The 63,635-nt window shown below is 33.9% G+C and overlaps 3 protein-coding genes, 1 long non-coding RNA gene and 1 pseudogene across 4 annotated transcripts; 1 reads left to right on the forward strand and 4 right to left on the reverse strand.

The window, feature by feature from the left end:
• Nucleotides 1-10,873: 10,873 nt before the first annotated feature.
• On the reverse strand, nucleotides 10,874-11,931 carry LOC113323918 (annotated as a pseudogene).
• A 1,005-nt stretch (nucleotides 11,932-12,936) lies between these two features.
• LOC113320628 (zinc finger protein WIP6-like) lies at nucleotides 12,937-15,680 on the reverse strand. Its single transcript, XM_026568529.1, has 2 exons — nucleotides 14,918-15,680; nucleotides 12,937-13,952 (listed from the first exon to the last, which is right to left on the reverse strand). Exons 1-2 carry the CDS (start codon nucleotides 15,611-15,613, stop codon nucleotides 13,491-13,493), a joined length of 1,158 nt encoding a protein of 385 aa, XP_026424314.1. The 5' UTR covers nucleotides 15,614-15,680; the 3' UTR covers nucleotides 12,937-13,490.
• An 8,784-nt stretch (nucleotides 15,681-24,464) lies between these two features.
• On the reverse strand, nucleotides 24,465-25,202 carry LOC113321222 (N-terminal acetyltransferase A complex catalytic subunit NAA10-like). The gene has a single exon (XM_026569100.1). It carries the CDS (start codon nucleotides 25,155-25,157, stop codon nucleotides 24,624-24,626), a length of 534 nt encoding a protein of 177 aa, XP_026424885.1. The 5' UTR covers nucleotides 25,158-25,202; the 3' UTR covers nucleotides 24,465-24,623.
• Nucleotides 25,203-27,748: 2,546 nt separating this feature from the next.
• On the forward strand, nucleotides 27,749-30,672 carry LOC113320224. The gene is made up of 3 exons (XR_003345972.1): nucleotides 27,749-27,918; nucleotides 29,125-29,769; nucleotides 30,369-30,672. It is a non-coding gene; the product is annotated as an uncharacterized LOC113320224 (long non-coding RNA).
• A 19,657-nt stretch (nucleotides 30,673-50,329) lies between these two features.
• Nucleotides 50,330-50,725, reverse strand: LOC113323919 (N-terminal acetyltransferase A complex catalytic subunit NAA10-like). Its single transcript, XM_026572269.1, has one exon. The coding sequence runs from the start codon at nucleotides 50,723-50,725 to the stop codon at nucleotides 50,330-50,332; it is 396 nt and encodes a 131-aa protein (XP_026428054.1).
• Nucleotides 50,726-63,635: the final 12,910 nt, after the last annotated feature.

Below are 63,635 nucleotides of genomic sequence, written 5' to 3' on the forward strand. Positions count from 1 at the left end.
GTTTTCATTCTTCTTCAAATACATTGATGACTTGTGTATTGAAATGCTAGCTTCTCGGAGATAAGTTGCAGAAGTAGTTGATGTAATTTCTTCAAAAATGTGGCAAGATACATAACCAGAAGTGAATAACATTTTATTTGTGATCATGCCTTATGTGGATCAGAATGACATCCAAATTCCTAAGGTTGGTTAAGTTGATTTGGTCTAACAAAATGACCTAGTTAATGGTGGGAATCCACCAAATAACCGAAATTTGATACAACTTCCCCTTGGATGACCACCATGTTGAATTAATTTTGTTCACTAAAATCTTACCAGTAAAACTCAATGGGAAAAAATTTGGACAAAGGAAAAAGAGCACAACTATCAACATTTCGAAAGAAAATTAAATGTCGACGAGATGTTGCCTTGTGGACACCTTGTCAGGAAAAACCACATGGGAGAAAACCTGAAAGAATGCAATTTTTGACGTAAATATGGATGCTAATTTACTCAATTATATGAGTGATATTGAAAACAAGCACCAAATCACAACTATAGTCTATATCATAGACAAGTTTTAACTAGGCATGATATTTAACTGCATATTTAAGAAAAATAATATTTATGCTGCTAAAGCATGGATTTTTGTGTTTTTAAGGACTCCTCAAGAGACTTATAGTACTGTTGATATCATCGACTAATTAATATGGATTTTTGGTCTTGTACCAAATTTCTAAAAACACATAAAGGGTTGTTAAAACCTAACACAATCGAGTCAGGTGGATGTCTGAATATAATTTGAAATCCTACAAGGATTACAAATTTGAATATGCTCTCAATCACATATCTTGTGTAAATGCAATATGAATCCTTCAAGGAATACCACGTCAAAAACATTATACATAGAGAATAGAAAATTATTGAATCAATCCTAGGGGTTTTGAGAAAAAATAAAACCCTTAAATTGTCCTAGAAAGGAACATATTTCTCGTATAACGCTTTATGAGTACACCATCCTATAAGTAATAGGCTTGGCAATTTTAAGGTTTTAAGTCTTGAATCCAAAACTGTGTTAATTGAGAAATTAATCCAATCTAATTTGGATTGTATGCATGCCAACTAATCACATATGTCGATATTCCTCTGCAGAGGGTTTCACAACCACCATAATTTATTTTAGTAGCTACTGTAAATGAATATTCGACCATATTTAGCTTTTCACGATCCTAGAATATTTTTCAGTATATGCATACTTTGAAAAAAATTAAATCAACTAGTATCAGCACCCGCGGGCATTATAATCTCATCATTATTAAGTGAGAAGATGTTAAATTTGAGAACATGGATCATAAATTGGTAGACTCATTTGGAGCACTACCTGTAGCCTCTTATAGAACGTTACTTATCTGCTAGTTGTGACTGGATTTCCTCTTAATAGGCAAAATCTTATATAAAAGCAAAATGCGAAACTTCACGCTAATCATATAATAACAAACTTAATCGATTATATCGTGATGATAGAGAAATTGATATAACTTTTAAGTTAATGAATACCAACGTCTAGTGGTGTATAGTCTCTCCTGATTATGGCGGAAATATTTTCGTCTCATATACTAAAACAATCGTAAAGTATTATCCGATTCACTTAAGGATATAAACTCATTATAATTTTTGGACAATTGATATTGACTTCAAAACCCATAAAAAAATGTTCGAAAATAAAATAATATTGTAGTCTACTTGATATACAATTAAACATCAACCATGGATTTTATTGGTTACAACCATACATCTCCGAATAATTTTGTGACCTCTAAGGAGAACGAGATAATGATTTAGAATCATATTAAGGACATATTCTTTGTCAAACAAAATTATATCAAGATCTATATAATCACTACAAGGACTAATTATATGGGCTAACAATCGGGGTGCGCACCCATTGACCTTGAATGTCTTGCTATATTCAAACTACAAGTGAAACAATTATAAATTTTGGAAACTAATACCATAAAAGGGTAAAAATTTCTAAATATCCCTAAGGAATGCAACAATTTTTTATTTACTGATATTTGCAATTGGCTTAAACATTAATAACGATATCTCATTATAAGATCGATAGAGAAAACCAAACTCAATTGGCACAAGATGTTTCTTTTTAAGAAAATAAAGAAATCATAATCGTTATTCTTTGTAGAGAAAACTCTACTCTTTGCTGATGAAGATTTCTTTGAAGGAATAGAAATCAATGGTTTATTATTAGATAAAACCATATTTGACGGTATAATTTTAGTGATGCGTAACAATATTCAAAAATCGATGGATATACTACACCCTTTAGGCAAAGTTTTAGAAAATATGCTGAAATTTGGTGTATCCCCCAAATGTGGGTTCTTTTGGTTGTCGACGCTTTTAGAGATATGGGTTCTAAAGAAATTTTGCAATTTTATTTTCCCGAGGAATGCCCTATTTGTGGGGTATCCCCTAATGTTTCCCTAGGAATGACTTATATTTTTGTTGACACTTTGTGATTACCGATATGTATTTTCTTAATGTTTGTGTCGAACATCTTGATTTAGTTTGTGTGACTGTACAGAGGATTTTCGTGTCACTATGATGGCAACCGAACTTCCTACTTTGTTTTGAGTAAATCCCAAGTTAAGTGGTTCAACGCAAACAATGAATATCTTACCATCCAAACACAAATTCTATTAGGTCACTCAGGGTATTTCAGCTTATAACCAAGATTTCGGATCAATTGACCCTCTAAGGAAAATATGTTTTTTTAACGTCTAACCTCGTGATATTTTTATAGATCGTTCCTGATCTTGTAACAATGGATGATCAACCAAATGTTGTTGTTATCATTACGAAGATACAAAAGATCACTTGCTAAATGAATTGGTAGGTAACCAGTTTATGTTTTTATTTATTTTCTCAAGTATGTTCTATTCCAAACCCTTAAGAACCATATATTTTGATCTTGCATCCATGTAAACATGGAAATCTAAGTCTGAAGAAACAAATTGGGTTGAGGATCATGGATTCATAATCAATTGCGTGCTAGTTATGGGTAGACAAAGCCAAAGAACCGATTTGAGATGGTTTGTGAGAGAAGTGGGTTCAATAAAATTAATACTGTATTTATAGGGAAGACTGGGAAAAAGAATAAAACTAATCGAGGAAAAAATTTCCCCTTCAAGATCGTTTTGAACTTCAAAAATAATGAAAAAAACCACTGGATCTATGAAGAAAGATGCAGATTGTTGTCATAGCCACCCACGTCCACATGATCTTCATGTACATTCAATATCCGAGATACTCACAAACAAAGAATATGTGTAAATAAATAAAATGACGCGAACACGTATGCCGCCATCTAAAATCCTTTGCAAATGGAAGCCGGATGACAAGAACAACAAATCTACTTTGCAAACCATATATATAATGCAAAAGTACTTTGAGAAGGCATGATTACGAGTTAGATTGATGATGCATTAATTGTTGTGGAAGGGGAACAACAATTCTGTGATCTAAAATAAATTGGATGAGTTCAAACATGTCATACACATTTTTATTGCCCATTCGGAATGCATCAAATTGGCTCTATGCTTTCCAAGAGTTCTTATAATGGATTTCACATACAAGACCAACAAATATGAGATGCCATTGATGAGAACTGTCGGGCATACATCAACCAGGGCACCATTCAACGTTGCCTCTTTTTTTTTGAAAGAAAGTAATGTTTGAGGATTGTAACAAGTAAATTTACTCTTTTGGGAGGATGATCTTCCCAAAGTGATGATAATCGACCAAGAGAAAACATTGATGTATGCTATTAACAAGGTATTTCTGAGCGACATAAAAAGCTCTTTGTACTTTTCATATAGGGTTTGGCTAATTTTCGGGAGAAGGAAGAAAAGATTTCTTTTTAAATTACAAAGTCAAACCAAACCAAAATAAAATAGAATAATTAAATAAGTTTTTGTTGGTTCCCTGTTAAGAAAATTCTAATTTAAATTGTTAGGTTTTTTTAGGTTGGCATGAACATCATGTCGATTAATTCTTGTTAAGTATTTCTTTTCAATGTTTTTTAGGTTATAATCGGCATATATATCAATGAATAATTGTTGATTACTCGTGTTCTTCGTGGTTAAAAGAATACCACCCAAAATTGACAAACGTAAACCATCGTATCCATGAATTCTAGTTTGATATTTTTTTTTAGAAAAATCAAAATTTATCATGTTTTGAATCTTCAATGTCTTCAATCAAGTCTACATAGTTAATTAACAACTAACACGATTAATAAATAACATTAGATATTGAAAAAATAAGCCGTTAACAATTGAAAAAGTTATTTTTTTTACTTCAAATTAGATTTCGGGAAGAAAATGGATGAAACGGCTGCCAAGGGTCTTCGTATTCGGGTCCGACCATCCGTTGCAACTCCTCCAACGTGATGGGACATGGCCCATGGACCCTAGAAATCAAAATCTGGTCCGAAATGAGATGAAGAAGAAATAAGATTAGGGTTGATATCCGACCGTCCATTACTAGTAATGTTAACACATGTATACTCACTTTTTTAGGTTATAAAACTAGTCTTCTACGTAGTATAAAACATCGGTCATCCCCTAGTTATTATCTCTAACCCTATAACCATGGGATCTTCTATAAGCCGTAATCTTACAAATTCTGTGAGAGATTTTTCGAAAATGATGAGATTTTTCGAGATCTCGGGAAGAAAATGGATGAAGCGGCTGTCAAGGATCTTCATATTCTTTTATCGGATGAAGCTAAAATGAAAGGTTTTACCGATGCTTCTTCTAATGGATTACACGACACATTTAAAGGCATGCTTGAAAATGAATCCGCGAAGAAAAGGTGTGTAGAAGTACTGGTAGGTTTCCGAAAAGGGTTTGAGCATATGGACGACTGCGATTTAATCGGTCAATAATAAAAGAACAATAGATGGTGGTGATTATACAGCAACAACGAGATACACTCATGGTGATGATTCATGGGGTAAGTATCTCTGTTTTGCAAATGAAATTGTTATTTGATTTAGTTGGATGAATGTATATTGTAATTAACAATAATACAGCTAATTCGGTGGGGTACTAGGAGGAGTTCACGTTTGAGCAGATATGTGGGTATTAAGAGGATTTCACATGTGTGCATATATGAGTAGATATATTGTTCAAACTCATAAAAAATTCATATGCCAAATAAATTATTTTTAAGTAAAATAAATGATAGTAAATCTTCTTATGTAAGAAAAAATAAGTTTTAAAAAGTTATTTATATGCAAGGCATTGTATATTTGGGCCTTGTTTGGTAAAATTTATGATTATCTATTTATAATTATAGATAATCATAAATTGATAAATGATTATGATATAATCATTTTCAAAATAAATTTTCCCAAACACTTTTTTCATACGATTGATTATCTTAAAATGATGATCTCAAAAAGGAGAGGACAGAACAATGATCTAGGATATTTTTTTAGTCCTATGTTGTTTTTTTGTCTCTCTCTTAATACTTTTGAGAAAATAAGAAGAAAAAATTCAATTTGAGTTTCTTAGAAAAAATAATTGATTATAATAAATTTTCAAAACAATTTTTCCTGTTTATGGAAATAATGGATTTTTTCAATTAGATTAAAATAAGTAATTATTATAATGGTTACCAAACGCATATAAAATCCATTATAATCTACATAATGAATCATGATCTGATAATCCATTAAAATAATGGTTAACAAACATCCCCTTAACATACGAAACACATGTTAATGATTAAGTTAATATTTAATACACATAGCTAAAATATTAGTATGCTAAAAATAAATCCTTTATTATAAAAGAAAATTTATATGCAAAAGCTCATTTGCAAATATTTATATGCAAGAAATGGAAAATCATATCGTAAAATGCATGCATATCTTGTTTCTAAATCTATGAATCATCCTTTTTTTTTCTTTGATAGCATAGAACAATGGTCTCTATACTACTTCCGAAATCCTTTATTTAGGAATTTTTTTGACGATTATAGGATTCGAACCCAAACCTCACGTATGGGAGGAAGAATAAGAGTCACCGGACCACTTGATGGTTCTCATCGATTGATCATTTTGATACATGCACAAATCAGTTTAGATTATTTTTGTGTGTGTGGATATATTAGCCTTTGGTTTCTCTGTACAACCGCTCAATGCTTACAAAGGACAATAACAGATTCACTAGAATCCCATCGTAGATAAATGTGCCCTGATTGAGGTCTTGAATATCTTAGATCATTTCACCCATAATTTTTAGATTAACTATTAAATCTTGTATAAGAATTTTCCAGTTTAATGAAACATTATGCTTCTGCTGACCCCAAACACACTGTGTGACATATCTCCCTTTACTTATTATTAGCATCACAACCAAAATTTATTCATATGCACCAAAATTTACATCTTGATCTAAAATTAATTTGTCGAGTAACCTGTTTTTTTCTCTCTTTTTTTCCTTCTTTTGAAGCCTAGTTTCCTGATGATAGTCCTCGTGGACCATAATCTTCCACATGATCTAAAATTTATACGGTTTCATATCCACATAGTAATGAAGTTTAAACCTTGTCGTCTAAAGTTTATGAGCCACTAAGCCCAAATTTAACCATGTCAGGGAAAAAAAAAATACAGGGACCTAAAATTTGTCTAGTAACCCACAAGTTTTTTAAACCACAATTTTTCTTATAACTCATAATTTATGTCATGACTCAAAATCCTTATTGCTCACAATAATTCTATATTGTATTCTAAAAATGACCCATTTAAGTCTTTGATTATGATCTGCCAAATAACCCAGAAATACTCCATTAAGCGCCGCTCTGCTCAGATCGGCTCCATTACAGCAGATCAATCATCATCCGTAGCTTACACCCATCTCCCCTATCATTTCTGTGATTTTCGGTTGGATATGATTTTATTTTGTTTTTCCGTTCCTGCATCTTCCTCTAGTTGGTTACACTGTAGGGTTAGTATATCGTTGAATTAATCAGCGAGTATAGTTGTGTAATTTTTTACGACAACGTTCTCTAGCAGGTTCAAGATGTTGTAGAAACTAAAGATCCTTCTCTTTCAACTATTGAAATTGTTGTTATGCAATCAACTTTTGTTGTGGCCAACAATGAGTCTGGTAATTCTCCCTTGGTAGGATGCGGTCTTCATAAAACTTTTAAACCTTGTACTAGGTTTGTACCTCATGTTCTGATGTTGCATCTGCAAATTCCTATAACCCTTATCTGTTTATGTTTTACTGTTGGTTTTATTAGTTTGAGTCATGTTCTAGTTTTAGATTTACCTGTTCTAGAATTAGTAACGAAAACAAAGATATTTGCAACCCGTTCAAGATCATCCTCAAGTTCATATACTACTACAACTGCTGTTATATCTCCAACGCCGAATCAGCCCGCCGATCTGTTCCATTACAGACACCCAAAGACCGATTCAGATTACTACTGGTACTTGAGATAATTTAGCTACTGTTTGAGACATTTTGGTTACTTGAGACACTTTGGTTATTTCTTGGATACTGTTACTACTAGCTGGGTCATTGTTACCTTGATTGCATTAGGTAATCTAAAACTAAAAAACTCCAGTTCATGTTATTTACATGTTCTGATGAACATTGGGTTGGATTTGATCCAGTCACTGCCCTGTGCTTTGACCCATACTGCCTTTCTTTTGAAAATCATGTTGACCCTATATGTTTGGTCCTCTCCTTTGCGAGAAAGAAAGTTTTCTGAAACTGTTTTTAGATCTGGAGGGATAGATTTGAAAGGCAAGAATTGGTGGAGATACTACAGTCAGTATGACTGTTTGATGGTTTTGCAAAACTTCTGTAAGGTTTCCGATTTCCTAAATCATTTGTTTCATTATACATTGATTTTAGCCTCTTTTCTGGACAAAAAGAAAATAAATAAATAAATAAATAAAAACAAATCATCAAAAGTGAAGATCCTTGGTCTAGTTACGGGCCTTATCCCATCCTTAGGAACTATTTTTTGGGGACCATGGTTTTTTTTTGGGGGACCATGAATTTATTTTGGATAAAGACATTAGAAGTAAATCTAGGTCACCCCTTATCTAAATATTTATATTAATACCTAAATTACCCTCCTGATTAATTTTGGATAATGATTAGTTAGTGTTAATAATAGTTAGTGTAATGATTAGTGAAATGATTAAGTTAAAGATAATTTGTGAGATTAAAAAATCAGATGGTTTTTTTTTTAAAGAAGTAGAATTATTGAGAGAGTAAAGTTAGAGAAGATAAAGAAGGAAAACATCAAAAACGATGGACTTTACCAACCATAACCGGAGGAAGGGTATTTGGATACCCAGGTATGCTTCAAACTTAGATAATGTTAGTTGAATTGCTCCAAATTTTCAAAAAAACTGTAAATTTTTAGAGTATATTTGGGCTTGTTCGGTTACCTTATGTGAAGAACAGGTTAGAACTCATCTGAAAGTGTAGTTCGGTTACATCTTCCAAACACGCAGGTTACCGAACTCGCTCTTTAATGGAGGTTTTGATCGTTCGGTAAACACACATGTTACCGAACTCTATTTATAGGGTTTACAGTGTAATGTTCAGTTGGTTCGCAAAGTTTAACCCAACATCATATCTAACCGATCTCCACATGTATGCAATTAGTGAAGAGTTCGGTTTGTCAAGATTTTTTGTGAACAAACCGAACAGAGTAGGCAAAGTTCGGTTAAATCATAACTCAACATAGTGGGAAAAATAACACAGTTCGGTTACATTGTTTTTTCTTTTCTTTTTTGTATTATGGGTAGAGTTCGGTTACTAACTAGTTTTAGAATTTTTTGCGAACCAACCGAACACAATATATTGGTTTTAAATGAGGAGTTCGGTTAAAATTATTTTTTGCGAACCAACCAAACACAATGTATTGGTTTTCAATGAGGAGTTCGGTTAAAACTATTTTTTACGAACCAACCGAACTCGGAGTTCGGTTACGAAAAAATAAATTCGTGGTAACCGAAGTGTTCTTCGTGTTTTTGGTTTCAGAATGTTCGGTTACAAAACTAGTTTTTTTTTTTAAACTATTCCTAACCGAACATGTCACTTTAACTTCCATTTAAACCATATTTTGATGATTTCTACTCAATTTACCCAATCATTTGATGATTTCTACTCAATTTACCCTATCAAAAAATGAAATAAAAACGATTGATGGGTTTTTCAATCGAACGAGGAACGTCAAGCAAATCGAGAAGAATAAGAGAATATTTTTTTTTTCAAAACTAAAAAATTTCGATTCCTCTCCAATTTTTGTTTTTGATTTTGATTTTGGTTAATAGATTCAGATTAGATGTATATGATTAGATTTTTTTAGTTATTAGGTTAGTTTTAATTTAAATTAAAGTAAAAGATAAATGTGTATTTACCTATCTTTAGGACACTCCTTATAAATATAGGGAGGTTGGCCTAATAAGACCATGGTCCCAAAAAAATCGTTCATCCTTGGACCCAACAAAGTGTTTCCGGGTAGGCTTGGGCCAGAGACTTTTTGGCACAACCTAGTGGTTGACCAGTTCAACTGCTGGACACATGCTTGAAATGTTGTGTGTTATGCCCAGAAATTCGAAACAACAAGTGGCTTTCTTCCCCCTCAAAGGGTCTTGATTCTTGAAGGATGCTGGCAGTATATGAGGATAGCCCGCGTGTAAGAACAAACGAGCTAGATTGATGTGGTATAGATATTTTGTGTGGATGTGGTTTCATTTTGGGTGCTCTTTTCTTCCCCGACAAAACATTGTGGAACTCAAACCCTACTTCTTTCTTCTCGCATGAGTCATATCATCACTTTACTTGATTCCCTCAAATTTTTTGATTGTTTATTTTTCAACACCTTTTTCAGTTGGGTCAAGCCTAACTCGATGAAAACCAATCAAAAAATCCACAATCCCTATCTGTCTAAGCTAGCTATTGAACTCTCTGCTAAGTATGCTGTTGTGTGCATGGAATAATATTGTACGTAGAATCAAGGTATATATACTGATTGCCAACAACTGTCTACAACAGTGGTTAAGGCATCCCCTTTCGTCCATACTGCGGATGGGAGGTAGGAGGTTCGATTCCATTTTTTCCAATTTCCTCTAAGGATAGAGTTGAGATTCGATCTTGTTGATGGGATGGGGGTTGGATTAGCACTGGCGCTAGTCCAGCTTGCTAGGACTTCTCGGGGATGGGCCTAGCTATGCCGTATCAAAAAAAAAAAAAAAATACATATACTGACTGGGATTACTAAGAAAAAAAAAAAAAAACTTAAAAAGTAAACAAACTCCAAATTTTCCTTTTAGAAAAGGATTGGAAAGATTGCATAAAAAGAAAAAGAGATAACAAAAGCTATAATTGTTTTTTGTTGTCTACAATACTTCGTACAATTCTTTTTAAGTAACACCGCCCCCACCGCATCGCTCCACAAAAGACTCCAGAACTGTTTATACCAGCGATGGATATATAATTTTCATTCCATTTTTTTCCGATGGTTTGCTAAGTTATACTTTATAGTGGTGTCTTGGATATATTAATGTTTCTATTTATTTTCTGTTCCTTGTGAAACGGGATTTATGGTCAAAAATATTTGTTTTCTTCTTCTTTGGGTGCCTTTTCTGGTCAAAAGATGCATTCGCAGTAGGTATTGAGCTTAAAAGAAAGAAGCGAATAAAACAGTAAATTTCACTATTAAAAACTCTGAAAATAATTTATCGATAAATTTCACTCTATAGAATTACAAAAGAATTCGAAGAATTAAGTATGAGCTTAAAACCGAGAAGATGGCCTGATTGCAGAGAATATGTCCCAAGTCATTCAAACTTAAGAGCTCTCTTAGCTGCGAGAAGCGTGTTCGATAGAAGCATTGCAATGGTCATGGAATCCGCTCCACCGGGTACCGGAGTTATAGCTAAAGCTCTCTCACAAGCCTCTTCATAGCAAACGTCCCCAACAAATCGATAGCCGAGATGACTTTTCCGATCGATGATTATATTATAGACAGTGTCAATGACTATTGCTCCTGGCTTAATCCAGCAACCCCTCACTAGATATGCCTTTTCTGCAGCGGTGATAATGATATCTGCTTGTCTAATGATCTCTGCCAGGTTCTTTGTTCCAGGGTGCACAACAGTGACCTTAGCAGCATCTTCCCTTTGTAGTAATAGTGCGGCAGCAGGTGCAACAATGTCATTACCGCTACCATTACCAATTACGACTACTGATTTCCCCTTTATACGAATTTCATATCTATGCAGTAATTCTATGCATCCTTTGGCTGTACATGGAATGAGGGAAGGAAATAAAAACAGCGGCTCATGATCTCGCGTGGCAAGAACCCCGTTGTTTAGTGGATTATATCCATCAATATCTTTCTCAGCTCTAACAGCATTTAAGATTTTTGCCTTATCGATATGGCGGGGTAAAGGCAGCTGAATGTGGACGCCATGAACAGAAGATTTCTCATTGAATTGCGAAATACGCTCGAGAACTTCTTCTTCTGCGGAACCGGCGAGTGATTCCTATCCCCAACTAGAATAATAGCTAACATTGGTGTGACACCAATTGCATCCTAAATCCTCCATATTTCTATGGAGATTTCATCTCCGATTTGTTTCGCAACCGCCTTTCCGTTAAGTTTCACCGTCGGAATTTTTGTACTCGTTGGCATCGCCACAGCAGTAATACTAGAATTACAACTTCGACGCTGCATACTGATTGAGGCACCAAAGCCGGCAGGATTTCGAGGTTTGCTAGAAAGAAAAGCTGGTGGTTGTCTTAGACGAAGAGAACCACTTTGGGTTGTATCGAATTTGGAAAGACGAGCTGTTGCTGTGGATGAAGAACAGCTTGAAAATACTGTTGACGCCATTGCTCAAGTGAAGATGATGAGAAAGATGGCTTAGAATATTAGGGTTTTCAGAGAGTAATTGATGCAAGTAATGGAGCTAGATGCTTCTCTCATATATTTATTAAAAGAAGAAGCAAACGGAGTCATAATCGGATTCCAATTTCTTTGCACGATCAGAAATCGTTTTGGTGTCAGAACAGGATTCTTCATCAACAAGTATAGCTAAATAAGAGAAACCGTTTTGGTTAGAAAAAACACGACGGGTGTTAGGGCCGGTGAATATCCGGGGGTCCTATTAATACATCAAAAAGGCAGCCCAAGCGTATCAAGGTCATTTTGAACCGAGAGCAGCCTTAGACCTCATAAAGGAACATAACCATCACCATTAAGTTTTTCAAGCCTAACTAACCAAGAGCCAACGACAAATTCACATTGTCAAGCTTCCGTATTTTGATTGCATCAATATTCTTCGTCGTACAAGCAGGTACATGCACTGACTGGGTAATACCTAACTAGAAAAACTAGTTGACACTGATGGTTTCACAGAAAAACTCGGAATTTTCCTTTTAGAAAAGCAAAGAATCAAGAAAAGAGAAAGAGATCCAGAAAAGCTATATGCAGTTATTAGTAAAGCATGACCGAAATGATATGTCTTGCTTTATGTATATCTAATGTATGTTCATCATTTCTGTTTTGAAGATAGAACTTCATCATTCCTGTTTCCCGTATTAAAATGTTGTTGTCCATCTATAGCTAGCTTTTTATCTTCCAGTAAAAACAACTTCATTGGGGTGCCCTGAACTTCTAGTCAGAACAGCATCATGCCCTACATGGAAACCTATAACAGAGAAAAGGCAACAAAACTGCAGAGGCATCATGTTGCATAAGCTAAGATAAGTTAATAGGGAATGAAGTTAACTGCTGAGTGATCTATTTATCGATAATTTCTATAGTCTGGGAATGAAGTTAAGTTAACCCTACTATGTATGGATATATAGATTACTCAGCAGTTAGCACATAAAAAACTAAAAATACAGATGCGTAATATTAACGTAAGATGTGAAAAATTCATTTTAATCCATTATTACATTCCTTTAAATTGAAACTCCAATTCTACAACTGATAGACGAACGAACAACCTAGGACGTTACCTCATTAGTCCATAATGAAGCGGATGAATTTTCTTCCTTGGCAGAAAGATGAAAATAACTTCTGATCTTAGAACATACCTGAGAATTCGATATCCGAAGAAAATTCAACTACTTCATGAATCGTATATACGAGGTAGTCATCACCTTGTTTCGCTATTAACTATATATAACTTAACTTATTACTTACTGCTGCTCACCGTTGTGCATATGCTCGGTAACAAACCCCCCTCTCTTTTTCTGTGTTAACATCTTGCAACTATTCAACACTTACTGGTTGCTGAGTTTTTTTGCTATTGAGCACAAGCTTAGATAAGCTAAGCGCATTTAACTACGAATTAAAAGCTGAACCTCTTTTACCTATAAATAAAGAACTTAGTGCATGCGATCAATAATTCCGTATTAGGCATGAATTTTCAGTTACCGACATGTTCAATGTGATCCTCCTGCAGAGCGCAATTCATCATCATCTGATTCCATGTCAACGGTTTCTTTCTGATCACAATCTTCAAAATCCTTGTGACAAGGGTGAGGAAAGTGACCCTTTCCAAATGATCTAATATGATCTTTGAGTGATCTTTTATGCTTAAAATCCGATCCACAGGTACAATACCACAACTTTCCGCAGTTCTTTTCATGTGTTCTCCAATCTCCCCTAACCGCAAAGGACTTGCCACATTTTCTACACATGAATGGCTTCACTCCATGCTTTCTTTTGTAATGCGTTTGCAGAGTTCTAAAGTCCTTCAACGGCTTAGCTCGAGGATGATTAATATTGTTCTTACATCCATGAGCACAACAATAACATGGTAGCCTTAACATAGCTGTTGGCTGAACCCCTCTAAGCGACTCTGGCCCTTTTCTGTATTGTGATCCATGCCCCCACATGTGCATCTATTTACAAAAACCAAAGTACATACTGTTAATCAGCGAACAATATCAATGTTTATATAATCTTACTTTGCTTTATCTGCAGGCAAAAGGAAGAGATAAAGCTAGAAGAATATAATTAAAGCATGCAGCAATTTAGAAGTTGCATTTAAGAATGATTACCGATGACCCATATATATGGTCTACAGAAAAGGGATGTGTTATCTTGCTAGTTTTCAAATGATCATATATATATCTTTTAATCGGATATACACTTACTAGTGGGAGTATAATCTATTGCTTGATATATGGTTGTTATGTGCATGGAAATGATATAATTTCACCCCTTATATGATGGAAGACATCATGTTCGATCGAAGAATATCAGATGAGGCCAGAAAATAAAGTTTATACGTATCCCAATAAAAATCCAAAATATGGCAATGTTTGGAGACCTAGTTAACAAAACAGGTACTGTTCGAATGAAGTAATTCAAATTTCTTCAATCATTCATACTCATACGCACGGACTTACTATGTCGACTCCTTCCCCCACCATGCCGCGTATTACTTTGGTGTCTATGAATTTTACCCTAACAGTAGCTAGCTTTTCTCTCTAGCTGGCTAGATTAACCTTGTGGTTAATTAGTTGGAGAACTGGTGAACTGAATAAAGAAAAAATGAATCTAGCTAGAATAAGTAAAAAAGAAAAGCGTAATCCACTATGAATTTCGACCTAGCGAAAAAGAATTTCTATACGATCGAAAAAGGATTGATTGCCAGGTTTCTGTTGCAGCCTTAATTATCTGATGGAGTATATCTTTTGTAAATTGATCAGAGTATTATGGTCGTACCGAGCAACAAAAAAAAAAGAAAGAAGAAGATTATCATCGTTGATTTATATATAAAAGAGATCACGTGTGTGTATAGACGAAAACTTAATAATACTAAAAGGAGAAGAACTTAAAGTGAAAGAAGCTTATTACAAACCTGCATATTGTTGTATCTATTGAAGGTCTTATTGCACACCGAGCAAGAAAATCTAGTTGGTCCAATAAGTATTTGAGCTGGTGTAGGGATCCAAAATCTACTGATCTGAGGCTGATCATTAGTAGTTGTACTACCAGTACTATTATTACTTAAATTACCACAGCTTTGATCAAAACTTATCATCATCCTATCACTCATGGGTTTATCCTCTTTATCTCCATTATAGCTCGCCAAAGATTGCTTCACATGCATCATCTGAACATGAGAGTTGTTAAGTTGCATACTATCTCCAACTTTAGGTAAACCTATATGTAAAGCTACAGTAACATTGTTCTTATCATGATTCCCCAGAAGCTTCTCTTCTTTAACATCAACACGAGTGTTATGCTCGCCATCCTTTTGTCGGCAAAGAGATATACTTGACTCTTCTTCTTTGGGTTGCTTATTGATATCATCTGTAAACCTACTTAGAAGTGGTAGACATATCGAGCCGCCTTCTTGTCGGTACCGGCGATGAATGGATTCTTTCTCTTGTCGATCCTCGTCGTGTGGTTCTTGCTGTTGTTGCCGTTGATAGTTGGTTACCATAGAAGACGAAGAAGATGATGATGATTTACAAGGAGAAGAAATAGAAGGTGATGGCTTGAGCCATTCAATGAAGGTTGGAGCAGTAGTTTGATGAAAGCAGTAATCCATGCTTAACTGTTAGCTTCATGAGAATCGTCCTACTAATTGGTAGTTATCTATATATGTGTGAAACCAAATACATGTACCTAATATGATGGTTAATTTTGAAAGTTCTTTTTCATGGTTTTCTCTATCAAGAAAGAAAGTAAAACTTTTTCTAAAATCAATATCTTTTCCTTTTTTTTTTTTTCCTCTCTTTCATTTCTTAATCTTCTTTTTACTGTTAGGGAAAGGTAAAGCAAGAAATTGCACTTAGTGGTGGGTTAGGAGAAATGATATGAACAAATGATACTTCTTTAAATAAAGAAAATTTTAAAACCCTACTATGTCTCATAAATTTTATCAAATTTCGAGACTATCAACAACAATCCTTGAGTATTTCTCTTTGTTAAAATTGGAATTTTTCAGTAGATTCTTTGAAATGATACGTGGCTTTATCAAAACTGTGAATATATGGAGAATTGACCTACGCGTTCAAAGTGATGGATGAATACTATCAATGGTCTACTTTTTTCTTGTACCCAGAGACAAGTACATTTCCCTATCTGAGTCTACTGTTCAAAATACGAATCCTTCAACCTGCAGACAAGTACTTTAACTATATACATAAGGAGCTCTTTCTTCTCCCGAATCTTGTTGGTAAGAACAAGAAGGAAGACACTTCCGTTTGCCCACTAAAGCAAGAGAGGCGGTTCATCGACCTATATTTCTAGTGAGTACGGAGATTTCTAATGATGCCAACGTTCTTGCAGCCAAATGTGCGATAGTATTAGTTAAAAAAGAACTCATCACTTGAATTTTTGAGGGAAAAAAAAAACGAAGACAGAAAAGAGTTTGATGTTCAAAATTCTTTTGTTATTATTTTATGTCCCAAATTCCATCATTAAATAATTCTATATAATAGCGAAAAATCAATATATTAACTTACTTTCAAATACAAAATGAATAATATATCAAAGAAAGTAAAATTTTGTAAAAATCTTCAACAAATAAAAAGAGAGCATGTGTTGAAAAACCTATATTAAAATATTCAAGAACAATTAAGCGAAAACAGAGTTAAATATCACCTTCTTCTTTTTTCAAAGGGTTGTTTAATCCAAACCTTTGAATGCTTTTCACCTAAAAAAAATAAATCAGTGAAATTCTTGATAACTTAGCCTGAACTGAACTCAACAGTAAAATTGCAAGCTATTTACCGACATAATCTAGGGCGGATTGTATGGAGCTATTGATCAAATCCACCTTTTCCTTTATTTAGACTAGCTATCTTCTTTTGTTTTGTTCAAATGTTAAGGGCACCTTTTTAGTACTGTTCTCTTTAATTAATCGATCACTTCTTTATTTTGTCATGTGTTGTTCCTTTCATAGAAAATTAGCTCCACTTATATAGTGCTTAGATATGCAAGGAAGTATCGGGAAAAAATTGTGCCATCATTTTCATTATTTAAATATCCAAAAACGAAAAATACAGTAATACTTTTTAGCAGCTGTTGAAAACAATCTCCTGAATACAAACTAGAGTATAAAGAGAAAAAAATGAACAAATCAGAATTGATAGTCCAATAGTACAGGGAACACTTCACAGTTACATTATTAGCAACTAGCATAAATTTTATGGTAATCAACAAGTGTGAATGAGTCCAGTTATGGTTAGGCTTAGGTAATGCAGGTGTAGATGATTAAAGATTTTATATTTAGATGGGATAGGTAGTAGGTGTGAAACTTTTGATTTATGAAATTGTCTACTTTTTTTCTTCATTGGGTGTTTGAATGAATCAATTTTAATGTTGAAATTTTTTCAAAGTAGAAATTAACAAGAGAGAATACTACATAGAGATGGAGTGCATGTAATGATAAAAAAAATTTATAAACATTTTTAAACTTTTGCATTTCAAGGTGTCTTAATATCTCTATGCTTTTTCTTCTTTAAATGATTCCTAATTTCAACTTTATGTTTTTTTATTTCTTTTCTCACATTTTTACTTACCCTTAAAATAACTATGGGAGACAAGACTTTCCAACACTATCAAATGCATGCATGATTAGTCATCTAGAGATATAGCTAGTTCTTACAACAACCACATTTGGAACACAATCGTTGAATCAGTTGGACTTCTATGATGAATAGAGTACCCCCTAGCTCATATGAATTCCAAAAGTGTAAGCGTGTGCGCTGATTGATGCATGAATGGATGACGATAGTTAAACAAAAGTTGACGTGTTCATTTTATCAAAGGGGGCACTCAATTCATGGAAAATTGGAACTATGTCTTGGCACCAGGGAATTTAATTTCTACACATTGTCTAAATTAGAAGTGTTTACATGACATCTCAATTTTATTTACCAACTTTAGTTTTTAAAAGTAATATACACAGAGACGTAAAGTTTCTAGTTACAGAAGTAGTGTTTTTGTTTCTCTTAAGCGTTGGCCAGGATAAACGATAAAATTGTTAACACTTTTTCGAGAAGTGTCCACAGAAAGAATTATTTTAAGTGTCATGCGACTAAGTAAAGTCCATAGATAAATGCATCTTAGTTAGCTTGACGAACAATGGTTAAAAATTTGTTAACTTATAGCGCTCAGATAAGCGCTCACTTGTAGCAATGGATCAAAGTGTAATTTTATCTGAAAAACATTTCTTACATGTGATAAACATCTCCTCCCGTTCAAATTTCGAATCAGATTTAGGTTCATAAATATTAGCGAATAGGATACAGACAAGACCATGTGCACATCAGTGATCGCTTCTCGAATCCTATTCGGTTGAGAGCGGGGAGCGACCAGCTGGTCTAAAGAACTCGTAAATACTTGGCTAGTAGTCCGTTAGATTCATTAAAAACTAAGAGTCACTCTAGTCAGACTAAAAATGACTTATACATGATGAAACTATAATTTAAACATTACCAACGTCATTTACACAAAGAATCAATAGTGAAGATTAAGATTGAAGTGGATTTTTGGAGTATATTACAAACATTGAACAATGTACCAAATATGCTCCTTGTTTAACTCATTAACTCATTTTGATCTAAACTCCTACAACCTGTCGAGTTACTACTCATCATTAGTCGTCCTCAATGAAGAATGAAGAATAGAGAATCGATTTAGTAGAAGACCGAGCAGCGATGCAAGCAGGATTAAAAATGGAAAATTTCTTGTTTGGTCCTAGGCCCGTAGCGTTATTTATATATAATAGGGTCCAACCGGATTTTACTTGGGAAAATTAGGGGGAGACCAAAAAAAAAATATTCTCATTGTCAGGCCCACAATTAATTTTGGATACCGTGACACCCATAAATATTTCTGTGACACCCATAATTATCCGAAATTATTAAAACCTGTCTGCATGACGATTTATGCATCCGCATTACGTGTTATGCATACTGTTTTTCAGGGATAACTCGTTATGCGTCCTAATTTTTCAGGGATATAATTGGAAACACAACTTGGATATAACATATCTAAAAATCCGCGCCTTAGAATTTTATAAATTTTATATCGTTGGAAATCTTTTAAAGAGAGCTACGCAACGAGTACAAACAACAATATCAAATTTTTGTTTTCCACGAAAAAATCGGAGGTGATCATCGTTTTAGGGAAAATTTTCGAAAACTGACTGCATATTCATTATGCAGCCTCTAAAAAAGATGCATAACACATTATGCAGATTCATAACGAATTATACAACCATTTTTTCGACTGCATAACAAGTTATGTGTCTGCATAACAAAGTTATGTAGCCATTGTTTTGGTTGATTTTAGTTCGTACAGAAAAAATTGATGCATAATGCGTTATGCACCCATATTTAAATGATACATATCAGGTTATGCATCCATTTTCTCGATGCATAAAATATTATGCAACAATTTTCTCGATGCATAATGCATTATGCAGTCATATTTTCGGATGCATAACAGGTTATGCATCCACTTTCATGATTGCATACCATGTTATGTAGATATTATTGTAGGTGCATAACAAGTTATGAAACCTTGTTTTTTGTTGGTTTCAATGCTAAGAAAACAATATCTGCATAACGTAGATATTATTTCCTTCATCAAACCACTCATCTCTACTCTTTTAATAGTTTGTAAGCAGTCATCCTAAAAAGTACGTGGCAACCATTTACAGTCCCTGCAAATTTAACACCAAATTCAATAAAAAGAAGTACTACTCATACTATAGTTTACGAAGTATCTTATCGCCTAACTTTCTTGTTTCACGAAGTATTTCTTTGTTCACTGTGTAAACTTTATGTTGAATTTCCTACCTTTCACGAAATGTCTGCTACGAAATAACTTTGGTGATGTTACTAATGATGTTCGGGAGAATTCAACTTCAATTAAATTTACTTCGTCAATTATCCCTGAAGTAAGATGGGTGTTCTCTGATCTTCTTTTGTCTTCGCTGGAATGGTTGGTTGACGAGATGAGTTGCTGAACTTCGCTGTATACTGGTTGTTCATTGATGATGAGACTTTGCTGAATTGATAACTCTTCGCTTGAAGCTGCTATTGCTTCACATGATGGGTTGGAACTGTCACTTCGCCCTGGCCTAATTGGTTTCTTTTTTTACTTTGACAGATTTTGGTAATCTATTCTAAGCTTTCATCTATCGACTGCAAAGATTTCTTGACGAAGTTGTCTTGTTTCTTCGCTGCAAGCAATCAATTAAGTCGGAACTTTTGATAATATCTTCCATACGAAGAGTGAAACCATCAGATTTTGTTCGTGGGAAGAAATCCCCAAATCAGTATCGAAACTTTGATATCCAATGTTTTCAAACTTTATCCAATGGGTTTGTGAAATACGATTCACTGAAATCAAATCTGCGATCAAAACTCGTTTTAAAACTTGCGTTAAAGAGGAAATCAATTCATGAGTTTTATAAATTCTTTCCAAAACTTTGTTTAAAAATAACCAGATCTAAATATTGTATGACTAGAATGAAGAAACAAGAGGACGATTTATCTTTTAGGATCGATTGTTGATGTAGCTCTATTTCGATTTCTGCTTCTAAACAGTTTCTTCATCTCCGAATCAATTTAGGAAAAGAAGAATAAAAGAAAAACGAGTAAGAATAAGTGAAGAAACAATTTTAGAAATTCTGGGTGTGGAAGAAATTTTACCCCAGAAAATGGGTGCACGCCTGAACTTTTCAGAGTGTGGGTTTCACAGTGGGAAAGATCCAAAGAATGGGTCTCCTTGTAGTTTTCATATTTTACTTTTATCCTAGGGTCCAAAGTTCTTTGAAAACATGGAAATGATTAATACACCATATTGTTTAAACACGTGTGAAATAACATACTTCTACCAATCGGGATTTTATTTATCTGGAGGTCCAAATTTAATTAAAACATTTAAAGGACCACAAATTTGAGTACATATCTGCTACACAGTTTACAAATTTGATTACATATCTGCCACACTGCTTACAAATTTGAGTACATATCTGCTACACTGCTTATAAATCTGAGTACATATCTGCTACACTACTTATAAATCTGAGTATATATCTACCGCACTGCTTACATATAGTGTATGTATCCGTTGGACATATTGAACCTGTAAATGTGACCAGAATATAATAATATTAAAACACAACAACAAAATTAGCACCTATTACAGTATTTCGCATACGTACTCATGGATCATACCAAAATAAAGTGGCAAAACTATGAATAAAACAAAATCAGAAAGAAGTTTTTATCAGTACGACATATACGTACTGCGGATTCATAAACTAAAAACTCAATTGCATGTCAAGAAGTGATGAATCCATGAATATAACCGAATCAAAGCACATACTTCAGTATTTCACGTACGAACTCATGGATCAAACAAAAAAGTGGCAAAACTCTGAATAAAACAGAATCAGAAAAAGTTTCAACCAGTACGACATATATGTACTGCGAAATTCATGAACTAAAACTCAACTGCATGTCAAGAAGAAGTGATGAATCTATAAATTCTAACCGAATCAAAGCACATATTTCAGTATTCCATATATGTGTTCCTGGATCAAACCAAAAAAAATAAGAGAAAACCTATATATTTATAGTAAACACAAAAAGAAACAGTACGTCATATATGTAATGATGGTTAATACACAAAAGAAAACTGAAAAACAAAAGAAAAACCATAAAAATATCAGATCTACTAATGAAATAAACATAAAACACGATTTTTTATTTAGATCTGAACTTGGTTCATCAAAATCCACCAGTATATCATATACGTACCGGTGATTGATACACAAAAGCAACTCAAAAACATATCAAAAACAACCAAAATGAAACTAAAATCAGCTGCACGTGAAAACCGAGTAATGAATCTATAAAAAACAGAATCGAAATACTTTTTTTTTCAGTATTCCATATATATACTCTAGGTTGAAGAAGAAAAATATCCAAAACTACAAAAATAACAAAATTAAAGCATAATTTTTCAGTACACCATATATGTACTGCTGATTCATAATCTATATTTCAGCTGCATGTGAAAAACAAGTAACGAATCTATGAAAAAATGGAACCGAAACACTTTTATTTGAGTATTCAACATATGTACTTCTAGATCAAACAAGAAAAATCTCTAAAACTATAAAAAACAACAAAATTAGAGCAGTATATTTCAGTATCCAAGTATGTATTGTTGATTCATTATCTAAAAATCAGCAGCACGTGAAAAACAAGAGACGCATCATGAGATCAAACTACCAAAACCGCAAAAACAAAGTGAAAACATCAAATCGATTGAATTTTCATGATTCAGTTGAGAAGAAAAATAAAATTGAGGAAAGCTGACTATTATTTCTGTTATATATAGTGAAGGCTATTTTGGGAATTCTTAAAATGCACGTAATAGGTTACACACGTGTGCAGGACCTGGGCTTAAAAAATTGGGTCCATTTCACTTTTCTCTTTTCTTTTAATTATGGACCTCCGGTTACTGGGTTTTGTGGGTGGACCTGCCACTGACTAAGAACACTATAATAGGATTTATAGGTAATTCTTATATTAAAAATTAAGGTGCGCTAAGATAGTATGGTGGGCTAAGTATTTAGTTCCTAGGAGGGCTATCCCCTACCCCTTAAGTATTACTTTTCAAAGCCTAAATTTTAGCTCATTCAGAATTTTTTAGGGCAGTTGGAGCACCAACTTGCCACCCTGGTTCCGTCACCGGGATGAGTAACGAGTACTAACCAGGAATTTGGGTGCCGAGGGGAATTTGCCTACTCTACCTTAGGATTTGGGCTTAGACTAGGGCTCCTTTTTAAGTTGCTATATCTCCAATGGGCCCCTCAACACTTTACTCAAACCCTAAGTAGTAGCTACTAGTTACCTTTCTTTCCCCTTGAATCTCCGTTGATTGCGAATTCGAATATTACATAGAAATTCCTAAGGAAAGAAACACAACACATCAACAGGGAAGGAGGGGATAGTGGCGAGAAATCATTGTCATCATCATCTTATTCTGATGTGACCAAATCATGCCTTCGAACTCTTAAATCACTTCCCCCTCTCCACTTTCGTCTTAGACCTTTGAAAGATGGTCAAAATTGGCAGCTCTCAAACAAGATGAAAATCTGCATAATTTAGCAGAAGATATCATAATCCAACAAACATGAAATTATAATGTTTGCGGGAGTTGCATCATGTCTACAGAGATTATATATGATCATTTACGATGAGTTCCTTGGAGCTGATACCAAGGGCTATAAGTACCTAGGCCGGTTTGCTTAACTTCATAGCTACTGCCATAGCCCATATGAGGGTAAGCATTTAGCTGTAAAGATTCCCGTGCTAGATTATTCCCTGAGAGTTTTGCATTTTAGGACCCCTTAGGGCAACTGCAATGGTGCGATCAAAACCAAAGACCAAATACCAAAAAAAAAGATCAAATTTTAGGTTTAGTCCGTGGCAACAAGCAACGGTACCCGACTAAAATTTGATCGAGCGTATCTCAAATATCCGTCCCACATAACTTTCATCAGGCGAACACTATATGTTCGTCCCTCTTTTTTTTATAAAATTTTTTTTCATGGGACGAACTAAGTATGTCCGCCCAATTCTTTTCAAAAAATTTTTGAAAACAACTTTTCAAGGGGCGGACTCTAGTATGTCCGCCCCATTTTCTCTATTTTAATAAAAAAAAAAAATTCAAAGAGCGGACATATAATGTCCGCCTCATTTTTTTTTTTTTTTTAATTCAAAAACTTTCGTCAGGCGCATTTTATACTTACGCCCCACTCCGGACGAACTTTTAATCTCCGCTCGACCAAATTTGGTTTTGGTCTTGGTCCCAGACCAAATATAGTCTGAAATTTGGGTTTTGGTCCAGATTTTAGTCTTTAGTCCGTACCACTGTGTCTCGTTCCTCGACCAAATAAATGGGTTTGATCGCCCACTGTGGATGCTCTTAGCCCTCAAACTCAAACCAGCTGCTCGTGGTATAACTAGATATGAACGTCTAGATCATGAACCCACTTGCGTAATTGCATGTGCGCAGTCAAATCCCTAATCGTTGTGTCACTCGATTCTTGTTAGTGAACTGACAATAAACGTAGCATTTGAAATGCTTTCAGGTAAGCTCCTATGTGTGCACTATCTTCAGAAGTCCCTTTTCTTTCTCAACTTGTTTTCATTTTGATTTTTGAGGTCGATGGTTGGCTATCCGAAAATACATATACTGCTAAGTTACCCTCGTTAACTCCCACAAAAATCTTGTTAGCTAAAATATTTTGAATGCAGTTATTCCCAAAAGGCAATTTATTAGATAACATTGTTAGTTTTTTCCTCGTGGTTAAAAAATCTTAAACTTTGTTTGCTTTTAACTCAAATACATTTGATGTTCAACTACAATTACATTTTTCAGGTGATATACACACAGATTTCAGGAAGAAGGTACAAGAGAAGGTTTTGTACAAGAAGTAAATGAATTTCCGGCCGGAAGGACACTACAATACATGTAAGGGGGGCTTTATGATTTTTTGGATTTATGCTTGCCATAACAAGTCAACAACAGAAGATTTTATGCGGGTCACCGCCATCAGTACTGTGTGTGCCCAGGATATCTGTTTGTTTTTCTTGTAGTTGTTTCTGCATAACATAAGCATCTTCCCCGTTTTCATAAAAATTAGCTGCACTCTCATAATTATATCCTAATTTTTCAGAATAAAGATTAATTGCAGCTTGATTACTTTTACGAACATGAAGAGAAACATATTCAGACCCATATTCTTGTACTAACGCGTTCTGAGCAGCATCCATCAATTTCTTAGCAATCCCTGATTTACGGTGAGTAGGAAGAACACCTAAATTTGCAATATAACCATGAGTTTCAGTACCTTCTCCTTCCATTTCAGCAAAAACAAATCCAACAATACAACCAGTACCATGGTCTTCTGCAACATAAACAAGTCGTGGCCAAAAAACTATATATTCTTCGTAAAGATAACAATCCCAAGGCTCTTCCTCTGGAAAACAAAGCAAGTCACAAGCTTGAATTGCTGGTATATCAAATATTGTTGCTTGCCTGATATCAGCCATGATTGGATCGAAGAGATTCAGAATAAAACAAAAGTAGCTGCATTGTGAAACCAACTATGTTACATTTCCTTAAAGAAAGACCTTGTCAAAAACGACCCTACCAATGTAACCTACATGTTGATTACGTAGCTCGAGAAGAGGCAAGGAAAACGCGTCTTACTTTGTCAAAGTGTCTGAGAAATGGTCCAGAATGCTTGCAGTCCTAGTATATCTTCAGTCTTCACCCCATAGGAACAAGCGAAGAAGTTATTACTTTTATTATAGCATATATATAGTTGTGGACCTGTGGTCCTTGTGGACGGCGACAATTGAATTGAAGAATGCTTTTGGGGGACAAAAGGTGCAGCCTACGAATGAGACTCGATCCTTCATTTGGTGATTAGAAACATGGCTTGACTGTAGGAAAATTCTGTCTATAATATATCAATCTGACCAAAACAAACACACAGATCTTGCCAAGATTAAGTTCATGATTAAACATAAGGGTTTGAGTTTGAACACGTACCAGGAGCAAATCTGCAACTGAAACATCCACTTATCCAATCTGCAACTGCAGAGCGGTCATGTGTCTAAAAGGGCCCTGTGCGATTTTTTTCGTAGGGCCTTTTATAGTGTCGAATATTTTATAACAATTGTAAAAAAGTGCGTCATTGTTTTTTATAGACGAATTCGCTAGATTTTTTTTTACACTTAACTGGTTTATTAACGCGTATTTTTAAAAAAATATATATTTTCTATTGAAATCTTTTATTTATTGATACACCTGCAGGAATAAGAATGCACAAGAAAAACTCAAATGATATCGCCGCGGGTATTGTACCTAAGGTCTTGGGAGGTAATAATAATACCATAAATAAAAAACACGTCTGGAATAAAAAAGAAGAGACTAGCTCGGTGGATGATGCATTAACCAACACTACTTAGATTAGTTTAGTTCAGGAGTGGGAATCTCTTCAAAGACATAGTAGAACTCTTTTTTTGTGTGTGGAAATAAACAGTTGGGTTAAGGTAGAAAAAAAGCCCTCCATAGAGCTGGCCCTGTGCGGTCGCACACCCCGCACACCTTCAAGACCGGCTCAGTGCAACTGTAACTGTATGAGAATCAACAATTAGCTTTGAGAATTGAGTCTTCTCTTCTCTATCAAACCTGATGAAGAGAGAAGAGGGACTCACCTTTTTATAATAAACTTCAATCCTTACCCATTACGGAAAATTAGAAATAGAGAACAATCCCTATCAAATCGCCAATTAGCCTGAAACAGCTAAGAGTTTCCTCAAACTAGTTTTCTTATTTCTTATGATATGAAAGACCCGTGTGACCAAATCCAGAGTTTTAGTGAAAACCTTGTTTAGTGTTGACCCACTTAAAGGAGTTTTGTTCGAAACTGACCTACATCTTACATCGACTGCTTAGAAGGAATTTCTCGATGAGCTATAATTACTGACCAAGATGGGACGTTAGTGAAAAAAAAAAGACTCGAGAAGTTTTTCTGCAGACTAAGGATTGATGGTGTTAGTTTATGGCCGGCATGCTATTCTTTATATAAAAATAGAGTTTTTTCGAGCATTGTGGTTAATCGGAACTTGTGGTTGATTCTGGCCCCACTATTTAAAATTTTGACCACTAGAATTCGAGTAAATTCCTTGTGCCCCACAGTGTATTTTTCAACGAATCACATTCATGACCAATAGAATTCGAGTAAAATCTTTGTGCCCCACAATATATTTTTCAACCAATCACATTCATGAAAACATATTACCTAAACCAACAAAATATAATAAAATCTCTAAAATTTCCAAAACGAATAAAGAAAATCGTCTAAAAATTTCAATTACATATAAAAATTAAAATGCACAGTTAAATAAATTAGGTAAAATCACGATTCAACAATAGACATGAAACCATTCATCACAATTTAATCATAAAATTAAATCAATCAGAAAAGTAATAATAAAAAATATTCCAATGTCCAGTATCCATTACATTTTTTATAATCATAAACTTAACTTGATTACAATTCTGACTACTGGAAGTTAAACTAATTATAATTACAATTTACATTTACAGTTCCAAACCGAGTATCACAATTCGAGTAAAATTAACCAACCATTGTTAAAGAAAGATCGGTACATAAAGTGCAGATGTTTACCTTTGATGAGAACGTTCTTCCTCTTCCGCAAAAAATAGATATATAATAATCCTGTCCAATGGCCAAAAGTACAAAATTGTTAACGGTGAATCGTGGAAGTATTACAACAAAGTATTAAGTAAAAGCAAAATTTTGGGAAGAACCAAAAACATTAGTGAAAAGTGTAAATATTATTCACTCCATAATAAAAAAAGTATCTTTTTTCATTCTTAATGTGGAGTCCAAATTTGTGCACCATGTAAAACCGGGGTGCACGTTGCCGCTTATTCCATTTGTTGAAAGAATCAATAAAAACCACTTCCAATTTTACTTTTCTTTTTTCGCATTTTTTATATTTTTGGAAATTACAGGAAAAAGAAAATAAATCATTGCACGACTCTTTATGTCTTCGTTTCTATCGTCTCCCCCAAAACTTGATTGAAATCTCAAACTCATTAAAATCAAAAAATTTCTTTTCCCTGTAAAAATAATAAAGCCCTAAATGATGTTAAGAGTTCTTCTCCTCAGTCCCATACAAAAGGATCTTATCTTCTAATCTACGATTGGTTAATGATGGGATCATGTCTGTATACTTATTTGAAGGTTATGGAGGTGGAGCCGCTGGATTAAAGGTTAGATTTCAAATAAGAATTTTGGGTTATTGTTTTGATTTTGGATCGAATTGAGTTTAATCCAGTAGAGATGATTACTTATTCTCTAGCTGAAAATTGAATATGAGAAGTTCTTCCGCCTAGAACATGTCTTTTGTCATTTGGGTGTTTATTGCTGTTCTTTCAAGATCATTATGAAAGATAAATCTCTGGATAGTTCAACACTATTGAGCTGATGCATTGACCAGTTTTTGTCTGTTCTTCTGATAGGAAAACAAACCCATCCATATCCCCAATTAAACATGTAACTCTACCGCAAACGCTTTCCATTCCCTAAAATTGGGTGTTAATCTTAGAAGCCACTAAACAACCCCTGAAGCCTATTGTAATGGTAAGAACTGTTTAAGATTGAAACAATCTTCATGAATCCAACTACAAACCAAAAAAAATCAATCCCACACCACTGTTAAAAAAAGCCGAAAACAATTTCAATGGGTAAAGCTAACAACTACAACTGTAAGTAAAAAATCTCTTTATAAACTTAAAGAGATTGATGTCTTCTCTAATCTCTATCATTTAAGTTTTGGATCCGAATGTGTTTATTGCAGCGAAGAAAAAGATGAAAGAGATAAAAATAAATAAAAATGTACATACCGAAACTTCAATACTATAAAATAAAAAATAAAGATTCTAGAAAAACCGGAAACTAGTTGAGTTTTTTTTGGCGAATGGAATGAGCCGTAATGTGCCTCCCGGTTTTAGAAGGATGCACAAATTTAGACTCCTTAATGTGTAATGATGCTCGGTTTGTTTATTTTGGAGTAAAAATATTATTATTACTACTGGTAAATATGGAGATATCCATAAATATGGTGACTATACAAGTTTATATAGATCGCAAATTTTAAGATAATTTTTTCATTAAACGTCTTCGCAATTACATAGCTAGCCATGATGTTAATGTGCCTACGAGAGAGTTTGTTTTTCATAAATCAAGTGTGGTAGTACAGAAATGGGTTGGAACCCGGCTTGTGGCTAGACTCCTAACAAACTTCTTATCTTATGTAAATCCTTTGGATGAATTTTATTAATTTTAAAAGAAAAAAAAAATGTACAAAATGAAGTCGGTCTTGGTATAAGCATTTACCCCACTTCTTTCTTAGATGAAGTCTGTTTGTTTTTTTATTTTTTGGAGATTTTAATGTCGGCGACTCTCTCTATTTAAAGCTTTCAAGGGAAGGCGAGATTTTGTTCTTTGCACGTTGCTTCTTTGCCGTTTTTTCCCTTCCTTTTTCTTGCGGCTTAGGGTTTTGTCGTTGCATGTTCCTTGAGAGCGTAACAGTTGATGCTGATAACTACTGCGATTCTGGAGCTTTATGGCAACGAAAAATACTTATAAGAGGTGTAGTGAAATAATCTTTTTCCGTTTTCTTTAGATATTTCATTGATTTTATTTATTGCAGATGTCTTTCTTTTGTGAAGCATTTAGTTACGGGTGTTGGTGATACATTTTATCGTCTTCATGGGTGACCCGATAAAATTAATTTTTCTTTTTTTATTTTCAATTTAGGGTTTTTTTTTGGGTTTGATTTTAATCCTATTGCTTCTCTTTTTCTTGTGCGAAAAGAGGATTTGAAGATTGAAGACACTCGATACATGGATGAGGAAATAAATTTTTCTTCATTTTCTTTTCATATGGATTTTTTTGTTTTGTTTATATATTTCTTTGTTATGATTTTAATCCTCTGACTATCCTACTTCATTTTTATTGTTGACTTGCTGGTTTAATTAATCAGCAAAAAAAATTCGCAAGGCGGAAACTTGATGGTGAAGTTTAACGAAAGAATTTGGAAACACGTCCATCCAGAGCGCGTAAGTATTTAAAATTTTATTTATAATCATTTGGGTTTTTTAAGTTTTAGATTTTGTTAGTCCTGCTCCGTAGCCTATTATGCTATTTCAATTTATTTACGACTTCTGAAATGTTTGGTTGTTCGTTTTATAGTACTCATTTTTTAGAGATTTTGTTTCTATGTTTACTAAAATTAGTAATTAAAATTCTCATATCGGACCTATAACAACTGTGTAATATGTAATATATGGACATGCATGACTAGTTTTGGGTTCAGTTCTTAAGACATTTAAGACATTGTTTGATCTGTACATTGGACTCCAGCGCGCTCAGGATCTTGAGCAAAAACTACTCCACCCAATGCATCTGGATGCAGCAAAAACTCGAATGCCTCTCCTTTCCCTTAGCGGTGCACGAAGAGATTTACATATATAAATATCTTTATGTCGGATTTGTGTTGTGCGTTTGTACATTTGGCTAGATCATAATTCGGTCCTTTACGTTTGGATCAACATAACTTTCATAATACATAAAAACCATATGCTTTATATCTCAAAGTTGGTACATTCAAAGAGTTTCACTACATCAAACATTGTCATATCTAACTTTTATTTTGCAGAGAATTCGGTTATAATGAAAAAAGTGACAGTCTATCTTCCAAAGTCAATTTTCTCTCATGGGAAATTACGTTGCAGTATCAACGACAACGAGCCAAGAAAGAACGGATTCTGATATACTGCTTGAGAAACGAAGAATGATGTACCCGAAAATTTTATTTAGAATGTTATCTACGAAGAACCAAACTTGTGTTAAAGTTAGAAATCTTTTCTATTATGAGATCAGATTTTTTGTTGTCGGAAGTATTGTTTTAGGTTTGCAATCTTGAGTGCTTATTTCTTGGAGAATTTATTTTGGCAACTATTCTTTCTGTAGTTTCTTGGTTCTTTAGATTTTATCACGGCCCATGTGAGAATGATTTGGGGCACTGGAGAACAAGTTAAATCTTAGAATCAGGTTCAGTACTTGGGACACTTAGAGTTAAATTTTGGAAGATAGACTGCCACTTTTTCTTTTTAATAACAAAGATGATACATACACCTAAGGTGTGTACCGCCATGTGCACCGTGAAGAAATCCAAAGGCTATTAGGGCAGTCCTGGGGAAAATTTGTAAGGGGTGGAGTAAAAAATGGGGTCCACCACCTTTTTTTCTCTCACACCGAAATCACGATGCACATCACGATGTACCTTTTCGGTACACCAAACATTTTCGTCTTAACAATTCCTTATGCGCTTTACTTTATAAGTTAGATTAGCCTATGTTAACCTTTTGTTAAGTCTTCTGTTTATTTTTTGTTAAATGTGTTATTGCAGAATAATTTTACATGTCGATCATCGGGGATGTTCTATAATGTAGCTCATGAATTCAGTTAACTGGTGCACCTGAATTCATATTAATTTCAATAGATTATGTTAGCAATATAATATATATGATATATTGCAAGAGCATGGATTGGGTGCATGAGCCGTGTTAAAGAAAGCTCTTGCATTCCTTTTTCTTCAATAAGATATATATAATGGTGCGATATCACTCTTTTTATTTTCCAATATAAGATATGCATCAATATATATGGTATGCATGCATAGATTGGGTGCATGAGCCGCTATTTAAGCTGCTATATATGCATTGCGTTGGGTGGCCATTGATCACTTAGCGTTGATGTTATCTTGCCATTTGATCCTAAACTTTCCATTGCGCCCAAATAAAACACTCTCTTTTAAATTATGGTTTACTACAGGTACAGATATACTGAGCATTGTATATCAAATTTCACGGGTTTAATTAAATTTCAGTGATCTAGAGGAAGAAAAGACAAAATTGTTTAGTTATCGTAGGGATACAACCATATTAAAAAATGACATGGATGTTTCATTAATCCGTTTCGAATTAGTATTATTTGTAAATTTGGGAAATTAATTTCAAACCTTGGCCCCCCATGAATAGGTCATAAATGAAAACAATAGTTCAATTACCTTTTGCAAGCGAAAGAAATAGAAAAAAAAAACACGATATGATAGGAATTCTATAAATTTATGGTGTTGAGACCACAAAAATTGATCAGTAATTTATATACTATAACCGTTTCAAAGAGATTGTCTTCTATTTAATTTTTGTCAGTTTCAAAATTGTGTCCAGCTTCTGTTTAGAGTCATATTCTTTCAATAAACTCTCTAATATACTCTTAAATTTTTCATAATTCAAATACAGTGATTCTACTCGGCCCACCGGTCAATCCCACTGTCAAATCCACTGCTGATGTGGCGATGACGTGGATCGACATTTCTCATCTTTAATTCTTCTGACGTGTTTGTAAGATTTGGTAACTCCATCAAATATCTTTTTCCCCGATACTGTATTTTTTTCATTTGTCATGTCGTTTGAAGATTTATTTGCCGACTTTTGTAAGATTTGAGGATCACGATAGTTTAGTGGGATTGAAGGTTATAAGTGAAGATAAATTTTGTGGGATTATGGATTGACTATTGAGACTAAATTTATAAGTGAAGATAAATACTGTGGGATATTTGGGATTTTTCCCCGAGATTAGGGTTGAAGCAAATGAGATTCGAATACCATGTTTTGCTAAGGAAATAAAGAGATGAAAATGGTATTAGATGAGCAGCTGCTAGCCATGGAAACATAACTACATGAATTTTTTTTCTCTGATATTCGGTGTTTGTTCATCCACTGATTAATCTAGGTTAACGTGAATATTTTGAGTTATGACTCATGACTAGAAGTGGCTAGATCCTTGATAGATCATTGTTAAAACGACACATTACCGTACCAATTTAATCATAGATGTGATCTATAATTTCACATTTCTGCCTGGTGGCTAATTTGATATTCAAACTCCATAAATTTTATACAATTGAAGACATCAGAAGGGAGAAAATGAAAACACAGTTTGGCTGCGAGAGAAGAACGGGAGTCAGTGCCACATCACTGGTGGGTTTGACCGTGGTTTTAAAAGTGGCTAAAAAGAATTATTGATTCAAATATTCATTTTTAACGGGAAAATATTAAAGAAATTTGTATAATTAAGAAAATAAATATATCTTTCATTAATTTTAGAACTTTTCCAATGGTGAATGTGAATATTTTATATTTGGCATCACTTCTAAGATATTCTTTGAGGAAAAAATCCTAAATATTAGGAAAAATAAAGTTTTATCTCCAACTCATAAAGTTTTCTATTCTTTTTTTACTTATTTGTAGGCATATAGTTGATTAAAATCCTTTCCATTTTTATTTTTCGATGACTTTTATTAAAAGTGTGATTAAGATGGAAAGGAATCCTCTAAGTGATTGTCTAAAACTAAAGGTTCATCTAGAGATGTCTAATTTTTTTTTTGTCACATCATATTCACATCAATGGGCTGGAGATGTTTTTTTATAAATATTTTTGTGGATCCTACTCGGATTAGGACTTTTTCCTTCACACGCATTCCATTGGAGAGGCTCTTATGAAAACATATGTTTGGCTCCAAAATTAAATTCTTTATGAAGTTTTTACTCTATAAATTCGATATATTTTAATTTTTCATTTATATTTCGTATTCATATTCCTCCTACCAATTTTGGGTAGTTTTTGTTGCGAACACTTTTATTAAAATAAAATAGGTAAGTAACAAAGGATAGTCACGTAAAACACCGCGACCTCATTAATACTTAGACAGGGTGGTGAATCACTCAGGACTTGCAAAATTTGATCCATAAGTCGGGTTTCGCAATTTAATGAATGTCAAGATCTTCTGAGATCCGAAGAAAATGAAGTTACGCAATAATTGACTGATGAAGAAATAATCGAGAGCGTTTTAGGAACTGACAAAAAATCAAAAGAAGATGATGAAAGTTCTTCAAAGGATCCCCCTTCACGAAACGATGTTGTTAAAGTGGAAACCACATTAAAAAATTCTTGCTGAGGTATGAGAAAACAACACCATATATTCTATCGATGATAAGAAAAATTAGACTTTGTGATATTAGTTTTAACAAAAACAAAAGACACTTGAATAATTTTTCAAAAATCTTCATAAATCATCAATGTATATACATATATGTAATGGATTACAAACATATATTCCAGATGGGTTACATAGGTAATAAAAAATATATTGTTTTATAATTTAACGAGTTAATTTGGCACATTATCTCCATCTCGATATCGGCTAATAATATAGTTTAGAAAATTTATTAAGTAATTATTAATTAATAAAGTTTATACGGTAGTTTGACAAATACTATATTTACAAAATTCATTTTCAACAAGAATGAGTTAACTACGGTCAAGAAAAGTAATACTTTCTACAAAAATCAGAGTACTCATGACGCATGAAACAAGACCATTGGACACAAAAGAGCACTTCCAGTTCATCATGATTTTACATCACAAAAATTAGACCATTGGTTACTCTTTGTGATTTATTTGAAGGTAACTAACTAATGGAAAACAAGTAAAAGAGGTTATCTCAAAAAGTTACCATGAAAAGCACAAGGTAAAGCCTAAGAATTAAAATATAATAGTCATGGCAGCCTTTGTGGTTTGGATTTTAAAGTTTAAGTATAAGCCTATCTCGGATATCTAAGATTGAACTTTACTAATCAAATTAACATGCATCATTATCGGTACCAAAGAGGAGGCAACTATTCAATTAATTTTCTGAAATACAGGATATTCCAGCTATGCATATAATTTTTCATAATTATTTCTATACTTTGTTCCCACTTTGTATCTGATTATAATTTTTTCATATTATTTTAATCAATTTTGTTCTATGTTTGATAGTATTAATGTGAATATATTTTTAGGTTGTGGAGCGGAAAAAAAAATAAAATATTCAAAGAAGACATGAAGAAGTGAACAAATGTATATAATGATTGGATGGACTAGCAGAGGGAAAAATATATAAGTAACCAACGCAGGAGCAGCAGAAATTTAAGAAATATCAAAATTATAAAAAAAAAACTTGAGCTTTATAACTTCTTATCATTTCATTGGGGGAAAATAATTGTTAGAAGATTTGAAAATGTCGTGCTGCAAGCCCACGATGTTTTAGTTGATTTTTGTGTTCCGTATATTTTTTTTTATGTTGCAGCGGAAAATAGGGGAGAAAGTTAAGAGGCAAAGAGAGGTTTCTATTGATCAGGATAATGGGTTACATGAATACAGTTTCCTTTATATGCATATAAACATAAACTCTATGTAACTAGATGGACCGCACATCCATCAGCCGTAGGACCTGTAACACTCCCCCTTGTGCGGTTCAATAACAAAACTTTATACATAGTGGTTTTAATGTAGTTCTTCAAATGTTGTTCTCTCCTCGATGACTTGTGCCGAAATCAGTTGCCTTACTAATAAAACTTTGAAAAGGAAAACCCAGTGGGATAAAACCTTGGTACAACTCTTCACATGTAGTATTTCACATGTTGTCTCTTATTTTACATGTAATTCATCACATGCAATACGATCTTCAAAGATCGATGATCTAAGTTAATTGTCTCGTTAAAACTTCGTCAGGAGAACCTATAGGGACAAAAACTGAACTACAGAAAAGAGTACAATATTAATCAAACTTAGAACATAGTTAGATGCATATACGTTGCCTCATTAAAACCTTGATTAGAAAAAACCCAATGGGACAAAACCTTGACAAAGGGAAACGAGTACAACATGGAAGATGCAAGTAAAGGTGATCTGTTGCAGATGATCACTTTTCTTTGTTGAAGTTGACTAGTTGCTTCACAACTCCTAAGGAAGAAAATCCTCGTCGTAAATACAATAGCCTTAGCTGGGAAATTACATTCCCGGTGTTTGTTGTTGTCTCATTGAAAACCTTACCGAGTAACAAAACCCTGTGGGGAAAAGTAACCCCGGTGAGGGAAAATAGTTCAACACACCATTATATGCTCCCCCTGATGTCAGACGATTTTCGTTAGTCTAATGCAGTCAAAAGGAGTTTATCACACTTTACTTTGATGACTTGAACGTTTATAAAACCATGTTGTTGATTCTGGAAGTTACATTGCTTAACAGACTATCGCATTTCATTTCTTTAATTCAGATATTTTCAGTAATATCAACACGATGTTTATGTCTTCAACGTTCAATATAACTGATGTTTTTAGTGTTGTCTCGCTAAAAACCTTTCCGAATAACAAAACCCTTTGGAAAAAACTATTCTCGATCGAAGGGAAAAACAGTACAACACAGCTTCAATTTCGAAGTAAAATGTGTCGACATCATATCCTTGGATCCTCTCCCTGATGTCGGCATCTCCCCCTGATTACTTTCAGAGTTGTTCCAGACAGTTACTTTAGTCATGTATATTTCGAACTGAATTTTTGTAATGACTTAGAAAATAATCTACCATATCTCACTCTGATTACGTTCGTTGGAGAAAAGATTATTGTTCCTTCATAATCAACAACTTTTGGATTGCACTTTCATTAGCATTCCTTTTAATGTCTTTGTAGGGATAAAACAAATTTATGTCAATGGTTAATTTTAAGTACATGATTACATTCACTATACCATTCCAATGACGTTGCGTTGGCGCGAAGCTATATCTATTCAACAAGTTCCCCAAGGATGTAAAATTTAATCGAGTACATTATCATACTAAGTACAACAATGCGTCTATTGTACTTATATATGGGAACTTCATCTCCCAACACATCTTCGTCATATTCCTTTGGACGAAATGGTTACTTACTTACATTTGAACCTCGACTAATCATGGGAGTGCTATCAGGATGCATGTCTTTGTTAAATTGCCTGACAAATTTAGACATATGCAAACAGGTGGAATAATATACCACAAGTCTCTTATTACATCAAGAGTACACATCATGTCTGTGCATCAAGATAAATAGCTACAATTCCAAATCAGGAACTTTCTTATGAATAAGCAAGGAAAAATAACTTACTTGTCTAACCCCTCCAAATAAAAGATCCACTTAGACGGGTATACCACATCCGCCTGATTGCTTAAATCTATAAGTGAGCGTTCTATCTAACTGTAAACGCACTCTGTGGTTTAGAGTCATTCGATTTGGGCAACAAAAGTCTATCAAGTACTTTTGTAAATATATTCTATCTCTTGGTTCTTTCAGAGGTACGTAACAACCACATGCATATGCTGCATTTCAAGTCCTTTTGAAATTACCAAGCTAACTAAGAAGCGTAACTCTATAACGTTCATTACAAGAGAACAATTCCAGGGTTTTGTGAGAAACCTCGCGCCACAAGGCGAGGCTTTGTACTTTAAGACTACTTTCTTCTCATTATGCTTTATGACAAATTATTTACGTATGTCCAATAGGATTTACAGTTGGTTGGTTAGCACTACCACACCAAATACCCGTATATTTGCCAAAGAACTAAGTTTTACCTGGATTGTGTAGGCCAAATATGCTATTTATTTGAAAATAATCAAAATAAAGCATGGTTCGATCTCATTATGCTCTACTTCTCGAGCAACTATTTATGGATTATATCATCACTGTGCACGCATGATCCTTCCATTGACTCATGTGCATTCTCATAATCCCTCAGGATTTCGTTGTTCTCTAGAATCATTTAAAACTTCGGAGCGTCCTCCATTATTGATTCATGGACATAGTTCGAGAAAATAAAATGACATGATTTCATTAATGATACAAATTAGGTTGTGCCATACTCATATACTTCCTTTCTAGGTGAGCATTGATCGAACCTGGTGGTCTCTTCATCTTCCTTTATGGAGCCACGACCTCAACTACAATTCCACCAAGTGTAATTGCAACACCTTAGTCTATGGTGTACCCCATACCTAGGATTTCTAACCTTGCAGGAATATTTGCAGCTGGTATGTGTGATCTTGTCACTTTAGCGACATCAGTGTACATTCTGAAAATTGATTATTCTTTGTCACTTCACATTTACATTTATGGAGTACAAGAATCAATATGATACACAGTGGGAACACACCCTGAAAATTCATGTCGTTACCTTAGAAAATAATATTTCTTATCTCCCCCTAACGACGTGAAGACTGTCTCATTAAAGTGATAACTACAAATCTACCAGTAAGAGATCTCCTGCCAAAGGTTTTGAAATGCGGATAATTGTTGAGAGTAAATATCCAACAAAATTACTTAATCATTTTCGTGACCCTGACCCATCATAGTACGATGTGGACTCGTAATGGCACATATATAGTGCAACCAAAAATGCGTAATAACACAAATGTCAGGCTTAAATTCAGTTACCAACTGGTACGCAAAAAAGGTTGACTAATATTGGGTTATAAAACGAATTAAGTAAAGATGCGCGTAATATTGCATATCCCCTAGGCAATAAAAGGTTGGTTGGTACGCATAACCTATTCCTTAGACACCATCTGTAACCTTTGATAGTAGCCTCTGCTAGACCATTGGGTATAAGATGTTCTATATTGATTCTATTAAACATGCAATATTCATCAAGTCCTTTTGATGTAAATTCTCTAGCATTAACAAGAGTGGTGAGTGTTTGCACTTTTTTTTGTGTAATATATGCTAGGAATTCTACAAAAATTAAACGCATCGTTTGTTATGAACAACAAATGATTCAATTCGTCGAATCATCCACCAGAGCCATAAATCACTTTGAATGGTCCGCATTATGCGTGTATATATGTTCACTAACAACACTTTATTTCTTTAGAGAATGAGTTATTTAGCATTTGCATCTAAGTAAAACGGGATGGTCTCAATTATGTTTCACTAAAGAGAGAATTTGTAAGATGAGTGACGTGCTTTCTTACTCTAAAGCATAATGGGGAGAGGCAGTGCAAATCTAGTAACTTTAGAAATCACTGATTATGATAGATGTCGTAATTTCGCATTCTATTAGTTCATTTTCTTATACACTCAAATGAAGTGATGATCGTGTTAGTACTTTCAAAACGGAACATTGTGTCATAACCAATGTGCCTTATGGTTATGTCAAAGTCTTTATGAATCAATCCCAATCATTTCATTGTTGGGGTTAATAAGGATTCAGTAATTCAAGTTCTAGTGATTTACAATTCACTAGATTGATTCATTAATTTTTCTAAGAATATGCTTCCTTCCACAATCATTAGAAATAATTTATAGATGCAATCAAATCCATTCTCACTGTAAGGGCAGACATATGATCTAGTTCAATTAAATAGCCAATTGGCCAGGCAAAGTTCTTGTTGCCATTAAAGTGGATGTGAAAATTGGTTGCTACTATGATACACATTACATTGTATATATCAACACCTATGACCAGGTGCGTTTCCAACTATTTCATTTATGATGGGAGCTAGAATTACATCTTAGCTTCATCCCATATTCAGCTTATACCGGTACTTTGGTGTCATTACTACTGGGAAAAAAATACATTTTCGTCTCATGATATATAGGTCCCTTTTCACATGCTTTATATGAGTACGTCTAACCCTTATCACTTCGGGGTTTTTTCCATTTTCAATTTTGCTACATTTAGTTTAATTTGAGAAATTTCCTTATCTCAATAGGCCACGAGAATCTCACTACACATGTCAACTACTTACTTTAGGTTGAATATATTATTAAAAATAATTAATTCTCTTGTTGTCATACTTCAACATATACCGGTTCGTTAATATTATGGATGAAGTACAGAAATGAAAATTTTCTGACTCATATCATCTTTTGTGAGTTCTTCCATAAAAATTGGAATACATGTGATTTTATTTGAACGTACATTTTGAAACAACTGACATATTAATAGTCGAGCAAGTGGATACATTTCAAGAAACATTCAAATTGTGGAAGAAAAATATCAAGTACACAATAATGGTGCTTTAGTCCTTTTAAACCTCAAATGAATACATTGAAATAGAGTTGGTACAACCAACTGAACAAAATACATCATTTAATTATAGCCAGTATCATTTTCAAGAGAACTAAATAACATTAACCAAAATTCTTAATGAGCGAGGTCAACAGTCGTTATTTAAACTGACTATTTATATAATATGGACTTATATTTAAGAACAAATAAACAAAAACAGGCAAGTTCTAAAAAAAAATAGGCCTAGCAATTACTTAAAGTAAAAACCCACATTATAGTTACATACCTCGAATTTTGGTTCCCGCTGTATATAGACAAAATCAGAGCGGTTTTGATCGCGCACGGACAAAACTGGAACAGACATGGTTGCCACATTCCAAAATAATTAAATGATAATTTACTGGTGAGTGGATCTTTCCCTGGATATACATGTGTGTTCTGCCAAGAATAAGAATAACGTCCACATAGTCCGCCACCTTTCTCCTTCAAAGTTCAAGCGAAATCGTTCTAATGCAGTTGCACGGAAAAAACCATAACTGGACAGGACAACATTAAACGGGACAGATGGCTGCTGGAACAGGACATATATGGTCGGACTGAATGAACAAAACCGGACCGGACTGAGTGAACCGAACCGGACCAAATTGAGTGAATCGAACCGGACCACTAGGTGAACCGAACCGGATGAACTGGATCGAACCGGAAGTTTCACTTTCTCTCCAATCAGAAAACTCTTCGTTTCACAGCCGACACATTTCTCATTCTCCGCGAACGGAAAGTGTTTACAAAAACATTTCGTTTTTCACAGACGATACCATCTTTCTCCTCTTTTCCCATAAAGATTATTACTGACCTACAAAATGACAAAAACTCCTCATTTTTAAAAATATTCTCTTATTTTACCATAGGATTAATCATAATCAAATAATAATCAAAAAAATTCGGATTACAAACGATTAATCAAAATAACCCCTAATTCCTGATTAAATCAATTTTCGCGATAGATTTAATGTACCAAATGTATATGCCAAAATCAAAACACGGGAAAAAAAAATAGATCCAACTTATTTGATTAAAAAAATAAGATCCAACTTATCTCATTTGATTCCAGCGATTTCATTAGCTTGACGATAATTGATGTCCAATAATCCATTAAAAAAATCGATTCAGTCTAGCTATGCAGCATGGCATCGGGCATGATAACGTGTTGCATAGGAAAATAGGGGAGAAAGTTAAGAGGCAAAGAGAGTTTTATATTGATCAGGATAATGAGTTACATGAATACAATTTCCTTTATATACATATAAACATAAACTCTAAGTAACTAGATGAACCGCACATCCATCGGCCGTAGGCCCTGTAACATTTTATACTTTGTTCTATTAGTTATTAGGTCATGAGCGTATTGGATTATCATTAGTTTCTTTTATAACATTGTTTTTTCAATAAATTAAAGTCCAATAATATTTCATAATTGAAAAACATACCCGTGCGTAGTAGCACGGGTGACAAACTAGTATATGAAGTATGAAAAACATAAAATTTAAGGAAGCACCGTAAATTAAAACTGAGGCCTTTAAATGTTTGATTGCAAAGGCAATATTTCATGTTTGAGTAAAATCCAAAACCCAATTCACGGTTATATCACCTTACCATCCGACTCACAAAAGTCAGACTCAGATTGGTTGCCCTGTCCTATGACTATTTGGATCAATAATCCCTTCCTTGAAGAACAATTTTTCAGGTGACATACCCAGATTTTAACAAAGTCCCTACAGAGATTAATCCAACAAATGACCCTTAAGTAATTTCATAGTTTTATTAATATGATGACATAAAGAATTTACATACGAATTGAAAACAAAGATTAGTTGTAATTATTCTCTTAGAAATTAACTATGTCATCATCTTCTGATCTAACATAGTTGCAGTCTCCACTTTCTCCAATATCCCTTACAACTTGGATTTGGATGTTGCGCTCATGAAGCATCCACAATCGTAAGTAAATCTATGCCCAAGATGATCTTCTTGTTTTCCTTGAAGTTTTTTCTCCATAACATAAGCATCTTCCCCATTATCACAAAACTCAGCTGCATGCAATTTATTGAATTTTATATCCTAAATTCTCAGTAAAAAGATTTACTGCAGCAAGACTACTTGTACAAGCGTAAAGAGAAACGTATTCAGACCCATCTTCACGTACCATAGCGTTCTGAGTATAAGTTTTAATTTTATAGAACGTTAATTCAGAATCGTTGAACTTCATGATAATCACACAATAAAATATGCAAGACTAGTTTAAGAGAAATACCTTGTATCGCAAATCCATCGTACATTAATCATCTTTGGAGTAGCGGTAATACCTTTGTGGAGGTCATGGTTTCTCTCTCTTGACCTTATCTGTAATGAGTAATTTCTTGGATACAATATTAATGGTTATTGTTTCCCTTTCATAGGTAGAGAGAGGACCAAGTTCCTAGAGTTTTAGTATTAGACATTAGATCTCGACCGTCCATCAAGGAAGAGCATAAATAAGATACTAACTCCTTATATAAACCATGGATTAGATATTTAACAATATCCTAAATATAACCAGATTCTCACATGGACCCAATAAAGATAATTATCCTATAAAAATAATCTTACATTCTCCCACTAGTCTATGTGATAGTCTATTAATGGTTAATTTCGGGTAACAAAAGGCGCGCGTAATTGCTAAACATAATACATTAGTGGTTAACGTAATACCTTGATCAAGAAAACTACTCATGTGAGTCATAGTGGTGGAACATTGTCCTGTTATCAACATGTTACCTTCAATGTACCACAACATGAGTACCTCACTCAACTAGGCCTTAAATAGGAGTATCATAATGGTCCATTGATGACTTTAAGAAAGACGATTTCCGTAAACATTCATTCATTCACATAAAAGTATACTAAACATGGATACAAAAATATATTCAGAATACATTAATAAGAGCTCAATAAGTGTTCAAAAATAAGCACATAAATTAGCTGAATTCAGTAATCAATTACTCCCACAGACCTAAGATTTTAATCTTTTCTTAAGAGGTCTTAAAAGGTAATTGTTCATTAATTTCATCTCCGAATGCAATTGTGCTTAAGTGATACATGAACAAATATTTCTTCTGAATTTCTTAATTCATGCATATATACTCAAGGTTCATGTGTTTTGTTCCTTTTGTATCATATCGTGCTTTGATGCTGCGAAGCTAAGACGATAAATTTCAGCAATGTAGAGACAAACCTTAAGTCTCTAAGTCTTGCAGTCATAAATATTCAAACTCAATTGTGGGACTAGCATTAATGGATTATCTAGTTGGGTTTGCCAACTAATTATAAGACATAAAAGTTAAGATAGTGTCTCAAAATTCTTGATAGCTTTCCCGTAATTTGTTTTTCGATTCTTTAGGAATTTAGTTAACATATCAACAATTTGTTATAAGTTTCATTTCAGAATTAAGACATAATGAAGATTAAATTAATATCCTCTATCCAACATAAAATAACATCTGTTAAATATGTTATTATCTTAAAATTCTTCGAGTATTCGATATACGCCTTATGTGAGAGCTTTAGTAATCCATATGATATGTATTATCACATGGTAAGCTTCATTGATATCCTTTATTTCAAAAAAATATAGAGATATGCATAAAGTCAAGATCACTATTTGTAGGTAGTATGTCATAACATACATGACCAAGAGTATGTATTTCTCCCACTGTTCTTGAGGTATATGCATAAATCTGTAATAATTTCATCCAAAACTTGAAACATTTATAGTTTTGTGAATTTCATATACCATTATGGGAGGCTTCTTAAATTTCATACTTTTACTTCTAAAAATTGTAGACTAAAATTTATCATTAATAACGGCTATTTTCACATTTGAGTAATGCAACTCTTAAATCATACTGAGATACTAATAATACTATGATATTTCTGAATAAGTATTTCTTTCACACGAGAGAAAAACTTATTTATAATAAATGCATCATTTCAATAAAATATTTGGCTGCACTTCGGGCTTTATATCATTTAATTATGCTATTACAGTGATGCTAGTGATAAAAGACCCACTTGCACACAACTGTTTTGTGTCATTCGTGCAACTAAGTAATATCCCGGACTTGACGTTCAACCATTGATTTTAGCTCACATAGCATCAATCCATTAACCAAAATTATTATTATGCACATAATAGTTTGTGAACCAGAAACCGAGTCTTTGCCATTCCACATCAAAATGAAATAAATTCTTATAAGAAAATCACTGAAACAACATCAACAACTTTCTTTCAATCTCTTTTGAGACCTTCTTAATGCTAGTAAATGTTGTTATCAGAAAATTTCTTTACTGGCGGTAGTTTTATTATGGAATATAGGATCAATCAATTTGTGGTCTTCCATTACCTAACATTCCGAAAATGAGAAGATTCACAATATCTGTAGAAATCTTAAAAAAAGGATCATTATCATGACTTCCTGAACAGATATATCCACGAACTCCCACCGATTATGCCATCACTAATGAATTTATATTTTCTGTTTTGACAAATCTCATACTACAGTTAGAACATTAAATAATACCATTTGGATTACTTAGGAAAACCAATGAAACAATAATAGTTTTCAAATCCAATTTTCATTCTTGGAAATGTAAACCTCACCTCCAACTGAACAACTATAACTTTGATGTAATCTAAACTAGGTTTTCAACCTTTCTAGTCCAAAGTGTGTCTGTGAAACTACTTTATTAGGAAATCTATTTAAATCACACAGTTGTAGAAAGAATATACATTTACTGGTGTGTGGAAATTATGCATAACTCATTATGTTTCTAACTATTTTCATAAAATTAGGATTTTTCCTTTTGTCATACACCATTATGCCAAGGATAAGTTGGCCTTGTGTATTGAACAATAATTCCAAACTTTTGAAGATATTGTGCGAAAGATTTAGGATATTATCCTGTTTTCTCATACCTTTCACAATATTCACCACATTTGTCAGACTTTATGATTTTCACTCTCTCTATAATTGCCTCTCAATTTCAATAATGAATGTTCGAGAAAACATCCACGGATTGAGATTTATAATGCAATTTATAGATGTACACAATAACGTGAAAAACAACATCAGGTGATAAACAATTTTATCTGCCAAAAATTGGACCATTAATTAAAATTCTACAAAATAATTGTAATCAACAATTAATAAAAACAAAAACTGAAAGTTATAATAGAGATAAACGACAATTAAGCTTAAAATAGTTTCATACCTTCAATAGGATTCTCCTGTGGGTAAAACCTTATCAAGGAACAAATTAAGACATGAAAAATATCTGTGGATATTTTACATTGTCATATTCAACATTATATCTGTCAAATACTACAACTAGAATCACCCATGGGTAATTCACGTTCTAAAATGTATTAAAAAACTCCAATAATTCTAAATATGTTCAACGTAATATAATGTGAATTGTAGTCACCTGTGGGTGGCTATTATTTCACATGTATATGAAACATTTAGATAACCTTAATGCTTGTTTAACGTGTGAAGAAAAAACTACTTGTGAGCAACATTGTTCTAATCATTAAATCAAACTAAGAGGACTCAAAATATACAACACTTACCAGATAAGAGAATAGCATCACTGTGGTGATAACTAAACTATCCAGCAAACATGTACAATTGCAAATATCACACTAACTTTTTTGTGATATTGCACAGTCTCACTCAATGATATGGACACACTTGATCTGATCATACTTTAGTCGCTTATAAACAATAATGAGTAACCCTAAAACATCAATCACGAACATTTATTCAAAAGCATGCCATACATAAATTGTGAAAAAATATCAACACCCTATAACCGAAAAATATCCAAACATAATAAACTTTTTCTTAAACCAAAATCGAGCATGAAGCAAGTCTATAAATATAATTCAATGATGAAATTTCGTTAAAGAAAAATTCTTTGATGCATCGCTCATTTAAATATCATACAAGCTTAAATATCGTGATAAATAACGGATATATGATGAATTAATATGAAAGGTGTTAAATAGTCAATGAAAATCAATTTCAATTCCATAAATATGGAGAAATTTATCAAAAATGAAACCTCAATTTCATAGAGGATGCAATAAATTTTGGACAACATAAGAAAAATTCGTAATAGGTTACTCAACTCGATAATGAGTTAATTTATGTAAATTTTCTTTTATGCATTTTTAAGAAATAACGTAAAATTATGTGCCGATTATTTAATTACTATAATGTATAATCAGATATTGTACACTTCAATGTTATCTTAAACATGTGAACTCAAATTACCTGTGGGTAATTGTTATTCTAATGCATTTAAGAAAAACAATATTATAAGCACTTGACATGATAACAATTATGACTTGAAAAATTATTTGACATCACTGTGGTGATAGCCACAAAACTCAAAAATAATGTCATAATAACTACTAAACCTTTCCTTTACGGCTTGGTGTATTCGTGCTTACAATAAAATTATTATTATTGCTAAGATAAAACACTCTAGTATCACTGTGGTGATAGCTAAAGAATTATGACCTAAGAATCCTAAGCACAATAATTTTATACGTACAATTGAAATTATCATCAACATTGGGAGAAAAGTGAAACATAATGACATAAGACACCCTCAAGATTCAAATCAGTTCATATCCATAATGTATGATCAACAATCATATCAGTCAATGTTTTCTTAAATATATGAACTTAAATTTCCTGTGGATAAATTTTGTTCTAATATATTTAAGAAAAACAATATTACAAGCATTAGAAAAACTGTGATCACGGCCAAAAGTGATTTGACATCACTGTGGTGATAGCCAATCCACTAAAATAATGCCATTATCACATGATATCGATAACTGCAAAACCTACATTTTACGGTTTGCAAATTCATGCTTATAATAACATTATGATTATATTGAGATATAACACCCTAGCATCACTGTGGTGATAACTATAGAGTCCCATAATAATTTCAAGTATAATCTCATAAAATCCAAAAAGAAAAACAATAATCTAAGAGAAACTATTCCCTAATGCAAAAGCACACAAACCATATCATAACGTACACACAAACTTTACAGTGTCAAACATGGTTCAAATTAAAATCTTATAATGAATTCGGTAAGAAATCGTCTCAGATTATATGTACATTAGTTTTCAATAAAGCGGAAACATATTAATAATTAATTCACTTTTGATAATGCGTTTTTATAATAACCTAGTCCAAGGTTAATTCAATTGAGCAAAAACAAATAAAAACGGAATGAATATAAAAATTGGTCGGACTGAATCGGTCTTAGTTAATTAGTTAATGGGCCTAGAACATTATTAGGCTACTGTAACTAGACCTTTAAACCCAATTATCTTAAACTTAATCGGTAATTAATATATATAGTCAATTAAATAACCAAGCATTTTCACCCGTAACTTTAATTAATTCTTTCTAAATATGGCATGCGTTCACATTAACACCACACCACCGAAATATAGATTAAAAATGAAAAGACGAATGGTTGGTTCATGAATGGAAACAAAACGTTTTAGGACACCTCGTTAGTTATGGAACGGACATTTATGACCATTTTGACTTATTACCATTAATAGTTCTGTGGGAAGATTTTGATATCCATTAATAATTAAATCCTTATTTTAATTTAATTTCCAGCGTATTACCATTATTAGCCTACACTTATTATGAATAAAAATTGCCTAACCTAAATCCACAGGTCCACTAGGTGATGATATCTTTTCCCTTCCAAATTTAGGGACAAGGCAAATCCTAAGCATTAATGCGCACATTTTCTCGGTATTTTCAATTTTGATTTAAGTTTTAAGGATTGATCAATCATGAAAACATTGTCACGATGAAATGTATATAACTTGATGTAAAATTTGAAAACATAGCAGCAGACAAAAAATAACACGTTATTGCATTTTATCGACGGACGATCATGAGTTCCAAACACTAGCTCTAGATGCCAGCTATAAGTTTTAATTTTATAGAACGTTAATTAAAAATCGTTGAACTTCATGATAATCACACAATAAAATATGCAAGACTAGTTTAAGAGAAATACCTTGTATCGCAAATCCATCGTACATCAATCAGCTTTGGAGCAGCGGTAATACCTTTGTGGAGGTCATGGTTTCTCTCTCTTGACCTTATCTATAATGAGTAATGTTCTTGGATACAATAGTAATGGTTATTGTTTCCCTTTCATAGGTAGAGAGAGGACCAAGTTTCTAGTATTTTAGTATTAGACATTAGATCTCGACCGTCCATCAAGGAAGAGCATAAATAGGATACTAACTCCTTATATAAACCATGGATGAGATATTTAACAATATCTTAAATATAATCAGATTTTCACATGGGCCCAATAAAGATAATTATCCTATAAAAAAATTAGAAGCAGTTATCAACTTCTTTGCAAATCCTTGTCTACAATGAGCAGGAAGAACAGCTAGATATGAAATATAACCATGATGTTCTCCTCCCATCTTAGCAACAACATATCCAAATACAACCAGTGCGTTGGTCTTCCGCGACATAAGAAAGTTGTGGCCATAAAACTATACGTTTTTCATAGTAACAGGAGTCGCGCCGGTCTTCCATTGGGAAGCATTGGAAATTGCAAGCTCGAATCCCTGGTATATATCATTCATGGTTGCTTGTCTGATATCAAGCAAGATTGAACCCATTTAGATGATGATATCGGGAGAAGATGAATGCATATATAGGTAGATAGATTTTTCCTTAATTAAAAATAACTAGCAAAAGAAAAAGAACTAACAACACTAGGAAATTGATAAGTTACTGATAATCTTATTTGACTTTTGGTGAAACAAAGGACTTGCGTAATATCCAATACCTCGACTGATTCCACATTCCAAAAAACGAACCCCCCTTTTTTTTTCCATACCCACAAACATATCCAAGTAGAAAAAGGTAATGTATCAACATATTCCTTGCAGTGACTTAATTACGAAGTGTCTTACTAGCTCTAAAGCAAGCCAACAGGTTCTGACTGCACAGTTTTTGTGTCTCACTTTATAGTTGTTCAAGCCAAACTGCTGCATACATTCTGTTTTCCTCTGTTTCTAGTCCTGCCAAAGTAATTAGTGCTGATCAAACGAGAATAATGTGAGTCAAAACGTCTATACACCGTAACTACATGAAAAATCAAATACAGTCTGTATCACTAATTAAAGCTAGCTCAAAACGTAGGGGTTGCAAACTTACACCCACTAGCATCTATATCTTGAAGGCAGGCGCCTAATCCTTAATCATAAAAATACTCATTGATGGATAAGATTTTAAATGTTGTTTCTCTCCATCTCGTAGTACGCTCCTATCAACCACCCTCTAAGGAGTTCCAAGCTGGTCTGGAATGCATCATCGTTTATTTATGAGCATAACAAGAAGAAGACAATGGAATAAGCAAGCTAGAACACTTTCGATAGAGCTTTTTAGCTCGGATTTTAGCAGCTAAGCCTAAATCCTACAAATTGTTGCCCGATGGCTAATTCTGTCATTTGGTAACAGTATCATTTTCACCCTTTGGTGGTGCTTAATTCTATGTTTGTTGTGTACCGATCAAATTTTTTTTCTTCTATGTTTATTGTGGCTGTTGTCATTTTCGTATTACTATTTAGGCTCACCTAAACATAGATCATCCCCTGTTCGGTCCATCTTATTCTTAGGGACTAGACATGGCTCTTCCGTAAGTTGGAATACCTCGATTGGGCCTATATTACTGGGCCCTCCTTCATGCTTTTCTACTCGAACACCCAGTAATAGCTACTTTCTTTACCTTGACCTTGAGATATCATCCAGCAGAAGATATCCTGCAACAAATATTGTCAATTCTTATCCAGACCGCCTCCACCGATTTATCTCAACTTCATCTGGAAGGCTCTTGTCATCTTACAGAGAAACGATTTTTGTTTTTGGTTTTTTGTTTCTCCTTTCTTGTCATCTTGTACAGAAACGGTTAGAGTCTGTATGGAGCTTTCCTAACATTTTTTTTTAGCATTTATTTGAAGCCAACACAGAAGCCGGAGAATTGATCATCTGCACTTGGGAGTTTGAAGCTCACTGCTAATTTACCCTCAAGAACTCCTATAAAATATTTGCTAACTAAAAATAGTTGGGAGTTTTCCGTTTGTTCTCTGACATTGGAAGTATCCTATGGTTGTTTTGCACTCAATATGTAATTCCCAGAAGACAGTATGTGTAGCTAACATTGTTATTTTTGTCATCATGCTTATATTTATATCGCGGTTAAAACATCTTAAACTTGCGTTTGACTAGTTACATGAAAATGGCCTGATCCTAAATGTTCAACAGCAATTCAGATGACACACACAGACTTTGAGAAGGTACAAGTGATGCTTTTGTACAAGAAGAAAGAGGAGTGCCTGAAACAATTCTTCAATACATGCAAGAAAAACAAGTCAGGGAGAGCTCTTTGTTTTTTAAAATCCAGATCTTCTCTTGATGTTATTCTCAAAATTAGATAAAAGCTGAGCTCTCATCTCCTTGATTTCGAAGTCTCCAACCAGATAACCTCAGTCATTGAGCATCTGCATGACTGTGCGCCTAATTCTGTATAGATAATTTAGATTTATGCTTGTCATAACAAGTCAACAACAGTTTTGTAAGACGAATCAGGCTGGCCACCGCCATGAATAATCTGTGACCAAGATGATCTCTTTGTTTTCCTTGAAGTTGTTTCCTCATAATAAAAGCGTCTTCCCCATCCTCATAATAATTAACTACACTCTCGTAATTATATCCTAATTTTTCAGTATCAAGATTAATTGCAGCTTGATTACTTGCACGAACGTGAAGAGAAACATAATCACACTCATATTCTTGTACTAACGCGTTGTGAGCAGAGTTCATGAGTTTCTCTGGAATCCCTAGTTTACGATGAGTAGGAAGAACACCTAAATTTGCAATATAACCATGAGTTTCAGTGCCTTCTCCTTCCATTTCAGCAAAAACAAATCCAACAACACAACCAGTACCATGGTCTTCAGCGACATAAACAAGTCGTGGCAAAAATCTATATATTCTTCGTAAAGATAATAATCACAAGGGTCTTCCTCTGGAAAACAAAGCAAGTCACAAGCTTGAATTTCTGGTATATCAAATATTGTTGCTTGTTTGATATCAGCCATGATTGGACCGAAGGAGATGGGTTTTTCCACGGCTGTGGTGGTGGTGACTGATTTTCTCATCCTTGATATTTGTCTTCCAAGTATTTGTTGCTTTGTTTCCATGTTTTTTTTGCTGATGCAGATATGGGTTCTTTTCTGAGTTTGGTTTGGAAGTACTAATGATTTCAGAGGATGGTCCGATCTACTTAATACAGCTGTACCTTTCTCTTGTAAGCCTTTTATGATGAATCCTTTGGGGTTTCTGTAGCAATACGGAGTTGGTTTCATCAGTAAGGTGGTTTTGTTTGTTATAGTGGTGCTGTTTTGATGTTGTTCTTGGCATAAATTTTCATCAATTTCTTTCTTTTGATCAACATCAAATTACTCCTTTCATCAAATGGTACTTGTTTATGATACGAAAGAAGTTGCGACGTTTTCGTGATGATTGTTGGCGGTGGAAATTGGAGCTTGAGGTGATGGATGGTGGCCGCAGAGTTAAAGATTGATTTAGGGTTCAAGTTGAGGAGAAGGACTTCCAGTTGATACTCTCTTTGGGCTCGGGTTTGTCCATTAGCGTTCAGCGAAATTTGGGCTTTTTTAAGAGAGGGTTTTTTCACTGGCTTCAACTCTTTAATGGGGCAAGGGGTTTCCATCGTTTTGATATTTAAAACGATTTTTTGGTGACCATCCTTTTTTTGGGACCACTGTTTTATAAGTCACCTTTCCTGTAATGGTAAGGGATGTCCTAAAAATTTGAGATTACTAATTTGCCTCTTATCCTAGTTAAAATTAAACCTAACCTAATAACCACCTCTAACCTAATCTAAAACAAAAACAAAAGAGTTTCTTCCCACAACCGTGCCGCACTAAATCCGTTTTGGGGAGAAAATTGTTCTTCTCTTGTTCTTTCTTCTTGTCCGTTTCAACATCGTTGTCATCAATTAATCGTCGATTCATAAAATTTTCATTGTTGATTAATCAATCGAGTATAAGAATGGTTCTTCGAAAGAAAATCCCAGGACTCCCAGGAGTAGGTCCTAGATTGGCAAATCTAGCAAAACTTCCAAGTGAAATTGAGTTTTAATAAAGAAGTGGAACCAGAAGGGAGACTCATATCGGGTATCAAAGTCGCAAGCAAAACCCTGATTCTACCGTGGGACCTATCCACGGGTATTTTCTAACAAACCCATTACTTTAGTTTGATTTCGATTCGTTAGATTGAATAGAAATCATCAAAACATGGTTTATTTAGAAGTTACAGTGTGTTGTTCGGTTAGAAAAAGTTTCGAAAAAACCCTAGTTTTGTAAACAAACTTCCTGAAATGAAGAACACGAAGAACAGTTCAGTTCCACGAAAATTAAATTTCTATAACCGAACCCTCAGTTCGGTTTGTTCGCAAAAAGTTACAAAAACAAAAATTTGTAACCGAACATTACCATTATGACAGAAGAATTTTGAAAATTTCTTGTAACCGAACTTTGTTATTTTTGTAAATTAGTTGAGTTTGGATGTAAGTAAACTCTATCTTTAGTGGATAAATGTGTTGTTCGGTTTGTGTGCATTTTAAAAAAAAAATTGTTTTCTAACCGAACTCTACCCTTAGTGCCGACATGTATAGTTCAGTTCGTTCGCATAGTTTTTTTTTTAAGTTTGTTGCAACCGAACTATGGCCTTATTACATAAATGTGGAGATCAGTTGGTTCGCAAAATAACATTACTAACCGAAGTCTTCTTTGTAAACACAAAATTAGAGTTGGGTTTATTCGAGTTTGTTACTAACCAAACTTTACACTGAGAACTCTTATGCTTCCTCTGTTTTAGTCGATCATTTATCGGTTAACCTAATATTTTTAGTTTCCTTGATTAGTGGTGAAGGTAAAAAAGCTAAACAACCTTCACCAAAAGATTTGAGAACTCCCACTCCTCGAGGCAGAGTTCACCGTGGTACCAATAAGCGTGGAACATAAAATGCTATCTTTGTAGGGAGGTCATTACCTGGAGTTGCCATCCAAGATGTCAATAGAGTAATATTGACAATGTAATCCAATAAGTCAATCACGAGATTGTGAAAGAGATTCAAGAACATAATCAAGGTGTATAAGAGGAACCAACTGAAGAACAAGAAGATGAAGAGGATGAAGAAAATGACAAGGATGACAATGAAGGCGACAAGGATGGAGAAAATGAAGATGAAGAATTAGAGGAAGTATCAGAGGAAGAAGAAGAGGAACAAGAGAAACCTAGAAAGACGCCTAAAAAGCCTTGTGCTAGATATGCATACTTTCCTCATAAGGACTTGTGTTTGCCGCCAAAGAACCCAACTTAGGGTGCTCCAAAGGACCAAGGGGCGGTATTGTTTGGCTACAAAAACTCATGGGCTGCCAATATCTTTGCGACAAAGGTATTGAATCTTAACCATCAAGATTTTTCGGTTTTTTTTTGACATATATTTTTCTATATATTAGTATTTAAGATATGATGTTGTTTTTGTAGGATCATAATAATGCGGTTCGTTGTTTGAAACGTCAAAAGAACAAGAAATGGGATATAGCGGAAGAGTGTGATGAGGTGCAACAGTCGGTATATGATTTAGTACTATAGAACGCGGTACAACATGAACACCAAAAATTTGATAGCACTGTTTCTGCATTTTCCGGGAGTATATATCCAGAGACAGATACATTTCATCTACCATTTGGAGAGATGGAAATAACTCCTAACGATTGCAAGAGAATCACATGCCTACCAATTATGGGTAAAAGTATTCGAGAAGGCTATAATCAGTCAATGAGTTATGAAGATCTTGAACCATTGGTTGAAAAGTGTCTAGGATGGGGCAAGTACAAGGCAAATTGTGAATTTAGACGCGCTGTTAAAGACCATAAGAAAGGTGATGAATATAATAACCGTGAGGAAAACGGCTCATTTAAGAAGAAGGTGAAGAACTTCAAGCTGGTTGTTTTGAATAAGGAGTTTGAAGGGACAAGATGGTCAAAGATGGAAAGTTGGTGATGACATCGGAGAAGGTTGAGCACCAAGTGACCTCTTATCTGTTATATAAATTAGGAACCATTTTCTTCCCCGACACTTATGGGAACCTGGTAAAGGCCCATTACTTGCAGCTTTTGGGGAACCTTGATGCGGTAAACATCTACTCTCGGAGAACGGAGGTTCTTGCATTTGTTCAAGTGAAGCTCGAAAAAGCTTCTAGGCTTAAGACTTCTCAAGTTGCATTAGTATCACCTTCAACTTTTATTTGTTATGTTGGTATCGCATTTTCATAACTTTTCAATTAAAGTTGTTTGGTTTTTTTTGTTGTTTTTCTATTTCAACTAAATTATAGAACTTTGAATGACCCAAAACTAGTCTAATGATTCCGTCCATCTATAATGTTCGGTTAATAAGACAAGATACATAAAAACCAAACTCTGTTATGCAGAAGTTTGGCGCGTTCGTAAAATTTTTGGGAGTTGACTTGTCAACCGAACTTGGTTGCACGAATAACGGAACTATGATTTTTCCAAATTTTTCTAACCGAACTTGCTGTTTGGTTGGTCCAGTAAATACACTTACTAACCGAATTGTACTCTGTGAACTCAATTCACAATGGTAAGTACGTTTTAATACAAAAGCAAAAAAAAACTACTTTCAATTAAAATGTATTCATTGACAACCTACCGTGGGTATCACGGATTCCCTTAGCACGTATATCAAGCCTTTAAACCCCTAGACAATCCTAGTGGACGAGTTATAGTCTCCTGAGAGTTTACATAGAGATCTACCCATAAAAAATACACAAAAACTTTAGAATTGTAATTCTTCATCGGAAGAATCCGAGTCCGATAGAAAAACAATAAATGAACCGCCATATTACGAAAATTTGTATATCATGTTGATAGCTTTCTTCATATGTGAATGTTTCTCCATTTTCCTCTAAGTAGCGCGCTTTTCGCCAGTTCATGCTAAAAAAAAAACCGTCACAAACTCACTTTATTAATTACAAATTGATAAAAGTAGATTGTGCGGAAAATACCATAAGAAAATACTTACAAATTGTTATGGGGACAAGCTATAGTGGCTAGCGTTTAAAATCCGTTGTTTGTAAATGAAATTACCGCATGTAAGACAATTTGGAGCCTATCATGGATTTATTGAACAATTCTTCTCTTTGGGCTTCCATAATCTTGCTTAAGTTTGGTATGTATCTTCGCCCAAAAGATCTCGGACGAGGAGTTATCTATAACTCGACTTTCCTCATACCATTCCTTGGTGATTGCTAAGTCTTCGGCGGAGTCAAATGCTTCCATGGTTGTTTAAGAATCAAATGTATTTGTAGAAAGAAATAGGTGAATGTGATAGAGAGTTTTAAACGAATATGTTTCCTTTTATATTAAATTTAGGCTTAACGGATACTTTTTCTTTAAAAATAATAGACGTTGTCTGAGTCGTTAGTGGGTGGGTAAAATTCAAAATTCGCAGTAAATACATTAAGGTTTGGTACCAAAAAGTTCGGCAATGTGGCAATTACTGCAGGTAACCGAACTTTGTAGAAGAAAAATAGACATAGTAGTTCGGTTACCTGGTATTATTTAGCAGGTTGCTGAACCATGTATAAGTTCGAAGGAAATTTAAGTTCGGTTACCTGCAAATTTCACATGGTAACCGAACACTCTTGAATAAGAGTTAACCTTTGAATTCAGATACCTGTAATTTTGTATTAGTAACCGAACGTGGTCATCATACTAACTGAATTTCTCTTTGTAAACTCAATTTTGATTTTAAAAGTACACTATAATAAGCGAAGAAATTTTCAAGAAAAACAAAATCTTTCATTCATAATATAATATCCAAAGCATACTTAGTACCATTACATGTGTCGTTTAATCATCCTCGAGCATAATTATACCTTCATGTAAATTTTCGTCCGACTTCTTCAAAGCTTTCCACATATCCATGTTATGTTCATACATAAGACACCAACCCAACACTGTGGCGTGGATAAATCCATGCCAATAAGAGTTTCCACATATGGGAGGCAACGGAAAATCAAGTTGTAACCAGAGGCCTATAAAGTGATTTTTCTTAATCAATGCAATCACCAATCTCCCGCGTTTATGTTGCTCGACACATATGGTTGTTTTTAGGGTGTAGGTGAAACTAGCATCTTTTTGAGAAATAGTGAACCACGCAATTGAATGCTTCGGCGATTAAGTGACCACATATCGGAATGCCCATCCAATGGTCCCTTTCCGACGTGAAGGTGACGTTGATACATAACAAATTTCTCGTGGATACTAGCATCCCCGTCAGACAACATTGTCTTGTAAAATTGCGGGTTCTCCTTAAGCTTCACCAACAACCTTTGGCGAACATAAGTGATTGCACACCCATCGTTTGGAACCTTGAGTGAGGGTTCCTTATTTTTGTACAATAAGGTGGAAACCACAATAACCATTAGGAGGGACGTCGTCGGTGAAAATGACTTACTCTCTCATGTATGGAGGTATCTCTTCCAAGTAGTCTTTATCAATAAACGTTGGCTTATCATCACTTGGTCCCTTAATCTTTATGTCACGTTAAATCGGTATGGATGAAGTAGGCTGGGTTGGTGGCGAGTGTAACATCGGACTCTCTTTTTCAAATCATGTTTACTTGTTTCTTCATTTTCCATAATAATCCTGTCTCGTTTCTTAGAATCCTATTAGTACTTCTTCGCGGTATGATCACGTGCACAAGGATCTCTAGTGGTACGAAGCACTTCACTACGCTTCTTAGCCAAAACCTTCTCATATCGTTTTTTTTCTTTTTCTTTGACGCTCAGCCTACCTTTTGTTCAGTTCGTGGACATTATCCTTAGTGTGTGGATAAATAATTGTCCTCATGTCATCCCAAAATATTTTTCGTTGGATATTGTTCAAGTTTCGGTACATCTTGAGTACGGTTCTTCCCATTTCATTGTTTCCAATATGGATCAATGTCGCTTAAAGGGATTATGCAACTTTAATAGTTCACTATTATCTGGCGACAAGGGAGTCCCATAGACTTCGTCATGTTGTAAACACACTCCTTGTCCGGCTTCGTCTCCCAATCCTCCATCAACTTCACTTCCATCATCAGGAGCTTATACTAGCATGTAAAACGTTATAATGGATTCCTTGAATAACACCTTGTTTATCAATTTCTTATACTTCAATATAAGGATTTTTTGAAACTTCTCTCTAATTCTCTCCACCTCACAGTTGAAGTAGTTTTCCATTGCATTAAACACAAGCACAAAATTTTCCACACATCCAAATAGATTCTTCTTCAACCGGTGGTGAGAAGACTCTACCAAACTTGTTGCTTGATTCCCGAAGTGTTTATATTGGTTGGTAAATGCATACATAAGCCGCTCTTTGTATGGTTCTAACCATTGCTCAACCTCATACTTTAAAATATCCTCGGGGTAATCGGAGGGTGACCAATGAGAAATAAACACCGTAAGATTGAAATTATACTCTTCTTCGGTGAGAGACCAAGTCAATGACTCCCATTCACCCGAGACTGCAACCTATTTAGCATGATTTATAATGTATTTCTTATTGGCTTCCTATTTTGCATCCGCTTGTTGGTCTTCCGGTAGCTTACTAATCTCTTCAAATGCTTTTCTATTTGGTGGACAAATTTGTGGTTTGCATCTATTCATCATATTACACCATATGCGGAACGTGCAAAGCATATTATGTTCTAATGGGTTGCATTCATTAATGCGACTTCATTGTCGGACACTATAACCCCGGGGATATTATCACCTCGGTAGATCGCCTTCATTTGTTGTAAATCCCAAGTATAACTTGGTTCTTGCTCGTCCTTCAAAAAACAAAAGGAAACGGTAAACTGTGACTTCGTTGACGTACACCCAACAATGTTCTACAATGGCATCTCGTACTTGTTGGTCTTGTAAGTGCAATCCATTATACGAACTTCATGAAAGGATTGAGCCAATTGAACACTTTTTGGATGCGAAATGAAGAGAAGCGTTATGTTGTCATCCGGACCTACCTTATTTTGAACCGCGTAGTCTTTCTCTTGGCTAAAAAAACAATTGTTGCATCACTTGTCTATCTCTCCATTTATTCTTTATAATTGTCTCAATTTCATTGTAAATGGTGGACAAAGATGATACGTTATACTTGTTATCATCCTTTAGTAAGCTAAGCATATTAAGTGGTGAAATACCAATATTCCTATATTTAGTTCTTTTCTCCATTTCTTGAAGAGTGAGCCTTGCATCCATTGGATGTCCTTCAAAATTTTCCGGACGAGGGTGGTTATGACGACCTTCCACAACCTCTTTTAGAAATCATTTCTTCATTAATTTTCTCTTGCTAAATACTAGCTTGAACGGGTATTTACTATTCTTTGAGCACGTTGTGTTCTTCCTCGTCGTCTTTACTTTATACACTTAACCCTTATTCCTGTGACTAACATCGGTATCTCCATTTCTCTCACAAACCATTTCAAAACGAGTTTTTCTTTCCTTTTCATTCAAAACTAATACACACGTGTATTTATTTGCATGTTCTCTATCCCAATTCTTTGCCTCGATGGGAAGACCAAATACTCAGACTTAGATAAATATAACGTTACAAAAAAGTAAACATACCCCAAAATATTGAAGTATATGTAAATTGATCTTGAACATACCAAGTCATTGGCATAATGATGGGATGTATCTTCGTACAATATTTCAACGGGAAAAGGTTGATCATCCATTGGTATAAGTTCCTTCTCAATCTACGAAAAATAAAACAACATCAATTTCAATAATAAAAAAGTTTTGTTGACATATTTATTTACGGAAGAACCGAACACAAGGTTTGGTTTGGAAGGAAATTTTGTGAACCCACCGAAAGTTTGTTGTTCAAAGTTCGGAAAGGTATTTCGCCATTTTCAAACACACAGAACCAATGGTTCGGTATAGACATTCTAGCAGAATATTTTACTTCGGTTTTTACCAAATTTTAACTTAAAATTCGGATTTATAGTTTTTGAGGACGTACCGAACTAAGGTTTCATGTAGAAATTCTAACCGAATTGTTGACTTAAGTTTTACCAATTGTTAATGATAAAGTTCGCCTATAAAATTAGTGTGTCGACCAAACCGAGATTTACACTGTAAACTTGGGAACCAAAGTTCGGTTTGGCCGTATTCAGTCTTCCAACCGAACTCATTAAAACCTCTATTAAAAGTTTAGTTCGGTTACCCGTGTGTTTGAAAAACGTTGTCGAACTACACTATCATCTTAGTTCGGATACCTGTTCTTCATTTATGGTAACCAAATTTGGTTGACCTAGCCGAAATCCACTTAAAGAATTTACATTTTTAGGAAAGTTATAACCAATTCAACATCCATTAACTAAGTTTGAAGCATACCTGAGTACCCATGCAATAACTCTTCCTCCGGTTGTGGTTGGTAAAATCCATCATTTTCATCTTGAGATTGAGTTTGGGGTAGAACACATTCACCATCTAACAAATAATCCGTATCAGGATCGTTGTAAAGATTAAAGAATACTCTAGGAGAGGAAGGATATGAATATTTAGATGAGCTATGACCACTTGAATCACTCAATTCATGATGATTGAACTCAAAAAAATGTTTATTCTCCGTCGTCGTCTTCTTCTTCTTAACATAACTAATCTACTAATCTCACTGATTAACTTAACATAACTAATCATTACCCTAACCAATAACTACACTAACTAATCATTAAACAATATTAATCAAAAGGATAATTTTGATATTTATATAAATATTTAGATATGGGGTGACTTAGTTTTACTTCAAATATCCTTCCGAAAAAAAAACAATGGTCCCAAAAAAACAGTGGTCCCCAAAAGATCGTTCAGTATTTAGACATGGGATATCGATGGGCTCTCGCAAAATAATTTTGGGTGCATTTTTGTGCCTTTGTAATAATTTGCTTTAGCTATCTGGTTTCTTAATTTCGTGAGAAGCACATCTTTGGAAGTTTGTACTCTGTACATACTTATTCTAATACAAAATTTTTTTACGGATAAAAAATAAAATAAAATAAAACAAAAGTACCTACGTTGTGAAACCAACTATGTTACATCTCCTTAAAGAAGTAACCTGTTATAGAGGAAAAGGTTTTTATTACAGGGGCTGAATTAGGATACTAATGTCTAGTTGGTTAAGGGATGCCCAAATAGTATTGTAAATTGTATAGATTATCCTTTCCATTTTTTTAATCAAAATCAAAGCTAAATTGAAAATCTATTTTCTTTCTTCTTCTCTTCTCCTCCTCCCATCAACAGTAACCTCCATTAAAACTGAAAATTTCATCGTCTTCGATTAATCGGGGGATTCTAAAATTAATCAAGTGTAGTATAATGACTTATATGAGGTTTGTTTTGAAAAACCCAGTAAGGGTTTAGTTTATTTTGTTCGATTTAAGTTTAATCTCTATAAAAAATTAGGGTTTTAGATAAAAATTGAAATTGAAATTTCTAGGTTTATGTGAGCTACGGTTGATTTTAACTCAATTAAGAAATGTAAATGGAGATTTTGATGTGGTTACGGTTGGTAATAGTTCAATTACCAACCGTATGTTATTATATCTGAGAATTTTCTTCAGTTATGTTTTTTTTCAACCGTAAGTGAACTTACGGTTGATGTCGATACCAGAATTACGAACAGTAAATAACCCTAGAATTCAGAGTTCAGAAAGGTCACCTATTACGGTTCATAACTAAAATTCGAGATGATCCGTAAATACTGTTATGGTTGGTAACCATTTTAGGTGAATTTGGTTACCAACCGTAACTGGTTTTACGATTGGGTTTTCCCCAAATTTAACCAGTTACGGTTGGTTGTTCATCTTTTACGAACCATAACTAAGATTTACGGTTGGTTACGAGCAAAATTTCAACCATAATTAGTTCTGAAAATGTAAAAAAAATTGAATTTTTTACATGTTTTAGATAAGTTTGAGCAACAAAAAACTAGATGGGACTAATTTAGAAGTATACCTGGTCATTTTCATGCTTGTAAGAAAACCATACTACTTTATATGGGTTAGAAACTGCCTGTTTAGTTTTAGGGTTAGATTATTACCGTTGATTTTTATTTTAGGGTTAGATGGTTAATTGATCCAACAGTTGCACTGTATCATATAACTGACCGTACTTTCTGACGGCCATATCTAATGTATGCACGGTTGTGATTATGTATTTGGTACCCGAAGAGAGTTGGGTTTTCAGTGGGGAGCTTGTCCGGAGTGTAATGAATGTAATTTCTGTTTAGGTTAATTTGAGAGCATTTAATTCTGATGTTTGACTGAAGAAACCATATAAAACTACTGGGATAGGCAAAAATAATAAGAACCTAGTTAGTCTGGAGGTGTCGGTTAGAATTGATGAAATGCGAATCGAATTATGCCCGATGATATGATGAAGCTAATATTGCTGCTAAACATCATATTTTTGTACATATCAATAATTATACTAGGTAGGAATTTTTGAATAAGCCCGTCAAGTAGGATTATTCGGACAAATAATTAACCGGTGGTCCATCCATCCAACTAGTTTTATTAAGTCGAAAAAGATGCAACTGGCTGGTCCTTCTAACGTGTGAGCTTTTTTTATGTGAGCGATCGAGTTTGGAATATTCCAAGTTTATCATTTTGTGATGACCATAAAGAGAAAATCAAATCAACACCTTCTTTTATCATTTTCAGCTCAGGTTTGGTTTCATATCTCTCTGTTTTTGTTGGTGTTCTTTAATTTTAGTGTTTCTCTATGAAATTTTCAGGTAATTTGAATAATTATTTTCTTTGTTTGTTGATTTTTTGTATGCTTTTTGATTTTTATTTGTTTTTCAACTTAAATCATGATGATTAGCTCGATTTCATGATTTTTCCGGTTTTCTTTCTTGATTTATACTAATTAATCGTTTTAGTATGATGTAAATTGTCATTTTGCAGGATATAATTTCGCTTTTGTTCGTGTTTTAGTATTTTTGTTGATTTATGGAATCTGATATTGTAATCGTGACATTTTGTTCATTAGATCACCGTATTCTTTTGTTTACATGTCGTTTGGTAATAGTTTTGATTTGGAATAATAAATCAATGAGTTTTGTTCCTTCCGTATTATTTGTGTGATCCTATAATACATACAGATGTGTATTATATATTGTATGCTTTTTTTTATATTTGTTGTATATTGTATACCATAAAATCAATACATATTCTTTCAGCATTACAGATAATTTTTTTTTTTTGTGTTGTGTACATATAAGATGTGCATATGTAATGCAGGTGTGGTGTTGCTATTATTGGAAAGCATATGTTTGAAAACTGTATGATTTTTGTTTCTGTTTTTGTATCGTTATATTTGGATTACTTGCATGTTCAAACATGTCTGTTTTTGGTCACAATCCAAATACCATATGGTTCTCTCATGTAAGCCACAAACATCACATCAGATATTTGGTAACATTGTCTTCGATTTTGGAGGATTTTAAGCTTACCACCAGTAATGCATGAATCTGATTGACTCCCTCAATTATTGTTATTAAATATGTTGAAAATGGAGTGAAAGTCCTTATTTTTTTTGATATATCTCTTTGAAGGATTGCAACATTATATTTTACGAAGAATTCATCCTTCTTTGATTTGCGTGTTGATGTTGTTTTATTTGGTGCATCTAGTTCTTCGAAATGTGATAATGTTGACAACAATCCAGAGTTGGTTGTGAGTGCTAAAAATCATTATTAGAACAATAAAAAGATAGTAGTGGGGACTACTCTGTGATAGTTCGGAAAATAATTTTGAAAATACAGACCAGGTCATCCGTAATGGACCTAATGGTGTTGGAACCGTTTGGTTAGAAGCGTGTTTTGGGAATTACCCTTTTTTGGCGGGGACTACTATGTGATAAGAATATAATCCAATAGTTATTTGGGGTGTCGTAAAATGTGGAAATGACTAACCTATCCTTAACCTAATTTAATTTAAAACCAACCTAATAACAATATATATATATATAACCACCACCGCTGCCTACCACCATCGGCCATCACCTACCACCTCCGACTACCACCACCACCTCCGACTACCACCACAACCATCTCTACATATATAGCTTAATTTAAATCATTAACAAAGATATTCTCACAAACCCTTTACTTCTCATTCGTTTTTGGTTGAAAAAATGAGAAGAAATCATCAAAATGAGGTGAAAATGGAAGTTGCAGAGAAAAGTTCGGCTAGGAATTATGTGAAAAACTTTGTCGAACTAGCCGAACTCAACTTTAGTGGGGTTTTTTCTTTTTTTCACAGAAAAGTCCGGTAACGTCGCAAAAATAATGTCTCAGTCAAACTTTTAGTTCGCTTTCGTCGAAAAAAATTCGATTTCATCGCAAGAAAGTTCGATTTCGTTGCAAAAAAATTTTCGGTTTCGTCGCAAAAAGTTTGTTTACGTTGGAAAAAAAAGTTCGATTTCTTCGTAAAAAGTTCGGTTACGTCGCAAAAAAGTTTGGTTACGTCGCAAAAAAGTTCGATTTCGTCGTAAAAAGTTCTGAAAGAAAAAACTCCATTAAAGCTGAGTTCGACTACCCTTGTTTTCAGAAACATTAGCCGAACTACACTTGCAGATGAGTCCGGATACCTGTTCTTCAGATGTTGTAGCCGAACTTTTTCAATCAATCCGTAATCAATTTGTAAATTGTTCATT

Source organism: Papaver somniferum, chromosome 11, assembly GCF_003573695.1.
Source record: "Papaver somniferum cultivar HN1 chromosome 11, ASM357369v1, whole genome shotgun sequence".
Classification (NCBI taxonomy): Eukaryota; Viridiplantae; Streptophyta; class Magnoliopsida; order Ranunculales; family Papaveraceae; genus Papaver; species Papaver somniferum.

Coding starts and splice junctions, on each gene's coding strand:
- LOC113320628 (XM_026568529.1), bottom strand. CDS start 15,613: ATGGATTACTGCTTTCATCAAACTACTGCTCCAACCTTCATTGAATGG. Junction 13,953..14,917: donor ATAGATACAACAATATGCAG/GTTTGTAATAAG, acceptor TTTTGTAAATAG/ATGCACATGTGGGGGCATGG.
- LOC113321222 (XM_026569100.1), bottom strand. CDS start 25,157: ATGGCTGATATCAGGCAAGCAACAATATTTGATATACCAGCAATTCAA.
- LOC113323919 (XM_026572269.1), bottom strand. CDS start 50,725: ATGGAAGGAGAAGGCACTGAAACTCATGGTTATATTGCAAATTTAGGT.